We start from the raw sequence: 70343 nt of genomic DNA, 5'->3' as shown, positions 1-70343 counted from the left end.
CAACACAGACTGGGGATGGCCCAAAAGGAATGTTATTGCCCTTGCTGAGGATGACTGAGGGGGATGGGTCTCAGGCCCCCTCCCTGAGTCCTAGGTAATGGATTACATTGAGGGGAAACCCTTTCCCATGCTTGTGGACACTGGGGCCAAACACTTGTTCCTCCTGTCACTCTTGGGGGAGACCAGCTCCAAAACCTCCTTGGTCCAAGTGGTGATGGGGTTCAACCAGTACCCCTGGACCACAGCACAGACTGTCAATCTGGGAACTCTCCAAGTTTCCCATTCCTTCCTTATTATCCCTGAGAGCCCTGCTCCCCTTATCAGTCGAGACCTCCTCCACAAGATCGGGGCCCATATTCATTTTTCCCAGGGGACTGTGTCCCTTACAGATGATTCAGGAGTCCCTCTCATGGTCCTTACCCTAGATCTCCAGGATGAACACCTTCTATATTCTGACCCAGCCCCTCTGGACATCCCCTCCCCCCACGTGCGGCCATGGGTGGACTCCATTCCTAAGGTCTGGGCTGAACTCTTTGGAGTCGGGCTGGCCATAAACCAACCACCCATTATCGTCCCCCTCAGGAGTGGGGCCACCCCCATATGGGTTAAACAATACTCGATGTCAGCTGAGGCCAGACATGGCATAAAACCCCACATTAAGCGCCTTCTGGCCTCTGGGATTCTCACACCTTGCAAATCTCCATGGAACACCCCACTCCTCCCTGTCTATAAACCAGGCACAGGGGATTACAGGCCCGTTCAGTACCTGCGGGAAGTTAACAAGCTTGTTGAGGATGTCCACCCCACTGTCCCAAATCCATATACTCTCCTTAGCAATCTATATCCTTCCTTGACCTGGTACACTACTTTGGACCTAAAAGATGCCTTTTTCACCCTCCCACTAGCCACTGTTAGTCAGCCCATCTTTGCCTTTGAGTGGTTTTCCCCTGAAACCCACTTGACCATCCATATCACATGGACTAGGCTGCCCCAAGGGCTGAAACTCAGCCAGACCATCTTTAGCAACACCCTGGCAGAAGATTTGAAACCTTTTTGCCAGCTACACCCTACTGTGACTCTCTTGCAATATGTGGATGACTTGCTGATTGCCTCCTCCACCGAGGAATCCTGCAAGGAAGCCATGAGGGACCTCTTGCTCTGCCTCGAGGCCACCACCTATCATGTGAGTGCCAAGAAAACACACCTAGCCTGCTGAGAGGTCACCTTCCTTGGCTATCGCCTACATGATGGTCTTTGCTGGTTCACCCCAGCCATGACCCAGGTCATCCTCTCCATCCCCACCCCCTCATCGCCCTGGAAGGTATAGGAATTCCTGGGATCTGTGAAATACTGTCGTCTTTGGATACCTAACTTTGAGGAGATGGCAAAGCCCCTCTACGCTGCCGCCCGGGAAACCTCACACTGGGTCTGGACTGAGGACATGGAAATCACTTTCCAGGACCTCTGAAAAGCTATGCTGCAGGCCCCTGCCCTAGCCCTACCTGACCCAGAGAAACCTTACCAGCTGTTCATTGATGAACGTCAGGGGGTGGCAAAAGGGGTCCTCACTCAGAAACTGGGACCCTGGGACTGGCCAGTGGCCTACCTTTCCAAATGGCTCGACCCTGTCTCAGCAGGATGGCCTTCCTGTCTCCACATCATCGCAGCAGTGGCCCTCTTGGTCAAGGATGCTGACAAATTCACACGTGACCAGCCACTTCTCATTGCCACTTCACACGCCATTGAGAGCATCCTCCGCCAGCCTCCAGTGCTCTGGCTGTCCCATGCTCAGCTGACCAATCACTCCTGAACGAGGCTAGATTGTCCTTCCAGTTGGTGTCCACCCTTAACCCCACCACACTTCTCCCCACCGGGGACGATGGCACTGAATTGCATTCCTGCCAAGAGACCCTTGTGGAATTGATATCTGCACGGCCTGACCTCAAGGACGTCCCTCTAGCTAATCCGGACCTCCTCTTCTTCACAGATGGCAGCAGATTCATGTCCCTGAAAGGTAGGAGAGCCAGAGCCTCAGTAGTAGATCATACTGGCCGGGTCATTTGGGATACCTCCCTACCCGAAGGGACATCGGCACAGAAAGCTGAACTGATTGCTTTGGCAGCAGCTTTGCATGCGGCAAAGGGCAAGCGAGTCACCATTTATACAGATAGTCGCTATGCCTTCGCAACCCTGCATGTACACGCACCGATATACCGGGAAGGGGGTTTATCACTTCGGCTGGGAAGTCGGTGGCCCACCTCGAGGACATCCAGGATCTCCTTGCAGCCATCTGGGAGCCCCGTGCAGTTGCTGTTGTCCACACCCCTGGACACCAAAGTGGCTTGTCTCTTCCCGCCATGGGAAACCACTGGGCAGATGAGGTGGCCAAGGCAGCTGCAACACGAGATCAGGCCCATACTCTAGTGCTGCCTATCCAGGCCGACCCAGAGCCACCAGGCCCCCCATCTCTCATCCCAGACCCCCCACTGGACCCTCCACAATATTCGGACAGTGACAGCCAATGGATAAAAGGGAAGGAAGGACGGCCTGTCAGGTCCTTCTTCCAGGATCCTGCTGGCAACTTGCTTTTACCTAGAATCGCTGGTCAACTTCTGACCACCCACCTCCACCATATCATGTACCTGGGTGCTAACAAACTCCATGAACTACTCAGGAAGGGACGGATTTGCTTTCAAGGCTCCCAGGCCTTTCTGGCAGAGTTGGTCGACAAATGTACCGCCTGCCAGCTGACCCAGATGGCAAACACGAACTCGCACCCCAGGATCCTCCTCCGAGTGAACATTGGGAACTCTATTTTACTGAAGTGAGGCCTGGCAAATTTGGATTCCGGTACCTCCTAGTTCTTGTAGACACCTTCACGGGGTGGCCCGAGGCTTTTGCAACAAAAACTGAAATGGCCTGAGTTGCTAAAATCTTGCTGGAAGAAATAATTCCCCGGTTCGGGGTGTCCTCATCCCTAGGCTCAGACAACGGCCCTGCATTTGTGGCTAACACTCTACAGGCACTGGCAGGGGGTCTTGGGGTCAAACGGAAATTACACTGTGATTATAATCCCCAGAGTTCAGGGCAGGTAGAAAGATTGAATCGGACCCTAAAAGAAATTCTTACTAAACTCTCTTTGGAGACTGGCCAGGACTGGGTGACATTCCTTCCCTTAGCCATTTTTAAGGCCTGCAATGCCCCTGGGCCCCGATCCCTCACCCCTTATGAAATCCTTTATGGTTCAATCCCCCCCCCACCGTTCTCTCCGCTTTCCCAAATGCGACCCCCAGTATCCCCTCATTGCGGGACTTTGTTTTCTCCCTCTCTCAGATCCAGTCGGACCTCTGGCTGAGGCTCCAGGCATGGTTCCAACCTCCTCCCCACGACCCCCATCCCTTTAAACCTGGGGATTGGGTCTGGGTGAAGGGCCATCGCAAGGCAAACCTTCAACCACGGTGGAAGGGACCCCATGTAACCCTCTTTGTTACCCCTTCAGCTCTTAAGGTCGACGGAATTGGCCCTTGGATCCACCACTCCCATGGGAGAGCTGCAAACCCGCCAAAGGCTACCGAAGTCTGGACAGCTACTTCTCATCCCAACACTCCTCTGAAGCTTAAACTTCACCGGACAGCAGGACCCTCCCCTTGCCCTCTTTTTCTCTCGCTTGTTTTCTCTCCATTCTACAGGCAGGGTCCTCCCACCAGCCATAGAAATGGTCCCTTGTCAGGTTCGAACACTCCACCGTACTTACCACAGTCGTAACCTCAGGAACTCCTAGTCTTCAAACCGAGACTTGTGACCTTATATGGGGACCTGAGGACATACGTGGCCCCCTGGTAAAACCCCTGAATCCATCTGTAGGAACACAGGAGTATTTTACCTCTGTCCTGCTTCTAAATCTGGGAAATCTTACTCAACCAGCCAAACCAATAGTATTGTTCCCACTGGGGGTGCGAGACTATAGTCACCAGAGGGAATACTTGACACGGGTGCAACCCATGGACCCCATCGAACCCTGACTCCTCAGTGACAGTGAAATGGGGTCCCCGTGCCTGTGGTCATCACTGCCTCAGGCATGACCCGTACCCGAAAATAGAGTGCAACCATCTCGTCCTGGAGCCCCTTCAGGCCACCAACCAATCTTGGATGCTGGGCAGGACGTGGGGAATCCGGTGGTACAGATCCCACCGTGACGGGCTGCATTTGGGAGGCCTGTTCATGCTTCAGAAAGAGCCTACCTTCCCTCTTCCCATACCTGTAGGACCCAATCTGGTACTTAACCCCAGTTCGCTCAGGCCCCCCAAACCCCCTCCTTTTACAAGTCTTCCCTCCCCGTGGAAGACTACCACTTTCCCCTCCCCACAAGGGACCACCATTTCGCAGCCCCTGTTCTCCACCCCGACTGCCCGAACTCCCCCTCACCACCATCCGGTACATGACAACCCCCTTTTCCCCCTACTACGTGCCTCCTTTTAGGCCCTCAAACATTCCTCCCCCAACCTCACTGAACGATGTTGGCTTTGCCTAGTCGCATCCCCCCCCCATTATAAGGCCTTCGGCCTGAATGCCTCCGACACCACTTCTCGAGAGGAAAGCCCATCCCAGTGCCGATGGGGTGACTCAGTCCCTGGTGACTCGGTCCCTGGCCTGACCTTCTCCTCAGTCATTGGGAATGGCACCTGCCCAGATCCCCGCCTCTGCTCGGCTATCGTCCACCTCCCAGGAGGGAAATATCTCATCCCCCCTCAAGGGGTGCCATGGCTGGGCTCCCACTCTGGCCTCCAGCCTTGCGTCTCTCCCACCTCCCTTAATGCCAGCCTTGAATGCTGCGTTCTCGCCACAATAGTCCCCCAGGGGACCTATTATACCAATCAGGACCTCCTCCAAACATGGGACCACATATCATCTCGGCGATGGAAGAGAGAACCCGTGACTATATCCGTCACCATAGTCACCCTCTGAGCAGCGACAGGGGCAGGGGTGGGCATCGCTGCCCTCGCCACGCAGACTCAGGGGTACCACCACCTCCACAAGGCAGTTAATGAGGATGCAGCTAGGCTAGAATCCTCTATCGCCTTCCTTGAGCAGTCCCAGGCCTCCTTAGCTGAGGTTGTCCTTCAGAATAGACGAGGCCTGGACCTCCTCTTCCTTAAGGAGGGGGCCTCTGTGCAGCCTTGGGTGAAGAATACTGCGTCTATGGTAACCATTCAGGGATTATCAGGGACTCCATGAGCAAGCTGCGAGAAGGTCTGGAAGCCCAGCGGAGGGAGAGAGAAGCTGCCGGCCCCTGGTACCTTTTTAACTGCTCTCCCTGGCTCACTACCCTAGTCACGTCCTTCATAGGGCCCCTTACCATCCTAACCCTGTTCTTGACATTCGGCCCCTGCCTTCTCAACTGCCTTGTTCGGTTCATGAAAGACCGCCTGGATGCCGTCCAGGTGTTGGCCCTCCAACAACAGTACCAACCCCCAGCCAACATTGAGCCCCTTCTGCCTTGGAACCAATACACAGTATTGACTCCAAGATGGACGGTGAGGGGTTAAATTAAAAAAAATTTTTAATGTGGGGTATCTTGCTGGCTTCTCACCTAGCACTAAGTAGGGTGTTCAATCTTTTGTTTATTCAATTTCAATATTCAAAGGAGGGTTAATTCTGTCTTCAGTCTAGTGAGGTACTAAGTAGGGATACTTAAGTTAATGTTAACCTAAGTGTCAACTCCAAGTAGGCAAAGAGAATAAAGGATTCCCTTTTCACAAGTGTAAACTCAGAATAGACGAAGAGAACCAAGAATTCCCTTTCTCACAGCCCAATTTACAGATGAGGAATTGAGGCAGTTAAAGGACTGTTCAGGGTTACACAGCTAATAACTGAGGCCAGATCTGAACTCAAGAAGATGAGGCTGCCTAACTTAAGACCCAGCATTCTACAGACTACCCCTGGGCCACCACAGTTTTTAAGCTTTTTTTTTTAAAGGTTTTTACATTTTAATTTTAAAACAATTTTAACAATTATGGTCAAGCGTAAACATAATGTTTTTGGTGATTCAGTTGCATCAGACTCTTTGGGATCCCGTGGCCTTTGTCCATGGGGTTTCCTTGGAAAGGATACTAGAGTGTGTTGTCATTTCTTTCTCCAGTGTGACCCCATTTTACAAAAGCATAACTAAGTCGAATGAAGGTTAAGTGACCTGCCAAGGGTTACACACACAGTACTTGTCTGCGATTGAGTTTGAACTCAGATTTTCCTGATACTATCCAGTTCTATCCACTGGACATTCCCCCCCAACAGCCCATCCTGCCCTTAAAATGATGCTACCTGTTGGACAGAATGCTGGTCTACATCACAGAAGGCACTGGCTACACCAAGACAAAACAATCTCCAACCCAAAGGAGTTTTCATTGTCCTGGTATAGAGAAGGAAACCAATGAAAGATGATTTGAGGAAGTGGACTGATTAGAGGCATCAGGAAAGCTGTCCAAGGAGGTTGGCCCTATAGACTGTCTATAAACAAGAGCTTTTGGCCTGCAACTAGAAGACTTTGAGTTCAAATCCTGCCTTAGACACCTACTATGTGACCCTGAGTAAGTCACTTAACCTGCCTCATTTTCCTCCCCTGTATTAAAGGGCTCATAATGGCACCTAGCCCAGGACTGTTATTAACAACAAATATTTGTAAAGCCCTTAGTCCATGTCCTAAGTTCTACCTCTTCTTTCTTCTTGAGATGCACATTTGATTACCCATTCCCTCAGGGAATCCCCAACTTCCATCAAAGGGACTTAGGGGGAAAGGACAAAACCAAGCTACCTTTTCCTGGCTCATCAATTAATTGGATAAGCTGACCATCTATGGCTTTAATAACAAAAGATTCCATGAAGATGGTGCTTTAATGATGGGGAAATCAGTCAGTATTCTGGCTCCTTTGCCTTTCTAGTCAATGACCCCTCTAATGAGGAGAAATGATTCACCAGCATTAACAGAAGGGCTTTCCACAGGCTCCCTATTTCTAGAGTTTCTTTACAGTATGAAGGACATTTATGAAGGAGTCACTTCCAGAGAAAGTATTGTTTCAATGAATATATCAATGAGGTTCTCTCCATCAAGAATTCTTTCATGTTGAGGAAGCAGCTGGGATGCAAAGGAATGCTTTTCCACATTAATGGAGACCAGATATGGCACACTCTGAGTGAGGCATATCAAGCTGGATAGAAGAATATAGGAAGAAGAGGAACATGGGAAAAGCCTAGAAAAGGGAGGAGGATCAGTGGCTAGAGCCAGGATCAGATGGGGGGGGGGGGTTCTGGATTCCAGTCTGGTCTCAGACACTTTCTAGTTGTATGTCCCTGTTGAAGTCATTCTATGATGGTAGTGGGGGGACTTGAAGTGAACCCCAGGTTTAGCTTAGAAATAAAAAGAGAAATTTATTACTTTGGAATTCATGTTGAATTTGGCTGGGAGGATAGTGCAAGTGTGACACTGCCTCCTCGAGGAGACAGATTCTGGGCTTCCGGGGGCTATGTGACAAAGGAAGAGGGAATGAAATGAGGTTGGGCAGAAGTAGGGGATGTTTGTCAGCTGACTTGGGTTAGTGTGATGTTTGGAGCACCAAAGACACAGGGAGTAACCAGCCATCATTTTTGGGGCAAGTAGATGTCTTAGATACAACCTGATGGTAACAGAGCATTACAGGGAGATGTAGATGTGTGTCCATCTTGAAATCTAGGGGAGAATGCAAGGAGAATATTTCTCTCTGGGGTTTTCCCTTAACATGAGTCTCTGATGCCCAGAGTCACCTTTTCCCCAGCATTAGCAAGAATGTAAGGAAGGAAAAGAACTTTCCTGCTTTCTGTTTGACCTGAAACACTTCTAGGCTTTGGAGAATCCAAGGGAAACCCAGGGTCCCATACTAACTCAACCTTCATTGCCTTGTCCTTACTAATCTTCTACCTTGGGACCAATACTTTACAATGAACATCTCATTCCTCCCTTACTACAATCCTGAGGCAGGTGCTATTATTATCTCCATTTTACAGATAAGGAAGCTGAGGTAAACAGAGGTGAAGTGACTCTTCCTGTCTCACAGAAGAAAAAAAAAAGGAAGCTACCATTATAATCGGGGAGGTACCATATATGTAGATTATTGTGATGATAGAAACCATTCCCTCAGTTTGTCCTACCCCTCACCCCATTTTTGAATGTGTATGTAGAGGGAAGTAGGGACATGTACGATAAAAGGTGTAGAGCAGAACTCTCCCTCTGTCTCTGTCTGTCTGTCTGTCTGTCTCTGTGTGTCTCTCTCTCCTCTCTCCTCTCTCTTTTCTCCTCTCTTCTCTCTCCTGTGATGATTAAAATAGATGAAGACTTAAACTGTGGCAGATAAAAGAGTGGTTGGTTTAAATTGTGACCGCAGAAAATGTTTTCAAGACAGTGTCTTGTTTTTAAATCAAATATAAGGTGGTCTCCAGGGAAAAATTCCCAAATATTAAATATACCCAAGTCAGCTGGGTTTTATAGACATTTTAATTAATACAAATGAGGAATTAAAGAGAGAGAGAGAGAGAGAGAGAGAGAGAGAGAGAGAGAGAGAGAGAGAGAGAAAGGGAATAATGAGAAAAAAAGCTAGGCCAGCTTAGGCCAGGCTTAAGAGAGACATAAATGTGTATAGTTACAATAAATGTTCAATCAAAAGTTCAGTCCAATTAATCACATCCAAAGTTCATTCTTGATCTTCTTGATGAAGTGTAGGTTTTCGGCATCTTTCTGCAACAGTTCATTCTCTGGATATAAAAATTTCAAGCTTCTTTCTTGAAGATCTTTTCTCAAACAGAATCAAAATCTTTGAATTATTTTTTTTTATAAAAGTAAAATCTTAAACAAAATTCTTGGATTTTTATAAAAATACAATCTCAAACAAAAAAATTCAAAAATTCTTAGATTTTAAATTAAAATACAGGGCCTAGCCAGTATTCCTCATAAGGGGTTGAGGTTGGGTCAAGAGAGAGAGGGAGAAAGAAAAAGAGAGAAGGTAACTCCACAGTCTGGTGTCTCAGAAGTGGGCCTCAATGCCTGGATTTATTCATACATGGATCCAACACAATGCTATCTCCACTTTCCCATCATCTATATCTTATTCTACCCTCATTCTTCTATACTCCTCAATCCTTTCCGAATACTTCTGATTATTTCCAAGCATGTGGGAATATTCCTTAAGTTTGAAAGTTTAGTTGAGTCAGGGTTTTAGGCCTGTCCAAGGATTTATCAGATTGCAACAATCCAAGCTAAAACACTCTTTGAAACATTTCTTGGGACATATAGTTAGGATTATAATTTGTAAGCTTTGATATTTTTCTCAAAGGAATTAGGTCATCCATAAACTTCTTCCCATGGGAATAGAAGAAAGTGGTGATAGTCTCTTAGCCACTTTTGAAAAAGAGTATATTGAACCAGAACTTCTGGGTTAACATGCCTGCAATCTAGATGCGAACTGTTTCCTCTCCCCAGCACTGAACGAAATAGACCCTCAAAAGAGCATAAATATCACCTTTGGAAGAACAGAGGGACTCTCCAGTACACCACAGACACAAACGTACATGGGGTTTGAACATTTCCACACTATAAGAAGGAGGAAAAGCTTGTAGAAATACATGAACTGAGCCTCCCTTAGCCCCCACCATCTCCCCCACCAAACCAGAGTAAGGAATCAGAGCGCTCACTGGGACAGCGAGTGAGTGAGGAATGTCTCTGTCTGGGGGGGCACACCAGGGTCCTTGTGATCTAACGACTGCTAGGAAACGACCTCTCAGGGTGGTTTCATGGGATAATCCCGTGCTGAGTACAGGGGAGGCCACACTGAACACAGGGGTGGCCAAATTGAGCACAGGGGCGGCCGCGCTGAACACAGGGGTGGCTGCGCTGAACACAGGGGAGGCTGAGCTGAGCAAAGGAGCGGTTTCGCTGAGCATAGGGGGGGCCACACTGAGCACAGGAGAGGTTGCGCTGAATACAGGGGTGGCTGAGCTGAGAACAGGGGCAGCCGCGGTGAACACAGGGGCGGTTGCACAGAGCACAGGGGCCTGCGCTCTAAGAAACCTTGGAGGCTGGTAAGAACTAGTCTGAGGCAATCTAAACTCACAGGAAACCTTCCCATATCACCCAGACCCCAGACCAAAAAGGAAAGGGAAATAAAAGCAACAAAAGGATGACTCACATGGCCCAAAAATCAAGCCTCCAGGAAGAAAGGGAAAAGGTGTCTATTGAAAACTTTTATGGCGGGAGTACCCAAGTAAAAGAAGAGAAAGAGGATGAAATCCAAACAAAATCAAAACATGGCTCCCAAAATGGAAATTATCCACAAGCTCTGGAAGAACTCAAAGGGGAGATTATCCAAAAGATGGAAATCTTCTGGAAAGAAAAGTGGTAGAAAGAGATCAGCAGCCTGATAGACAAGACTTCACAATTGGAGAAAGAGCTGGAAGTCTCTAACAAAAGGGTACAACAAGCTGAAAAAACAAATCTAGTCCCTAAAGACCAGAAATAAGCAACTGGAAGACAGTGAGCTTGCAAAACAGCAAAAATTAATAAAGCAAAGCCCAAAAATTAATGAATTAGAAGAAAACATAAAATATCTCACTGAAAAGGTCACAGACCAGGAAAACAGAGGAAGAAGAGACAACCTGAGAATTATTGGTCTGCCCGAAAAACCAGAGATAAACAAAAGCCTTGATGCTATTCTACAGGAGATTATAGAAGAAAATTGCCCACATGTTCTGGAGCAAGGGGACAAAATAGAAATAGAAAGGGTTCATAGAACACCCTCTATACTAAATCCCCAAAAGACAACCCCCAGGAAAGTAATCGCCAAATTCAAGAGCTTCCAAGAAAAGGAGAAAATCCTACAAGAAGCCAAGAAGAGGAGCTTCAGATATAGGGGGGGCTCCCATAAGGATCACACATGACTTAGCGGCTAACACAGTAAGAGACTGCAAAACATGGAACATGATATTTAGAAAGGCAAGAGAGCTGGGTCTCCAACCAAGCATCAACTACCCAGCTAAACTGACTATATACTTCCAGGGGAATGTATGGGCATTCAACAAAATAGAAGAGAAACATGAAAAGGTAAATATGAAAGAAAGGGAAAAGGAGATAAATCTTATCTTTTTCTTTAAGTCAAACTCTCTTCTATAAGGACTACAGTTACATCAAATTATATATATACTAATATGTGGGGGAAATGTATTGTGTAACTCTCAAAAATTGTATGCATCATAAGAGTAGTTAGAAGAATCATGCATAGGGAAAGATTGGGGCATCAAGAAGATTAGGTGAAAGGGGGCAAAGAAAGAAAAAGGGACGGGGGAATCGTCGATAATACTAAGATTTACTTCAAGACATGGGGTGGGGGCTAAATAGAATAATCTTTCCCATACAAAGATATACATGGGAAGGGGAAGGGAAGAACTCTCATATGAGAAGGAGAGGAAGAGAGGGTGAAGTGGTATTACTTAAACCTTACTCTCAGTGAAATCAACGCTGAGAGGGAAGAACATCTAGATCCAGTGGGATCCTGAATTCTATCTTATCCAACAGGGTAAGAAAGAAAGGGAAATTAAGGAAGGGTGGAAGGGAGTATAAAAAGGGAGGGAAGTAAAGGGGGGAGGGGAAGGGACCATAAAATGGAGGGGCTAGAAAGGGAAGCATATCAAGGGAGGGGACTAGGGGGACTGAACTAAAATAAATCACTGGTTCAAAAGGATATAGCTAAAGAAGAAAGGTCAGAACTAGGGGAAGATATCAAAATGCCAAGGAATCCACAAGTGACAATCATAACTTTGAACATGAATGGGATGAACTCACCCATAAAACGTAGACAAATAGCAGATTGGATTAGAACCCAAAACCCTACCATATGTTGTCTTCAAGAAACACATATGAGGCGGGTTGATACTCACAAGGTTAGAATTAAAGGTTGGAGTAAGACCTTTTGGGCCTCAACTGATAGAAAGAAGGCAGGAGTTGCAATCATGATATCTGACACAGCACAAATAGACCTGATCAAAAGGGATAGAGAAGGTAAATATATTCTGTTAAAAGGGAGTATAGACAATGAGGAAATGTCACTAATCAACATGTATGCACCAAATGGTATCACATCCAAATTTCCAATGGAGAAACTAGGAGAATTGAAGGAGGAAATAGACAGTAAAACCATATTAGTGGGCGACTTGAACCAACCACTATCAAATTTAGATAAATCAAACCAAAAAATAAACAAGAAAGAGGTAAAAGAGGTGAATGAAATCTTAGAAAAATTAGATTTAATAGACATGGAGAAAAATAAATAGGGACAAAAAGGAATACACTTTCTTCTCAGCACCACATGGCACATTCACAAAAATAGATCATACACTAGGTCACAGAAACATGGCACTAAAATGCATAAAAGCAGAAATAATAAATTCAACCTTTTTAGATCATAAAGCAATAAAAATATTGATCAGTAAGGGTTCATGGAGAGCCAAAGGTTTAATTACTCAAATTTACAAAGAGTTAAATCAATTGTACAAAAAAATCAAGTCACTCTCCAATTGATAAATGGGCAAAGGACATGAACAGGCAGTTTTCAGCCAAAGAAATCAAAACTATTAATAAGCACATGAAAAAGTGCTCTACATCTCTTATAATCAGAGAGATGCAAATCAAAACAAATCTGAGGTACTACCTCACACTTAGCAGATTGCCTAACATGACAGCTATGGAAAGTAATGAATGCTGGAGGGGATGCGGCAAAGTAGGGACACTAATTCATTGCTGGTGGAGTTGTGAATTGATCCAACCATTCTGGAGGGCAATTTGGAATTATGCCCAAAGGGCGATAAAAGACTGTCTGCCCTTTGATCCAGCCATAGCACTGCTGGGTTTGTAACTCAAAGAGATAATAAAGAAAAAGACTTGTACAAGAATATTCATAGCTGCACTCTTTGTGGTGGCCAAAAATTGGAAAACAAGGGGATGCCCATCAATTAGGGAATGGCTGAAGAAATTGTGGTATATGTTGGTGATGGAATACTACTGTGCTAAAAGGAATAATAAAATGGAAGAATTCCATGGAGTCTGGAACAACCTCCAGGAAGTGATGCAATGCGAAAGGAGCAGAACCAGGAAAATATTGTACACAGAGACTGATACACTGTGGTACAATCGAAGGTAATGGACTTCTCCATTAGGGTCAACGCAATGTCCCTCAACAATCTGCAGGGTTCTAAAAAACACTATCCACAAGTAGAGGATAAACTATGGGAGTAAAAACACCAAGGAAAAACAACTGCTTGACTACAAGGGTAGAGGGGATATGACTGAGGAGAGACTCTAAATGAACACTCTAATGCAAATACCAACAACACGGAAATGGGTTCGAATCAAGAACACATGTGATACCCGGTGGAATCATGCATCGGCTATGGGAGAGGTGGTGGGAGGGGTCGGGAGGAAAAGAAAATGATCTTTGTTTCCAATGAATAATGTTTTGAAATGACCAAATAAAATAATGTTTAAAAAAAAAGAATTTGGGGCCACTTTAATTTGGAAAAATGTATTTAGTTAATTAATTTAAAATATTTTTCCATGGTTACAAGATTCATGTTCATTCCCTCCCCTCCTAGACCAGCTCCCATAGCCAATGCACAATTCCACTGGATTTTATATGTGTCATTGATCAAGACCTATTTCTATATTATTGATATTTCCACTAGGTTCATCATTTAGTCTATATCCCCATCAACCCATGTGATCAAGCCGTTGTTTTTCTTCTGTTTTGTATGGATGATATTAGAAAAGAAGTATTGTTTTATTAGTTTAGAAATAAGAAGTAAAGTGGCTGCTTGAGAAAAGAACTGGAGTTTGAAGCAGAGCTGAGAGCGTGTTAATTTCAATTGTTGACAGTTATAACCACTTTTCTGTGGTCATACTTCAAATACTGAATTACCACTTTTGGAGATTAAAATCTAAAAATAGCCTGGAGAGTACTCTCTCTGCCAGTTTGAAGAGACACTCTCAAAGACTCTCAGGGCTGGAGGAGGGAACATCTTTGACTCTCTCTGTCTGAAGGAAAGATCTGAAGGAGCTCAGTGTTTTCCTTTTCCAACTTGGGAAACACTATTGACTATCTATTGTAGTTTTTATAAATTGTTTAACTCTGAGAAGACCAAAGAAAAACCTGGTCAATGATTTGACTCTGAATCTCAACTCAGAGTCCTAACTTGATTCTTGTTGAGACTCAACCAGCAGCCTTTGCTATTTTATAGCAAAGTTAAGATTTATAAGTAAAATAGTGGTAGTTTTCATGTAGATAGCATAAATTTGGGTTTGTCAAATCAGGGAAGATTAGTGTAGACTGTGAAACACAGGAGAAGCAGTTGCTTATGGAACCTGGGAGTTTATTTGGGTGGATTTAGAATCCCTTAGAATTAGAAACCCTTTATTTATCCTTATATATTTCAATAAGCATTTGATGTTTATAATAAGAGTCTCTTGAGTGTCCTTGAACCTGGACCTGAAGGGAAATTCATATTTGAGCTTCACTTCATCACTGAGGATTCTTTTGATTATCTCTATTAAAAGTATCCAAACAGTTTGAACCTGCTTGGCGGGTTAAACAGTTTTCAACCTATATTGGAACAGTTTTTTCCATCTAAATCTTTTATTTTCTAACTTGCCAAATTTTATTTTTACAGTTTCTATTCCCACAGTTCTTCCTCTGAATGTGTATAGTATTCTTTCTCATAAATTCTGGCCATTTTAAATGAGTCTCTGTGCACAATTTGCCAATCATAGTTTTAAGTTCTTTATTCATTCTTTCAACTTAGTCAGAGCTCTGGGAATGATATGGTATATGAAATTTAGGAGTTATCCCCAAACATGAATAAATTTGCAGTAAGATTGAATCAGTAAAATGAGTTCCCGTATCTAAATCAATACATGCTGGCAGGCCAAAACAAGGAATAATTTCTTTCAAAAGTACTTTGGCAACAAAAGCCACTGTGTCCTGAGCAGTAGGAAAGGCTTCAGGTCACTTAGTCAGCTGATTGACTAAGAACAGACAAAATTTATGTAAGGGGTAAATTTAGAATTTTTTGACTGAAATATAAATTGAGTTGGCCGCCAGGGATTAATTCAAATCCCAATAAAAATACTCAAGTCAGTTTGGAATTTTTGGGTGGTTTAATTAATATAGAGGGAAGGAATTAAGAAGAGAGAGGGAAAAGGGTATAAAATTTCTCTGGCCCAGCCTGTTCCAGGGGGAGTTCAAAGACCTCCACCACGAGGCCTCCTCAGAAGATTAGGGGCTTCCTAAGAGGATAGTGTTTTGGAAGGTAAAGGAAAAAGGAATCAGTCTAAACTACTCACCTAGCACGCCCACACCAAGACCCAAGATGCCAAACGCTACCCAACATCCCCCAAGTTGCTGACAGAGACCAACGTCTCCACTAGTGGGAGACAGAGTGAGAGCCATGTCTCCCTGAGAGAGCCAGAGCCACATCTTGCCAACGAGTCACGTCTCTGCAAAAAGAGGCCAGAGAGAGGAAGTGATGGGAAATATATAGAACATTTTTTACATCACTTCCTGCATCTCACATGCAGCAATGGTAGCTTAAGCTTGACTTAGGACAGCCCAAGGGGTCTGTCAGTTGTTTCTCATTTGTCATTTGCTATCATATGTCTTGTCACTGACCATCCTTCTCAACACTTAATTCTTTTTTTTCCCATTTGAATTAATTTAGTCAATTTAGAACATTATTCCTTGGTTACAATAATCACATTGTTTCCCTCACTCCCCTCCACCCACCCTTCCCAGAGCCAACGCGCAATTTCATTGGGTATTATTCCTGTGCTTGATCAGAACCTATTTACATGTTGTTTGCACTAAGATGTTCATTTAAAGTCTACATCCTCAACCAACATCCCTTTGACCCATGTATTCAAGCAGCTGTTTTTCTTCTGTGTTTTTACTCTCACAGTGTTTCCTCTGGATGTGGACAGTGGCTTTTCTCATAGATTCCTCCAAGTTGCTCAGCGTCACTGCATTGCCACCAATGGAGAAGTCCATTACATTTGATTGTACCACAGTGTATCAGTCTCTGTGTACAATGTTCTCCTGGTTCTGCTCCTCTCACTTTGCATCAATTCCTGGAGGTTGTTTCAGTGCCCATGGAATTCCTCCACTTTATTATTCCTTTGAGCACAATAGTATTCCATCACCAACATATACCACAATTTGTTCAGTCATTCCCCAGTTGAAGGGCATCACCACATTTTCCAATTTTTTGCCACCACAAAGAAAACAGCTATAAATATTTTTGTACATGGCTTTTCCCTTATTATCTCTTTGAGATACAAACCCAGCAGTGCTATGGCTGGATAAATGGGCAGAGAGTCTTTTATTCCCCTTTGGGCATAGTTCCAAATTGCCCTCCAGAATGGTTGGATCAATTCACAACTCCACCAGCAATATATTAATGTCCCAATTTTGCCACATCCCCTCCAACATTTATTACATTCCTTTGCTGTCATGTTGGCCAATCTGCTAGGTGTGAGGTGATACCTCAGTGTTGTTTTGATTTGCATCTCTCTGATTATAAGGTCTGTGCTATAAGAGATTTAGAACACTTTTTCATGTGCTGATTAATTCTTTTGAGTTCTTTAACTGATAATTACCTATTCATGTCCCTTGCCCATTTATCAATTGGAGAATGGCTTGATTTTTTGTACAATTGGTTTAGCTCTTTATAAATTTGAGTAATTAGACCTTTGTCAGACGTTTTTGTAATGAAGATTGTTTTTCAATTTGTTGCTTGCCTTCTAATTTTGGATGCATTTTGTTTCTACAAAATCTTTTTAATTTAATCAAAATTATTGATTTTACATTTTGTGATTTTTTTCTAGCTCTTGCTTGCTTAATATTTAATTCTTAAGTGGGGGTGTAGACATTTCTGTTTTGTTAGTCTAAGCAGGATGGAGTAAATATGAAATTCACATTTATACTGTTCAGCTTTTGGCATAGAGATAAAATCAATTTGTAAATGCTGAAATGGTATATAAGTGAGAGGATGTCCACCAAAGGTTTTGCCACAAAAGGTGTGTTGGTTAAATGCTTCGCAGGTAGAACAGGCTGTACACACTTTAGAGGCTATAGTAGTTATACCAGGGGCTTTCCATACTCTTTTAACAGAATCTACAATTCCCTAGGTGCCAAAATAGTCATTTTTATGCATAGATTGTCAAATTTGTTGATAAAAACTTCTGGGGAGCTGGAGTTTTCCTTCAGATGACAACCATACTACATAAATCTGTTTTGCTTTACATTTTTGCTTCCATTTTTCTATTTCCTTTTCATTACAGGAAAATGATAAATTTAAGTCATCAATGATTATGAATGTTAAAATTAATTCAGGCCTTTCTATGGCCACTAGTTTTGCAGCAGAATCTTCTCAGACATTTCCCCTAGAGACAAGGTCAGTGCCAGGTGTGTACAGAGCAGTGAACAATAGCTGTCTTCAGGGAGCTAGAGGACAGAAAGAAGTTGAGTAATAAGGTCTGTGCTGGCAATACATTTTCCAGTTGATGTTAAGAATCCCCTCTGAAGCCATAGCATGCCAATGGCGTGACATATGCCAAATGTGTGTGTGGGAGGAGGGGTTGAGGTAGTACAATGTGCCAGAATACAAAAGGTAAGGTGGATAGAGATAAGGAATGAAGTTTTTCTAGACCACCTCGCTAGGTTTTTGCCCAGCAGGGGTGAGAAGGATTAAGGCAAGGTTCCTGGCCTGGGTTTAGGGGTGAGGACACTCCATAGCTGGGCTGGAAAGAGGGCTTAGCTAGGAGGGAAGACTAGGACCCCCTGTGGGTCAAAGGCTGCCTGGTAGAAGAAAGGGATCCCCGCTGGGCTGGGATTGGCAGGAAGTATAGGAAGCAAGCTGGGATGGGTGGAAAAGACAGGTTGGGGCAGCTTACCAGAAACAGCAACAATAAGCCGCAGTAGCAGCAGGAGGAAGAGCAGGAATGGCTGCTGGGGAAGCGGCAGCTGTAGTGGAAGCCAAGCAGGGTGAGCGAGCAGGAGATAGAAGCAGTGGCCGACCTCTGTAAGAGTTAAAATAGTTGGTAGTCATAAACTGTAATAATTAAAATAGTGGAAGAATTAAATTGTGACTGCAGAAAATATGTTTCAAGAAAGTCTTTTTTAAATCAACATATAAAGTGGTCGCCAGGGAAATATTCCCAATTATGAAATATACTAAAGTCAACTGGGTTTTATTGAGATTTTAATTAATACAATGAGGAATTAAAGAGAGAGAGAAAAAGAGGGAATAATGAGAAAGGGATAAGCTGGCCCTGGCCAACCCAGGACTAAGCCCTAAGAGATCAGTCAGTCCTTAATCACTCACCACAAGATCTGTCCAAGCAAGGATTCTAGTGACACCAGTTCAGCCAGCCATCTTTCTCCAGAGAGAGATTCTTCTGACTGACTTCAAGAGACTGTCCTAAGAGCCTGTTTCCAGAGCTCTCTCCCAACAGCCTTCTTAGAGACTTTTTTTTCCTTATTACATTTTATAAAGTTTATTAATAAATATTTTAATAAGAAAAATAATCTCAGTAAAGAAAGAAAGCTTCCTAGGACCCCACTCATAGTCATGACAGCACAGAGCACCATCAGAAGAGAGAGAAAGGGTGACATTACACACAAGTTATTAACCAAATGTGAGGATATATCATGGATGAATTGAAAAGGATTCTGGGAGACAAAGTTCAAGAATTGAAGATTTCTAATTACACAATAGGTCTGGCTCTCCATCTACTAAACCACACAGCTGGTGGGCTCCAGCCCCCCACCAATGTATTTTCTTACACAAGGAAAGACTTTTATTGTGGGTGTAGCCTTTCCACATACATTGCACTCATAGCATTTCTCCCCAAGAATGAGTTTTCTGATGGGGAGAGTCAGGGCTGTTTTCTGGGGAAAGGCTTTCCCAAAGCCTTCTCATTCAAAAGATTTTTCCCCCAATATGAATAGTAGAGTGAGATGTAAGATGACTTTCGAGGGAAGATCTTTCCTCATTCACTGCACTCAGCGGTTTTCTTTCCAGCATGAGTTCTTTGATGTACAGTCAGTGATTTTCTCCAAAGAAAACCTTTCCCACAAACACTGCACAAAAAAGGTTTCTCTTCAATATGGGCTTTCTGATGATGGTTCAGGCTAGATTTAGAGAGAAGTCCTTTTCCACAAATATCACATTGAAAAGGTTTCTCTCCAGTATGAATCCTAAAATGTCGGATAAGATCTGAGTTACTGTAAAAGGCCTTCCCACATTCACTGCATTTGAAAGGTTTCTCTCCAGTATGAATTCTGAAATGAAATGTAAGACTTGACTTCAGGCTGAAGGTCTTCCCACATTCACTGCATTGATAGGGTTTCTCTCCAGTATGAATTCTACTGTGAGTAGTAAGATTATACTTCCGAGAGAATGCTTTCCCACATACAATGCATTCATGAAGTTTAATTCCTCCATGAATTCTGCTCTGATGACTTAAAAGGTGAAAATTTCTTTGGAATGCCTTCCCACATTCATTGCATTCAAAGGGTTTCTCTCCAGTATGAGATCTCTGATGTCGTTTTAGTGTTCCAGCCATGGAAAAGGCTTTCCCACAGTCACTGCATTTAAAAGGTTTCTCTCCAGTATGAATTCTGTAATGTGCTTTAAGATTCCCCTTTCCCTGGAAGGCCTTTCCACATTCACTGCATTTAAAAGGTTTCTCTCCAGTATGGATTCTGTAATGTACTTTAAGATTCCCCTTTTCCTGGAAGGCCTTTCCACATTCACTGCATTTAAAAGGTTTCTCTCCAGTATGGATTCTGTAATGTGTTTTAAGATGCCCCTTTTGCTGGAAGGCCTTTCCACATTCATTGCATTTGTACCGTCTCTCTCTACTCTGACGATGAGAGTAATGTTCAGCACGACCTGTCTTCCTCTGTTTAGTTAATTCATTACACTTTTTTCCCCTATCAGTTGTCTGGTGTGGACCAAATTTATTAATACAAGGGAATGAATTCTCCCTTTCATGAACTTTCTCTTCTGAAAGAATTCCACGTTTTTTTATGCAGCCCAAATCAGGACCCAGCACTTTCTGACATTTGTTAAACTTACGACGTTTCTTCCTGGAATGGATTTGATCACTTTGTCCTTGGTTCAAATACATGGTGGAACTCCCTCTCTGGTTATCTCCTTTCTGGCCCTGCATAATTACAGATGCTCCCTGTTGTGGAAAAAGGCCTGGCTCTGGGCTAGAGGTCTGACTGTATTTATCATATTCAGAACCTCCAGCCTCAATGGGAAATTCTGTTTGGATTATTTTTATTCCTCTAGAAGGTTTCCCCTTCATGCTCTGCTTTTTCTTCAATCTGCCATCACACTCCCAGGCTTTCTCCATCTTGCAGATCCTTGGATCATCCTCCAAGAAATTTTCCTGGGATAATACTTTCACAGAAATACTCATCTTGGGAGCTGACTCTTTGGTCTGAGGCCTGGATTCCCAACCTGAAAGAAAGAATATGAACAGAGCTTTACCTTGGATAAATCAGCTTTTGTCTAGGCATAATTTTCCCCAATAATCAGGCTGCTACAAACACTGTCCTTGTTGTTTTCATGTAAATGGAAATCAGTTTATGTGTCTTCTAAAATTTCTTTGCATTCACCAAGCTTATCCTTTGATATGTGTGACAAGGGAATCACTTTAAAAGACTGATATATATTAATTTAAGGTCGCCAAGGAATCAGCTATGTAATTCCTAAATGAAAAACTCAAGTCAGCCGTCAACCTTTTATAGAGTTTAATTACAATAGGAGTAAGAAAGGAATTAGAGAGAGAGAGAGAGAAAAAGGGAGAGAAGAGAATAGGGCTTAAATACCCCTTCTGTTTAGGCTGGGCCAAAAGGCCCAAGCCCTTAGATAGTTGGGGCAAAGAAAAGAGATCAGTCCCTATTACTCACGTGTCCAAAATGGAGAAATAGTCTCAGAGGCCCCCAACTTCAGCTTCCTTCAGAGCCAGCCTTCTCAGCGCCCACAGGAATCACCCCGACCAAACTCCTCCACTCCTCCTTGGAGTCTCCAGACCCCCTATCTTTAAGGAAACCATCCAAGTTCCTCCCCTCAGTTCTCCCATCTACCAATGACTGTTCATCAATTTCCCTGTGCCAATGGAGGCTCTAGCTTAACCCAGGACCCCCCAGGGGTTTCTGGCTTTTGCACATGTCTGTTGAAGGTCATATTTTCAAATGATTAAATCTTTACTCCTTTGCTACAGCCCTTTCTAAATCCTGTTAACCTGAGTAGGGTAGAGATTGGAATAATTAAATTTTGATCTAGGCTGCAGCCCTTACTCAATCCTATTAGGACTGAATAGGGTGGAGATTTATTCCAAGTATCTCCATTGTATCAATTCTAAAATCAATCAAGACTCAAAGAAATTCCTGTTCTATGCTTAAGCATAGGTCAAAGTCCTTTCCATTGCTCAGCAAAGGGTTTCTGTCCTAAAGTAATCTTAAGAAGGGAAGAGAAGGAACCTCCCATGCCAATGGGGTTCCCATTCCAATAGACTATCAGTAAGAAATTTTCCAAGTATGAAATATCCCAATGGTGAAATTTCCAACATTTATAAGTCTAAGGAAATTTGAGGTTTACATATGGGTCAATAATATTAAATTAGCTGAAGATGGGAAAACTGATGCAGGGACCTCAGAATCACTTCAGGTGGGGATGACTGCTGGCTGACCTATACCACGTATGAACACAACCTGGAATATACATGTCTATACATAGTTATGTATACATATACTATTGATATCCATTATAGACAAAGACATGGACACACAAGACTGCCTCAGAAGCAGTACTTAGAAACAATTTAAGACACAAGGTAAGGACTTAAAAAGAAGAGACCAAGGAAGGGCCAGGTCAGGAAAAACTCTCAAGGCCAACAAGGAAGGGCTGTAAAAAAACACACACACCTGGCAAAATCTTCACCTGAATTAGACCTCTGGACAGTGTCATGAGAATATGATCAGAGGGTCTAAGGAAAAGAATTCATGTGTAGCTCTGACACTGAAGATTTTCCATTTTGCTTTCCACAAAAGATTAAAACAACCCAGAGCTCCACCCACAGTGGAATATCTTTCCCATACTATGAAGGTACCAGCAGAACCTGGTCATTTGTATCCATACCTTTTGAGGCAAAATCATTCAAAGTGGAGGAGGCAAGAAGGAATTCTATATGGGATCTGTGGCAGGGAGAGGAGTTCCTGGCCCAGAAGGTCACTGAGGAGATCACCGAGGAGCCCATTCTCAGTAGGCTGAGAGATGAATGACCAGCAGAGCTGTGTATGGGTTGTTGTGTCCTCACCAGGGTCAGGCACTCATCCACTCCCTCACTCACCTGGCCAGCAGCTTCTTAGGACAACACCAGTTGGAATCCAATGTGGTTCCCCTGACTCCAGCTCAGAGATCATCACATCCTTGTTTGAATCAGCAAGGCCTAGTCATGGGAAAGGGCAAAGAGATGAAGAGGGAGGATGATCTCCCAGGTCCTTAGGAACAAGCTAGTAAAGGAGCCTGGGTGCCATGGAGGTGCTTAGAGAAAACATCTCAAGGCTGCTCTGGTTTGTTTTCCTGGGAAGACACAGGACTGGAACAAGGAATGGAGAGGGGTTCTGAAAGACAAGGGTTCATTTGATCCATTCAATACTGAGGTATTGGGAGCTTGGCTGACGTCAAGTACTTCCCCTGAGTCTTGAGAAGGCCCCTGTGGCCTGAGGGAGCAGAGCTGGGCTGGGACCACACAGTAAAGCCCTTCATCGCTAGACAAACATAACAAGAGCCTTTCACAGCAGGGACAGCCTGGCTTCTGGCCTGGTTAGCATAAGAAGTGCTCAGGCCATTACAGGCCAGAGAATCCCAGCTGCACCCTGGACAGGGCCCAGAAGAAGGAAGTAGATCCCCTTCCATGGGCAGATCCCAAGGCCCAGAGGAGCCCTCCTCACCCAGGCAGACCAGGTTCCTGTGGTTCTCCAGCATCACCTCCCAGTACAGCTCCTTCTGGGGAGGGTCCAGGAGCTTCCACTCCTCCCAGGTAAAGTCCACGGCCACATCCTTGAATGTCACGGAGGCCTGAAACAACATATAAATGGGCTCAGCCCGGGACCATAGCCCAGAGGACCCTGGGAGGGAAAGGGAAGTGGGCAGGAAGGACAAGGGCTGATTCGGACCCCAGACTGAGCTCCCACCCTCAGGCTGGTCTGGATGCTGAGTCAGGACACACAGAACAGCCACTGATCAGTCAGCCAGCACTGAGGGAGAGTCTGTCCTGTGCCAGGCTCTGGGCCAAGCCCTGGGCATACAAAGAAGGGCCAACACAGAGCCTGGCCTCAAGGAGCCCCCAGTCTAATGGGGAGACGCCATGCCCATGACTAGTGACAGCCAAGGTCTGGCCAACACTTCTCTCACCACCCCCTCGGGAAGGCAAGTTCTCCTTGTCCCTATTTACAGATGAGCAAACTGAGGCTCAGAAGGGGGGAGGGATTGTTCATGGTCACACAGACAGGGTCAGAGCTGGTCCCCTCCCTGACTCCAGGCCCGTCCACAGCCCTTCCCAGCAGGCCATGCTGCCTCCCACTCAACAGCTCAGCTTCCCCTTTGGACATCTCCCAAAGGCAGCAGAATCAGCAACAGACACTTGTGAGGGGCCAAGCACATGCCAGGCACTGAGGAACCGGATGGGGACACCAAGAGACGGGACATGGGGGTGATGGAGGGCCTCCACCAAGGCCTCAGGCTGTCTGGAAGAATACAGGAGGAGGAGGTGATGGAGGCCTGGCCATGGGGAGGCAGCCAGGCTGTGGAGGCCTGTGAAGGCCCAAAGGAGTCTCTGTTGGTCTGTCGAGAGAGCAGAACCCAGGCTGAGGGGGACACGGGGTCAGGCGCCATTTTAGGACAATGGCTGGAGCCAGAGTGGGCTGGAGCAGCCATGGGGGATCCCGTCCTGCCTGGAAGTGTGTCCTCTGCATCTGCTCAGGAGCCCTTCTTGTCCGTGTCCTGCACTCGGGCCTGATTCTGGCCTTCAAGGCCTCGATGCCAGCTGACAGTGGGCTGTCCTAGCCTGGCCCTCGGTGGAGCCCAGAACCCAGAACCCGGCCTCGAGATCAGCTGCTCCTGCTTCCTGGATGTCCTCCTTCCTCTGGACCTCGCCATTCCGGCTTCCCCAGCCTGGCCTGAAGCCTCCCAACTGGGCCTGGGCACGTGCTGGGCCCAAAAGAGACCCGACTTCTCGGCCCAGGAGGACGGGAGGGAGCCGGGCCGGAGCCGGAACCTGCCATCCACGGGGGAGAAGAAGCCAACCAGGAAGGAGCTGCAGGTTGTCCTGAAGAAGAGGCCCAGCAGGAGCCCCAGGACGGGGCTTCAGGGAAGGGTGTGAGTTGAAAAAGGGGAACAAGTGACTTTGGAGCCCTGGAGAGAGAGGAGTGTCTACACCTGGGGCCTGAGTCTCCATGTTAGGAGAGAGAGGAGCGTCTACACCTGGGGCCTGAGTCTCCATGTTAGGAGAGAGAGGAGCGTCTACACCTGGGGCCTGAGGCTCCATGTCAGGAGAGGAGTGTCTACACCTGGGCCTGAGGCTCCATGTCAGGAGAGGAGTGTCTACACCTGGGGCCTGAGCCTCCATGTCAGGAGAGGAGTGTCTACACCTGGGCTTGAGCCTCCCAATCAGGAGAAGCCGCTGCTGCTTACCTGGGGGGTCCTGCAGGGCTCCAGCGCGGCATCCTCTCCGCACTCCTCCAAGCTCTCCATGCCAGGTCTGGGGGGATCCCTGAAGGACAGGCGCCTCACCTCCTCCGGGACGGCACAATATGCGCAGGAGCCCAGGAGCAGGAGAGGGCGGGATGGAGGAAGCCAAGTTTAAAACCCTGAAAGCCCGCCCCAGCCTAGGCCCCGCCCCTGATCAGGCCACACCCCTCGCTGGCGCGCGCCCAGCCTGCCGCGTGCACCTCCCTCAGCCCCAGCCAGTAGCTCAACCCCACCTTGCTTTAGGCCCCACCCATTCCCGCTCTGCCCCGCCTCTATTCCGCTCCTGCCAAGGCCCTCCCAGACACCGCCTCCTTGCCCGAGTCCCGCCCCTCTGTTAGGCTCCGCCCGCGACGTCCCTCCCCTACGCCCAGGCCCCACCCCTTCCTGCACCACCCCGTCCCTTCCCAGAAGCCTTTGTTAGGAGGGACCCTGGCTTTGGGGCTGCCCCTCCCTGCTTCTCCTCCACCCCTCAGGGAATTCCCGCCCTCCTCCCAGCTGTCTCCTGGCCTCAGAGCTGGAGCAGAATGCTCTCTCCTGGAGCCCCTGCTGGGGGAGGGCAGAGCAAGGCTTCTGGGGGCCGGGCCAGGGGGTGCCTGCAGGAAAGAGCTCCTCCTGGGCTCTTGGGGGCTGTCAGGCCTCAGAGGGTGCTGCACCCCCCCTGCTGCCTCCCCCTCTGGGCCTCCCTTTAGGGCTGCCTCTCAGCTCAGCCTGGACAGGCCCAAAGCCTGGAAGGAGAGTCTGGAGTCCAGGGAAGGCCTGGGGACCCCCCCAACACCCCCATCTCAGAGGAGGGCAGCTCATGCCCAGCCCAGGCCTGTGTGTTCCCCCGTCCTGAGTCCCAGAGACAGCAGAGAGGAATTCAGAGCAGCAGCCCCGGGCCTGAGGCCAGCAAGGGAAGGATCCTCCAGGGAGAGAAGCCCTTCCAGGGCCTTTAGCCCCTCAGTGCTTGCTAGAGCTCAGGGCCTGGAGTCAGGGAGGCCTGAGATCCCCCCTTGCAGAACCCTGGACAAGTCACTTGATCCTGTTTGCCTCAGTTTCCTCCTCTGTCCAGTGGGCTGTAGGAGAGGGAAAGCCCCCCAGCCTCTGCCCAGAAAGCCCCAAAGGGGGCCAAGAGGCAGCCAGGCCTGAACAGCCTGAGCCCAGCAGCTTTGCAGACAGACACACTGACACCCCCAGACTGTCCTCTGTCCATCAGGGCTCAGAGCCTGGGCTCAGGGGCTGCTGCTGCCTTCTGTGGCCTCCCAAAGGGCAGGAGGGGGTTCCTAGGCCTCCCCCAGCCCTCTGAAGGGTCTCTGGGCCTTGTTGACTGGGGGAGGGGCTCAAGGAGACAAGTCCATGGGACAATCAAGGGGGGCTGATCCTCCAGGTCTGATGTTTTGGGTTTGGAGTCCAGGGCCCAAGGACAAAGGAATTTCCCTAATAATAGTTTGCCTGGGTTTCTGGGGCTACCATGCCCCTGCCAAAGGAGACCCTCCTCAGCATCCCAGAGCCCCAGAAGACCCTGAGGAAGCATCTGCTTCCCCCCAATCCTCTCTGGACCACCTTCCCCACAGCCCCTGGGCTCAGACTCTTATTCTCTGGTTCTCACAATGGGGGAAACTGAGGTAAAGGCTGGGAAAGGTTCTTGGCCAGGTTTCCCTAGTGGGCAGTGTCTGAGGCCACATTTCCCCCCAGAAGAAAGTGTTGAAAAAACACCAAGTCCATCAGAGAATGCAGGGTTTAGTTATGGAGGTGTGTGAGTTAATCCAAAAGGAAAACAAAAACAAAAATAAACAGTCCCATGCCCCATGTTCCACAAAATTTGCGCCTCAGCCTTTGGACTCCAAAGCCACATGAGGGTACACCGTAGATGAAACTGCACAAAGACAATAGTCATTCTTATAAACCTTAAAATTTCTCAGACTTATGAATGTTGGAAATTTCCCCATTGGGGAATCTTCTACTTAAAAAAAATTCCCTAGCAGATAGTGAGAATTCTACTTGAATGTGAAAACTTCTTGCTATGAGAGTATCCCTACTCCACCCTACTTAAGACTGCTTTGGGGGAGAAAACTCCTTGCTAAACAATGAAAGTACTTTGACCGATGCTTATGGAAAGGACAGGAAGTTCTTTGAGTCATGACTGTTTTAGAATTGATAGAATGGGATACTAAGTACCTATAAAGGTAGGGCAACTTGTAAACTACTTAAACCTAAAAGGGTGATAACTTATTCAGAGGTTTTTTCTTAATGAAATTTGTCAACATAGCAGCATTTTTTTCTGACTTACTAAAGAGATTAAAACTACTCAGCTGTGAATTCAAAATGGGCGGTCCTTTAGAAACATCTACAGTGATTGGTAGATGTAAGGACTTAGGGGAGGTGAAATAGGAGATTTTGTCCTTAAAAATGAGAGCTCAGAGAAGAGCTGGGACTCATTCGGAAACATTCAGATTGGAGAGACTCATTCTGAGGAGACTGATTCTGAGAAAGCTCTCATTCTGAGGACACTGATTCAGATGGAGGAGGGAGCTGGTGAAAGCTGCTGAGATGATGCTGCCCTGGTGTCACTAGAATCCTTGCTTAGACAGATCTTGTGGTAAGTGATTATAATAAAAGACTGACAGATTCTCTCTCTTAAGACTCAGGTCTAGGCCACATTGGCTTGAGGCCTTCGTATTTATTCCTTTCCTACCGTTTCTCTCTTTTTCTAATTCCTCATTGTATTATTAATTAAAAATCTCTATAAAACCCAGTTGACTTTGTTTATGTGGCCTGTCTAAACAGCAGCTCCAGAGTTGTGGAGTTCTCACAATTTTATTTGTAATTGTCTGATATATGTGGCAATGGTTGTATCTCCTCCTAACAGTGATGGATAGGAAGGGCTAAATGGTTGTCCCTGAATAGGTGGATGTCCAAATAGCATCTAAAATGGTGAGATGTGTAAATCACCTCTGGGTTGGCTTCTAAGATAAAATGGGGCCAGAGGTAGAATTTTGGGCCACTTTAATTTGGAAAAAATGTATTTAGTTAATTAATTTAGAATATTTTTCCATGGTTACGAGATTCATGTTCTTTCCCTCCCCTCCTAGACACCCTCCCATAGCCAATGCACAATTCCACTGGATTTTATAAGTGTCATTGATCAAGACCTATTTCCATAGTATTGATATTTCCACTAGGGTGATCATTTAGTCTATATCCCCAATCATATCCCCATCAACCCATGCGATCAAGCAGTTGTTTTTCTTCTGTGTTTTGTATGGATGATATTAGAAAAGAAGTATTGTTTTATTAGTTTAGAAATAAGAAGTAAAGTGGCTGCTTGAGAAAAGAACTGGAGTTTGAAGCAGAGCTGAGAGCGTGTTAATTTCAATTGTTGACAGTTATAACCACTTTTCTGTGATTATACTTCAAATACTGAATTACCACTTTTGGAGATTAAAATCTAAAAATAGACTGGAGAGTACTCTCTCTGCCAGTTTGCAAAGATACTCTCAAAGACTCTCAGGGCTGGAGGAGGGAACATCTTTGACTCTGTCTGAAGATCTGAAGGAGCTCAGGGTTTTCCTTTTCCAACTTGGGAAACACTATTGACTATCTATTGTGGTTTTTATAAATTGTTTAACTCTGAGAAGACCAAAGAAAAACCTGGTCAATGGTTTGGACTCTGAATCTAGACTCAGAGTCCTAACTTGATTCTTGTTGAGACTCAATCAGCAGCCTTTGCTATTTTATAATTTGAAGGCAAAGTTAAGATTTATAAGTAAAATAGTGGTAATTTTTATGTAGATAGCATAAATTTGGGTTTGGCGGATCAGGGAAGATTAGTGTAGCCAGTGAAACACAGGAAAAGCAGTTGCTTATGGAACCTCGATAGGTTTTTGCCTGGCAGGGGTGAGAAGGATTAAGCCAAGGTTCCCGGGCTGGGTTTAGGGGCGAGGACACCCCATAGCTGGGCTGGAAAGAGGGCTTAGGTAGGAGGGAGGACCAGGACCCCCTGTGGGTCAAAGGCCGCCTGGTAGGGGAAAGGGATCCCCGATGGGCTGGGGTTGGCAGGAAGTATAGGAAGCAAGCTGGGGTGGGTGGAAAAGACAGGTTGGGGCAGATTACCAGTAGCAACAAGAGGAGGAGCAGGAATGGCTGCTGGGGCAGCAGCAGCTGCAGTGGAAGCCAAGCAGGGTGATCGAGCAAGAGATAGAAGCAGTGACCGACCTCCAAACCCCTCCCAACTCCTGTGGTGGGACAAGACCCCACCGCTGGGCAAACTCACTGACTTCCCTGAGAGGCTGAGAAGAAATTCTGAGAATTCATTTCCCGAAGTGGTCGGCCAAATAAGTAAGATTAAATATTAATATCCAAATACTTCAAGTATTATATTTTATAAAGTTTATTAATAAATATTTGAAGAATAAGTAAAATAATCTCAGTAAAGAAAGCAAGCTTCCCATGACCCCACTCATAGCCGTGAGAGCACAGAGCACCATCAGGAGAGAATGGGTGCAGTTACACACAACTTATTTACCAAATGTGAGGATGTAACATGGATGAATTGAAAAGGATTCTGGGAGACAAAGTTCAAGAATTGAAGATTTCTAATTACACAATAGGTCTGGCTCTCCATCTACTAAACCACACAGCTGGTGAGCTCCAGCCCCCCACCAACGTATTTTCATATGCAAGGAAAGACTTTTATTGTGGGTGTAGCCTTTCCACATACATTGCACTCATAACGTTTCTTCCCAAGAATGAGTTTTCTGATGGGGAGAGTCAGGGCTGTTTTCTGGGGAAAGGCTTTCCCAAAGCCTTCTCATTCAAAAGATTTTTCCCCCAATATGAATAGTAGAGTGAGATGTAAGATGACTTTCGAGGGAAGATCTTTCCTCATTCACTGCACTCAGAGGTTTTCTTTCCCGCATGAGTTCTTTGATGTGCAGTCAGTGTTTTTCTCCGAAGAAAACCTTTCCCACAAACACTGCACAGAAAAGGTTTCGCTTTAATATGGGTTTTCTGATGATGGTTCAGGCTAGATTTAGAGGGAAGTCCTTTTCCACAAATATCACATTTAAAAGGTTTCTCTCCAGTATGAATCCTATTATGCCTGGTAAGATCTGACTTACTGTAAAAGGCCTTCCCACATTCACTGCATTTGAAAGGTTTCTCTCCAGTATGAATCCTGCTATGGTTGGTAATATATGACTTACTGGAAAAGGTCTTTCCACATTCAGTGCATTCATAGGGTTTCTCTCCAGTATGAATTCTACTGTGAATAGTAAGATCATACTTCCCAGAGAATGCTTTCCCACATACATTGCATTCATGAAGTTTAATTCCTCCATGAATTCTCCTCTGATGACTTAAAAGGTCACAATTTCTTCGGAATGTCTTCCCACATTCATTGCATGCATATGGTTTCTCTCCAGTATGAGATCTCTGATGTAAAGTTAGGTTTGTGCTTCTAGAAAAGGCTTTCCCACAGTCACTACATTTAAAAGGTTTCTCTCCAGTATGAATCCTAAAATGTCGGATAAGATCAGTCTTTAGGCGGAAATCCCTACCACATTCACTGCATTTAAAAGGTTTCTCTCCAGTATGAATTCTGAAATGAAATGTAAGACTTGACTTCAGGCGGAAGGTCTTCCCACATTCACTGCATTGATAGGGTTTCTCTCCAGTATGAATTCTACTGTGAATAGTAAGATCATATTTCCCAGAGAATGCTTTCCCACATACGTTGCATTTATGAAGTCCTATTCCTGCATGAGTAATCCTCCTGTGTCCTAAAAGGTGAGAGCTTGACCAGAATGTCTTTCCACATATATTGCATTCATGAAATCCTATTCCTTTATGAGTTCTGCGGTGTTCTGAAAGGTGAGAGCTTGATCGGAATGCCTTCCCACATTCATTGCATTCATATGGTTTCTCTCCAGTATGATATCTCTGATGTATAGTTAGACCTGTGCGTCTAGAAAACGCTTTCCCACATTCACTGCATTTAAAAGGTTTCTCTCCAGTATGAATCACAAAATGTCGGATAAGATATGTCTTTTGGCAGAAAGCCCTACCACATTCACTACATTTAAAAGGTTTCTCTCCAGTATGGATTCTGTAATGTGCTTTAAGAGCCCCCTTTTGCTGGAAGGCCTTTCCACATTCACTGCATTTGTACCGTCTCTCTGTACTCTGACGATGAGAGTAATGTTCAGCAGGACCTGTCTTCCTCTGTTTAGTTAGTTCATTACACTTTTTTCCCCGATCTGTTGTCTGGTGTGGACCAAGTTCATTAATACAAGGGAATGAATTCTCCCTTTCATGAACTTTCTCTTCTGAAAGAATTCCACGTTTTTTTATGCAGCCCAAATCAGGACCCAGCACTTTCTGACATTTGTTAAACTTACGACGTTTCTTCCTGGAATGGATTTGATCACTTTGTCCTTGGTTCAAATACATGGTGGAACTCCCTCTCTGGTTATCTCCTTTCTGGCCCTGCATAACTACAGATGCTCCCTGTTGTGGAAAAAGGCCTGGCTCTGGGCTAGAGGTCTGACTGTATTTACCATATTCAGAGCCTCCAGCCTCATTGGGAGATTCTGCTTGGATTATTTTTATTCCTCTAGAAGGTTTCTCCTCCATGCTCTGCTTTTTCTTCAACCGGCCATGACACTCCCAGGCTTTCTCCATCTTGCAGATCCTTGGATCATCCTCCAAGAAATTTTCCTGGAATAAGACTTTCACAGAAATACTCATCTTGGGAGCTGACTCCTTGGTCTGTGGCCTTGATTCCCAACCTGAAAGAAAGAATATGAACACAGCTTTTTCGTGGATGAATCAGCTTTTGTCTAGGCATCACTTTCCCCAATAATCAGGCTGCTACAAACACTGTCCTTGTTGTTTTCATGTAAATGGAAATCAGTTTATGTGTCTTCTAAAATTTCTTTGCATTCACCAAGCTTATCCTTTGATATGGGTCAACAATATTAAATTAGCTGAAGGTGGGAAAACTGATGCAGGGACCTCAGAATCATTGCAGGTGGGGATGACTGCTGGCTGTCCTACACCACCTATGAACATAACCTGAAATATATGTGTCTATACATGTTTATGTATACTATTGATATCCATTATAGACAAAGACATGGACACACAAGACTGCCTCAGAAGCAGTACATAGCAACAATTTAAGACACAAGGTAAGGACTTAAAAAGAAGAGACCAAGGAAGGGCCAGGTCAGGAAAAACTCTCAAGGCCAACAAGGAAGGGCTGTAAAAGGACACACACACCTTGCAAAATCTTCACCTGAATTAGACCTCTGGAAGGAGTCATGAGATTATGATCAGGGGGTCTAAGGAAAAGAATTCATGTGTAGCTCTGACACTGAAGAATTCCATTTTGTTTTCCACAAAAGACTGAAACAACCCAGAGCTCCACCCACAGTGGAATTTCTTTTCCATACTATGAAGGTACCAGCAGAACCTGGTCATTTGTATCCATACCTTTTCAGGCAAAAGCATTCAATGTGGAGGAGGCAGGAAGGAATTCTATGTGGGATCTGTGGCAGGGAGAGGAGTTCCTGGCCCAGAAGGTCACTGAGGGGATCACCCAGGAGCCCATTCTCTGTGGGCTGAGAGATGAATGACCAGCAGAGCTGTGCATGGGTTGTTGTGTCCTCACCAGGGTCAGGCACTCATCCACTCCCTCACTCACCTGGCCAGCAGCTTCTTAGGACAACACCAGTTGGATTCCAATGTGGTTCCCCTGACTCCAGCTCAGAGATCATCACATCCTTGTTTGAATCAGCAAGGCCTAGTCATGGGAAAGGGCAAAGAGATGAAGAGGGAGGATGATCTCCCAGGCCCTTAGGAACAAGCTAGTAAAGGAGCCTGGGTGCCATGGAGGTGCTTAGAGAAAACATCTCACTGCTGCTCTGGTTTGTTTTCCTGGGAAGACACAGGACTGGAACAAGGAATGGAGAGGGGTTCTGAAAGACAAGGGTTCATTTGATCCATTCAATACTGAGGTATTGGGAGCTTGGCTGACTTCAAGTACTTCCCCTGAGCCTTGAGAAGGGCCCTGTGGCCTGAGGGAGCAGAGCTGGGCTGGGACCACGCAGTAAAGCCCTACATTCCTAGACAAACATAACAAGAGTCTTTCACAGCAGGGACAGCCTGGCTTTTGGCCTGGTTAGCATAAGAAGTGTGCTCAGGCCATTACAAGCCAGAGAATCCCAGCTGCACCCTGGACAGGGCCCAGAAGAAGGAAGTAGATCCCCTTCCATGGGCAGATCCCAAGGCCCAGAGGAGCCCTCCTCACCCAGGCAGACCAGGTTCCTGTAGTTCTCCAGCATCACCTCCCAGTACAGCTCCTTCTGGGGAGGGTCCAGGAGCCTCCACTCCTCCCAGGTAAAGTCCACGGCCACATCCTTGAACGTCACAGAGGCCTGAAACAACATATAAATGGGCTCAGCCCAGGACCACAGCCCAGAGGGCCCGGGGAGGGGAAGGGAACTGGGCAGGAAGGACAAGGGCTGATTCGGACCCCAGCCTGGGCTCCCACCCTCAGGCTGTCCTGGATGCTGAGTCAGGACACAAAGAACAGCCACTGACCAGTCAGCCAGCACTGAGGGAGAGTCTGTCCCTCAAGAAGCCCCCAGTCTAATGGGGAGACACCATGCACATGACTGGTGACAGCCAAGGTCTAGCCAACACTTCTCTCACCACCACCTGGGGAAGGCAAGTCCTCTCTTGTCCCTATTTACAAATGAGCAAACTGAGGCTCAGAAGGGGGGAGGGATTGTTCAGGGTCACACAGACAGGGTCAGAGCTGGTCCCCTCCCTGACTCCAGGCCTGTCCACAGCCCTTCCCAGCAGGCCATGCTGCCTCCCACTCAACAGCTCAGCTTCCCCTTTGGACATCTCCCAAAGGCAGCAGAACCAGCAAAGGGCACTTGTGAGGGGCCAAGCACATGCCAGGCACTGAGGAACCGGATGGGGACACCAAGAGACGGGACATGGGGGTCATGGAGGACCTCCACAAAGGCCTCAGGCTGCCTGGAAGAATACAGGAGGAGGAGGTGCTGAGGCCTGGCCATGGGAAGGCAGCCAGGCTGTGGAGGCCTGTGAAGGCCCAAAGGAGTCTCTGTTGGGCTGTCGAGAGAAAGCAGAACCCAGGCTGGGGGGGACATGGGGTTAGGCGCCATTTTAGGACAATGGCTGGAGCCAGTCTGGGCTGGAGCAGCCATGGGGGAACCCTGTCCTGCCTGGAAGTGTGTCCTCTGCATCTGCTCAGGAGCCCTTCTTGTCCGTGTCCTGCACTCGGGCCTGATTCTGGCCTTCAAGGCCTCGATGCCTGCTGTCAGTGGGCCGTATCAGCCGGGCCCTTGGTGGAGCCCAGAACCCAGAACCCAGAACCCAGCCTCAAGACCAGCTGCTCCTGCTTCCTGGACATCCTCCTCCCTCTGGGCCTTGCCATTCCGGCTTCCCCAGCCTGGCCTGAAGCCTCCCAACTGGGCCTGGGCACGTGCTGAGCCCAAAAGAGACCCGACTTCTCGGCCCAGGAGGACAGGAGGGACCCGGGCCGGAGCTGGAACCTGCCGTCCACAGGGGAGAAGAGGCCAACCAGGAAGGAGCTGCAGGTTGTCCTGAAGAAGAGGCCCAGCAGGAGCCCCAGGATGGGGCTTCAGGGAAAGGTTTGAGTTCAAAAAGGGAAATGAAAGTGACTTTGGAGCCCTGGAGAGAGAGGAGTGTCTACACTTGAAGCGTGAGCCACCCTCTCAGGAGAGAGGAGGGTCTACACCTGGGGCCTGAGCCTCCATGTGTAAAAACAGACTCGAATACAGGACTTCAATCCCCAGAAATCCTTGCTCCACTTCCCCAGAATGCCCTCTAATCTCATTGAAATTCTCACCTGGGCCAAGAGAAAGATAGGGTATTTAAACCTGGTTGTGAACAGGCTCGGGCTCTTTTCGACTTCTGTTTTGGAGCAGATGTGTCTCCTTCATGATGTGAGGTTATCTTGTCTAGGCCTCTCTGGCCTAGACATGTGCTTTCTTATCCTGTATTTTCCTTAATCCTTAATCTTCAATAAACCTCTAAAAATATAATACTCCTTTTAGAGAGAAACTAATTTCTACCTTGCCTCAGTTTACCAAAATTTTAATCTTTACACATGTCAGGAGAGAGAAGTGTCTACACCTAGGGCCTGAGCCTCCCCATCAGGAGAGAGGAGTGTCTACACCTGGGTCCTGAGCCTTCATGTTAGGAGAGAGGAGTGTCTACACCTGGGGCCTGAATTTCCATGTCAGGGGAGAGGAGTGTCTACACCTGGGGCCTGAACCTCCATGTCAGGGGAGAGGAGTGTCTACACCTGGGGCCTGAGCCTCCCCATCAGGACAAAGGTGTGTCTACACCTGGGGCCTGAGCCTCCATTTCAAAGGAGAGGAGCGTCTACACCTGGGGCCTGAGCCTCCCCATCAGGAGAGGAGTGTCTACACCCGGGGCCAGAGCCTCCCCCTAAGGAGAAGCCACTGCTGCTTACTTACCTGGGCGGGCTTGCCGGGCTGCAGCCCCGCGTCCTCTCCGCACTCCTCCAGGCTCTCCATCCCAGGTCTGGGGGGTCCCAGAAGGCGTCCCTGGAAGACAAAAGGGACCCGTGACGGGGCTCAGCCCCTCCTCCTGGCAGCTCCCCCCTTGGAAGTACCCCGAGTCCTCCCCACTCCCAGGGCCCAGGTCAGGCCCAGCAACACTGAGGAAGCGCCTGAAGGAGCCCCGCTGGTTCAGGGCGCCGGAAAGGACGGGAAAGGGGGGCAGGCTGTGCCCCCAGCAGTCCTGGCAATGCCTGGGGAGGGGGCGGGGCCTGGAGCCAGACGGAGGCTGGGGAAGCCCCTGGGAGGGTGTCCAGGTGAGAGCCCGGATTGGCGGAACACGAACCCTGGGGAGGGGAGGGGCGAAAAGGGAAGAGAATTCGGGTGGGGCCAGGGAGGCCAGAAGGACCGGCGCCTCACCTCCTCCGGGACAGGACAAGCTGCGCAGGAGCCCAGGAGCAGGAGAGGGCGGGATGGAGGAAGCCAAGTTTAAAACCCGGAAAGCCTGCCCGAGCCTAGGCCCCGCCCCTGATCAAGCCACAATCCTTGCTGGAGCCCGCCCCGCCCACTGCGTGCACCTCCCCTCAGCCCGAGCCAGTAGCCCAACCCCACCTTGCTTTAGGCCCCACCCATTACCGCTCCGCCCCGCCTCCATTCCGCTCCTGCGAAAGCCCTCCCAGACACCGCCTCCTTGCCCGAGTCCCGCCCCTCTGTTAGGCTCCGGCCGCGACGTCCCTCCCCTACGCCCAGGCCCCACCCCTTCCTGCACCACCCCGTCCCTTCCCAGAAGCCTTTGTTAGGAGGGACCCTGGCTTTGGGGCTGCCCCTCCCTGCTTGTCATCCACCCCTCAGGGAATTCCCGCCCTCCTCCCAGCTGTCTCCTGGCCTCAGAGCTGGAGCAGAATTCTCTCTCCTGGAGCCCCCGCTGGGGGAGGGCAGAGCCAGGCTTCTGGGGGCCGGGCCAGGGGGTGCCTGCAGGAAAGAGCTCCTCCTGGGCTCCTGGGGGCTGGCAGGCCTAGGAGGGCCCCCCAGAGGGTGCTGGACCCCCCCTGCTGCCTCCCCCTCTGGGCCTTCCTTTAGGGCTGCCTCCCAGCTCAGCCTGGTCGGGCCCAAAGCCTGGAAGGAGAGGCTGGAGTCCAGGGAAGGGCCTGGGGGGCCCCCAACGCCCCCATCCCAGGGGAGGGCAGGCCATGCCCAGCCCAGGACTGTGTATTCCCCCGTCCTGAGCCCCAGAGACAGCAGAGAGGAATTCAGAGCAGCAGCCCCAGGCCTGAGGCCAGCAAGGGAAGAATCCTCCAGGGAGAGAAGCCCTTCCAGGGCCTTTAGCCCCTCAGGGCCTGCTAGAGCTCAAGGCCTGGAGTCAGGGAGGCCTGAGATCCCCCCTTGCAGGACCCTGGACAAGTCACTTCAGCCTGCTTGCCTCAGTTTCCTCCCCTGTCCAGTGGGCTGCAGGAGGAGAGGCAAAGCCTCCCAGCCTCTGCCCAGAAAGCCCCAAAGGAGGGGAAGAGGCAGCCAGACCTGAACAGCCTGAGCCCAGCAGCTCTGCAGACAGACACACAGACACCCCCAGACTGTCCTCTGTCCATCAGGGCTCAGAGCCTGGGCTCAGGGGCTGCTGCTGCCTTCTGTGGCCTCCCAAAGGGCAGGAGGGGGTTCCTAGGCCTTCCCCAGCCATCTAAAGGGTCTCTGGGCCTTGTGGACTGGGGGAGGGGCTCAAGGAGACAAGTCCATGGGACAATCAGGGGGGGCTGATCCTCCAGGTCTGATGTTTTGGGTTTGGAGTCCAGGGCCCAAGGAATTTCCCTAATAATAGTTTGCCTGGGTTTCTGGGGCTGCCATGCTCCTGCCAAAGGAGACCCTCCTCAGCATCCCAGAGCCCCAGAAGACCCTGAGGAAGCATCTGCTTCCCCCCAGATCCTCTCTGGACCACCTTCCCCACAGCCCCTGGGCTCAGGCTCTTATTCTCTGGTTCTCACAATGGGGGAAACTGAGGTAAAGGCTGGAAAGAGTTCAGGAGGGATATACTTTGCAAGAATGCAAGACCCGAAACAGCTTAAAAACAAAAGGAGAAATTTATTAATTTAGAAAGTAATGTTGCACATGGCCAGGAGGGTAGCAGGGTGGACTGCCAGAGGGGGAGCCGCTCCTGGGGAGGACAGCATGGATGGAAAAGCTGTCCCGTGGAGGACATCAGTTCTGGGGATTTGAGACTCTACTACAGTGTAGACGGGATGCCGTCATGGTGACCCCAGCGAGGTAAACACTCAGGGCTCTGCCTGGAGACATTGGGGTCACTCTCAGAGTTTAGGGGTCAGATGGATGTCTGAGACACGTCTGATGGTAGCGAGGTGCAGCACCTTGTTCTGTCCTCACAGCAAAGGCAGCTCCAGGGCAGGCCCTGAGCTTCTCCCCCACATGCCCTGCTGACAGCCCTTCCCCCCTGGCCACAGGAGGGCCTCAGTGGGAGGAGCTGGGGAATGGGGGGTGACAGACAGCATTGGGCTTCCCCAGCCCCAGGAGGAAAGAGCCTGGCAGGGCTGGCATCAGGATGGGCAGAGGGGCGCCAGGGGAGAGGGCTGGGCTGGCTGAGGAGAGCAGGCCCTGGTGGGAGCTGGGGAGCCAGTGAGGCAGGAGCCTGGCAGGAAGGTGGCATCAAAGAGCACTTCTGGTTCCTGAAGGCCAGTCAGCGCCAGGGCGGCCATCTGACCCGGGTGACCCCTGCATCTGCCCGGCCTGGTGGGTTCCTGCACTTCATCCATGTTGTCCCCTCCATGGAGAACATTGTGGGGATCAGAGACGTCTCTGGGCCATTGTTCTGAGCTGAAGATCCAAACTAGTTGTGGTCAGTGGAAGCTGCAGGTGGCCCCCAGCCCGCCTGGAGCCAAGATCCCCCAGACGTGGGGCAGGTGTTTCCTGGGTGTCTGACAGACCCTTAGCAGAGTCATTACCAGGCTGGAAGGCACAGAGGATGCAGCAAACAGGCAGTGGGGTTTGGTCAGAGGGTGACCTTTGATCCCACGTCCTGAGTTCAGCACGAGGTTAAGAGGAGAAAATGGACTGAATCCTCCAGAGCTCTCTGACTGCGGAGGCCACAGGAGGCTCTCTGGGCCACAGTCCTCGGGGAGCCCGGAGTTGGCATGAATCTTCCCAGGCTCAAAGGGCCCCTGGACAGGCCGAGCTTGTTTCCTGGATCTCCTCAGGCCAGCGAGTCACCCACCATTCCCAGGGATCCCAGCTCCCTCCTGCAGGGCCTTCAGCTTCCCCAGAAGAGGACACACACCTGAGCTGTGATTCCTCCCACAGAAGTCTTTGATGTCCTGAATTGCTTTGATATTCTGATACCCCAAACTCTATCCCTTCCACTGCTGCCGCCTATGTTCTGCTCTTATAATGGATGTCTGCTGCACAGTTAGTGTCCTACCTGGGCCTCACTCTCCCTAAAATGGCCCTCACGGTGACTTCTCTAAAGGATCCTACGTGATCACGTGGTTCAGAATCAGTGATATGGAGGCGATGAATGACTCCCCCTTGACCAGCCTGCTGGGAAGACCTGCAGAGGAGCCTCAATGAGAATTTCCTCACCCAGAGGGACGTCTGTATGAAATAGGTGCAATCCAGGACAGGCGTTCTCTTACCAGGATCCAGAACACAAATACCCGATCAATAATGATGTCGGATTACGTTACTTTGAAGCTAAATCCACCTTCCCTTCTGTCAGTGTCATCTTTTAACTCATGACTGGATATAATGATTGAGCTGCCTTTGTCTGATGCTCTGTAGAGAGCCTTAGATTTCTTTTTAAGTTTCTTTCAAACTTTTTAAAGAATTGAAAATATCTTCAGGCCCCCATTTATCAATAACAGATCCCACAGACTCGGGGAACCCAGGCCATTGCTAATTGAATACATTTCTTAAGATGAGGAGCTGCACATTTACTGTTCCTGGGAGTAATAGGGCATTTCTTATGTCTATTACATGCTAATCAATACTGTTTTGTGGAATCCCTTTCTACAAGAATATTCTACATGGTTTACAAAGAAATGCCCCTCACATTCGAATAGCAGGACACTCCCCACAGAGCTGACAAGGCCCCAAGTTTTCTGAATTATGAGGCACTACATCAGTGCTAGGAAACTGATGTGGTCACTTTAACCATTGTACATTTTGTATGTACTTGACTGCTAAGGGGTGGGCCAGCCTCCCACAGGGGATAGGGTCTTGGAGGTGGGATGGTGTCAGCCAAAATGATGGATGAGACACATTTTTCACATTCAACCCACAGCATAGATTTCACAGGATAAACTGCTCCACTTTGGCTGAGGACTGGCATGATTTTATATCCTCATGATCACACATATAGTTTCACTTTCAACATACATGTTTCCATAGAACCTAACAACGGACAGGAAGCCTAGGGAGATAGTCAATGAAACATTGTTGCTAAGGGCATGATCAGTGGGTAGAATCAACATGACCCAGATATAGATTAGGGAATTCAGAGCACAGATTTGCCAGAAGTTTTTATGCCTAGAAAAGAGGGTCCTATCTAAGTGTGCATATGAGAATCCTTAGGTTTAATTTTGTAATTGGGCTCTCCTGGTAATATGCTGGGGGGACAAAGTGGGACATCTGTTTTAACCCTGCAAGCATGTGTTGCTCTCATTTATTTTTCCTTGGGCTAAGTAAGAATAATAATCATAGCAATTCCAATAATAAGGGGATGGTAATAAGGGAAGTCACTTCAGGAGGTTTCGGTGGGTGTTTCCATCCTTCCTGGGGGCCTACTTTTCAGTCCCCGGTTTCCACCTGGACCATGTCACACAGCATGGTCTTTGATGGCTCCCAGCAGTTGACCATAGTTACATCATACTCCTATTTACTCTTATTTTAAACATCAATCTAATGCCCATTACATTATATTGTTGCACAATGTTTCACTTTCTGTGTCCAACATTCTCCTGGTTCTGCTCTTTTCACTCTGCATCAGTTCATGGAGGTTTTTCCAGTTCATGTAGAAATCCTACAGTTCATCATTCCTTCCAGTACAATAATATTCCATCACCAGCATACACCACAATTTGTTCAGTCATCCCCCAATCAAAGGATGCCGCCTCATTTCCAATTTTTGCCACCACAAAAAGCAGGGGTATGAATATTTTTGTAGAAACATTTTTCATTTTTATCTCTTTGGAGTACAAACCTGGTAGTGGTATTGCTGAACCAAAGGGCAAGGAGGCTTTCAAAGCCCTTTGGGCATAATTCCAAACTGAATGTCAGAATGGTTAGATCAATGCACAACTCCACCAGCAATGCATTAGTGTCCCAATTTTGCCACAACCCCTCCAATATTTATCATTTTCCTTTACTGTCATATTGGCCACTTTGCTAGATGTAAGGTGATAACTCAGCATTATTTTGATTTGCGTTTCTCTAATTATGAGAGATTTAGAACACTTTATTGATTTCTTTATCTGAAAACTGCCTGTTCATGTCCCTTGACAATTGGGGAATGGCTTGATTTCTTTCTACAATTGACTTAGCTCCTTATAAATTGATACTGTATTTTATATATTCTATAGTTCTATAATACTCTATAGGTATTTTCTACTGACATTGCCCACCCCATCCTAGCTAGCTAAGCTGGACTTCCTTTTCATCTGCTCTGGTATGACATTGGGCCAGAGACCTTTAGGTTTCATCTACAGGTTTCTGCCCCATACATATTTGGAACAGTTTATCTTTAAGCAGGCCTCTGCTAAATCAGCACAGCACACAGAACATTCATGATAAAGGTGGAAGTTATGTCAATGGCATGAATGGCACTGGCTATGGCCATTGGAGAGAGCAAGACACAAGAACAAGTCACTGGACAATTTACTTGAGCCAGATAGCACTTTCTTACTGACATCACCTCTGTAAAACAGTGCTATATAAAGAGGCCACTCACAGGCTCTGGGTCTTCTCTTGCTGACGGGAGCCCAGTTTTACTGTGAGATGGGCCTTCTCTCAATAAACCTATTTCTTTTTGGCTTGGAGATTTCGTTTTACTTTTTGGTGTCTCTGCTAATACATTCTCACCACACGCAGACATCCCCATTGGACATAGTTTGAGAAGCAGTGTTTTAGGTCATTGAGAGCCACTTCAGACACCTCTCAGTTTAAGTGACATTTGGCTTAGAAAGCCCCAAACCCCATGCTACTTATGATGGTGGTATCCTTGGGGAAAAAGCATTGAAGATATTCTCCACCTAGGACTTTGGTTCCTGAATATCCAGATATTAAGCATCCACTAGCAATTTTCTCTTTCATTTTAGCCAATTCTTGCCTATTGATATCATTTGTCCATTTATCAATTGGGGAAGGGCTTGGATTCTTATACATTTTATTTAGTTTTTTATAGATTTGAGAAATGAGACCTGTATCAAAGAAATTTGTTATACATTTCCCCCAGTTTATTTCCACCTAAACTTCCTTGCATTGCATTTATTTGTACATTTCCTTAAACATAATTATTCATTTTATATCTTGTAATGTTCTCTCAATTCTTTTATTTCCACATTAGTCATTCCTATAAGTGAACAATTCTATAAAATCAAACCCCCAAATCATATACCCAAATAAACAAGTGATAAGTCATATGTTTTCACCTTCATTTCTGCTCCAATAGTTCTTTCTTTGGAGATGGAGAGCATTCTTTTTCAGAAGTCTCTCAGAATTGTCCTGGATCATTGTTTTGTGGTTAGTATTGTCAAGATAATTTTAGGGTTGTGACTTTAAATCTAGATTTAAATGGTGTGAACTTGGACATTACTCCACCCTAACTAGACATACTTTAGGGGAAGATAAAGTTGTAAACTCCTGATTGAACAATGAAGGTACTTAACTCATACCTTATAGTGAAGCTAAAACATAAGCTAAGTCTATTTTTAGATCTACTACAAAGGGTGTTAAGTACCTATAAAGGTTAAATTAATCACAAAAAGGTCAAGTAACTCCCAAAAGGTAAGCTTAAAAAAGCAGTGTGAAGTACCTTAGAAGATATAATCTAATCAGAGAAGGTGAGAACTAAAGAGTAGATAGTCCTGGAGAAAATCTAATCAAAGAAGGTGAGAACTAAAGAATAGGCAGTCCTGGAAAAAAGAGTCTGCTATGATTGGTAGATGTGAAAATTTAGGGGAGGTGACATAAGAGAAAATTTCTTTAAAAGGTGGCTAAAATAGTCAGTTCAGGCAATTGAACTCAGTTCAGGAGACTGAGTTCAGTGGAGGACTAGAACTCAGCCTGGAGGATTATCCTCAGACAGTTTCCTGGAGACTGTCTCGTGGTGAGTTATAAGACTGACTCCCTTTCCCTTAGGCTCAGGGAGGCCACTTTGACCAAGGCCTTTAAATACTGCCTGACTCAGCCTGAGCCAGAGCAGTTTAAATTAATTCTCTCTCTCTCTCTCTCTCTCTCTCTCTCTCTCTCTCTCTCTCTCCTTTCCTTAATTCCTTCTCTCTGTATAAAAATAACCATCATGCTCAGCTGACTTGGGCATTTTATTATTTGGGAATTTTCCCTGGTGACCAATTATTTAGATTTAAAGTCACAAAGCTAAAATTATCTTACAATGGTTGCCAAATAAAACCCCCAAGTCAGTCTGGAAATTTATGGTAATTTAATTAATATAGAAGGAAGGAATTTAAGGAGGAGAAAAAAAAAGAGGATATAGGATTTCTCCTACCTGGCCTAAGCCAGGGGGAGTTTTAAACTCCCTGCCTCTAGGTATCTGAAGAAGATTAGAGGCTTCTGAGAGGAAAAAGTTGAAAATTAAAGGGGGAAAATTCAGCCAGAAACTCACCACTGAATTGGACAATAGCTCGTAGCCTAAGGCTCAGCACACAGCTCTCAACTAACTCTTCACCGCCAATCAGGGAAAGAGAGCAAGAGAAAGAGAGATGAAAAAATCCCAAATATATTCACCTTTACTAACCCCTTATAGAACTAATAAGGGATTTGGTCCCTGAACCCCTAAATTTAGAGCCAGAACACTTGTCAGCTCTATCAAATCAAAAACAGACTATCCTGTCTGCCCTCACTCTAGGCCTCCCAGATTTCAAGAAGCCATTTACTTTGTATGTACATGAGTGAAGAGGGGTAGCTTCACGTGTTTTAACCCAGACTTTGGGGCCTTCTCAGTGCCCAATTGTTTATTATTCTGTCCAACTGGACCCAGTAGCATCAGGAGCACCACCCTGTCTTAGAGGAGTAGGTGCTACAGCCGTACTAGTGACAAAAACTGTTGATTTAGTATTGGGATACCCATTAACAATTATGTGCTCCCATGAGATAGAAGCATTGTTGCTAAGACATAGAGCACAGGCATTTTCTGATCAGTGAATTACAAGGTATGAAATAACCTTGTTAAACAATGAAAACATTACCTTGAAACGCTGTTCAACCCTTAACACTGCCACCTTGCTTCCAGATTTACCAATTTTCAGGAGAGCCATTGCACAATTGTGAAATACTAGTGTCCAAGGCAGAAAAGCCTCTAGATAATCTCTTGGACACTCCCTTAGACAATCTAGATCTGGTCTTATTTACTGATGGTCCTTCTTTTATGAGAGATGGCATATGCTACAATGGAGCTGCTGTAGTCACAGAATTTGCCACTGAGTGGTCAGCTTTGCTACCCTCTAATATTAGTGCTCAAGGAGCAGAACTCATAGCTCTCAAACATGCCTGTATAATTGCCAAGGGTAAAGATGCAACAATTTATATGGATTCTAGATATGTTTTTGGCATTTGTCACTCGGTTGGGATGCTATGGCTCTAGAGAGGATTTTTAACCTCAGCTAGAAAATCCATACCAAATTCAGAAATTATTAATGAAGTTCTTTCTGCTCTCTATCTGCCTGAAGTGCATCTTTCCTTACTTTCCATCTTGGAATCAATATTGTCTATTGGCTCCAAGGCAGAAGAGTGGCAAGTGATAGGCAATGAAGGTCAAGTGACTTGCCCAGGGTCACACAGCTGGGAAATGTCTGAGGCCAGATTTGAACCTAGAACCTCCCATCTCTAGGCCTGGCTCTCAATTCACTGAGCTACCCATCTGTTCCCCCTGAATATGAATTTTTTAAAAGAAGTTTTAACCACATAAGAATAGAATGAATTGAAGGTGTATATTTATGTAGGTAAAAAGATGCTGGGGAGCGGGATTTCTCAACTCTTCATAAGAAGAGATTAGTATCTCCCGTCCGATAGTCACCAGATTTTCACAACTCTTCTATAGGGACTTACCAATTAAAAATTATTAATACTAATTAATACATGCTGGAGAATAAAACATGATTTTATTCCATACAATAAGTTTTCTCTCCCATCTGGATCGTCAGATGTCTGGAAAGAGATTCCTTCCATGTAAAAGTCTTTCCATGTTTACATTCATGAGGTTTGCCTCCAGTGGGGATTTTCTGATGTCTGGAAAAATTACTCCTTAGCATAAAAGCCTTTACACACTGTTTTACATTCATAAGGTTTCTCTCCAGTGCGGATTCTCTGATGTGCAATAAGTCTACTCCTATTTGTGAAGGTCTTTCCACAGTGTTTACATTTATGAGGTTTCCCTCCTGTGTGGATGATCTGATGTTTAGCAAGGGATCCTTTCTCTGTAAAAGCTTTTCCACATTGTTGACATTCATAAGGTTTCTCTCTAGTGTGGATGCTCTGATGTGCAATAAGATTGCCCCTCTTTGTGAAAGCCTTTCCACGGTGTTTACATTCATGAGGTTTCTCTCCAGTGTGGATTCTTTGATGTACAATAAGACTGTGCCTCTGTGTGAAAGGCTTTCCACACTGTTGATATTTATAAGGATTCTCTTCAGTGTGGATGCTCAGATGTGCAATAACATGGCCCCTATTTATGAAAAAAGCCTTTCCACATTTTGACATTCATAAGGTTTCTCTCCAGTGTAGATTCTCTCATGTTGAACAAAAGAGGCCCTCTTTGTGAAAGCCTTTCCACAATGTTTACATTCATAGAGTTTCTCTCTAGTGTGGATTCTCTGATGTGTAGCAAGACTGCTCCTCTGTCTGAAAGCCTTTCCACAGTGTTGACATTTATAAGGTTTCTCTCCAGTGTGGATGCTCTGATGTGTAGCAAGATTACTCCTCTGTATGAAAGCCTTTCTACAGTGTTGACATTCATAAGGTTTCTCTCCTGTGTGTATTCTCTCATGGTGAACAACAGAGCCTCTCTATGTGAAAGCCTTTCCACAATGTTTATATTCATGAGGTTTCTTTCTAGTGTGGATTCTCTGATGTGTAGAAAGCTTAGATTTCTGACTGAAAGGTCTCCCAACTTTATTATTCACAGAAAATATCTTGAAAGGTTTACTTTTTGGATGTCTAATGGAGTCTAAATTCCAACCAATGGCCATTCCTCCTATCGTACCTTGATATATTTTCAGGTTTCTCAGGTGACTGAACAAATCCTAATTCTTCAGGAAAGCATTTCCTATATTTGGTATCCTGACAACAGTCATTTCCTGAGGTTATTTTCATATACTGCGTTAGGACTGAATATTAGTTGAATTTCTCTGCAATTTCATAGTCACTCTTTGGATTTTTATTTACTTTGATAGTAGAATCACATATTTCTCTCAAAATGAAGTAATGAGGATCCTCATTAATGCATCTTTGGGGGCCAGATCCTTCCACAAAAAGGCTCAGCTTTGTACACATAACCTTCACTTCAAAATCTACCACTGTAAAAAAACAAATAATGATATAAACACAGAAGGAAGGCACACACATAGACACACAGAAATATAAGTGTTTTCCTCTGATGGCACAAAGTAAACTGATTTTTATCCTATTTCCCCAGGCAAAAAGGAGTTTTCAAAGTGAAACAAGTAGCACAAGTCTTTGGATACACCATTTGGTCATCTGTGCAAGATGAATAATTTTTTTTTAAACCCTTACCTTCCATCTTGGAGTCAATACTGTCTACTGGCTCCAAGGCAAAAAGAGTGGGAAGGGCTAGGCTAGGCAAGTCAAGTGACTTGCCCAGGGTCACACAGCTGGGAAGTATCTGAGGCCAGATTTGATCCTAGGACCTCCCGTCTCTAGGCCTAGTTCTCAATCCACTGAGCTACCCAACTGCCCCCAAGATTGATAACTTTAGGAACACATTCACATACAATAACAATGAAACCTCAAAATGGATATATGACACAGGCAGACAGATCCAATATTCTCATCATACTTCAGAATTCACATAATGAGTAAAGAATGGAGGAATGACCTGACCAACTTTATTGCAGCTAGCCTATAACTCAAGCCCTGTGCCTGAGCATGCTTGGTCTGAAGTATTAGACAGTCTTTCTCTTTTGCCTTATATTTTCTAAAAAATCATTCGTGCATTATTCTTATAATTTTGTGAATCTCATGGAAGCTTCCAGATATTCTGTTCTCATCATTTTGGATACACTATCACATGGTCATTCTTGGTAAATTTTATATGCTAAAAAGAAAAACTTCACTTTGTAACTCACATACAATCATTTTCAAAATGGAAAAGAAGTTTTCTTTTCTCTATAGATGAAAGGATTGTATGCCTTCAAGTACAAACATACTACATATTCATCTTATTTTACAATGTAACATAAATTATGTCTCATGCCCTATACTGAGTTTAACATCCATTTCACAGGAAATGAATAACATGCTTCAGCATTGGTGTGTAGGCCCCAAAGTGTAGCACCCCCTTCACCACAACAGATAAAAGTCTTTGGGGATAATAGTTCTTATATACCTGCTTTCAACTCACTCACCTGGAGAGGAGCTCCTTGGGTCTTTTTGCTCTAGCAGCCATGGTGCTTTCCCTTGCTGAAAACAGGAGATTAAATGTTCGCTAGTTACTGGAAGCCCTGGTCATAAGAAAGAAGGAAATGATCAGGAGAGAAAAATAAAAATATGGTCCTCTTAAAGGAAAGGGTAAGGCCTACAAAATACTTTCTGTTTTATTCACTGTTAGGGAATTTGCAGGAAGGCAGAGATCTTGCAAACCACCTGTAATAAGAAAATTCCATCTTTAATCACAATCCACAACCTCCATTATCTAGAAATTAAAGGCAGCTGGTAATGAAGGGGTAAGTGATCAGAATTTGGGAGTTAGAAAAGCAAATTTAATCCAGCCTCAAAGATATGGTACATGGGTGCCCCTGGGCTAGTAATTTTACCTCAGTTTGCCTCAACTATAAATTCAAGACAAGAAGACTATCAAGCTCACAGGGATATTGTGAAATAAATGATAATTATGAACTCATTTACACAGTAGAGGACAAAGAGCAGATATTTTGAAATACTTATTCCCTTCCTTTCCATTCCTAAAATCTGGTCTGAGATTTGAGGGAAGAATGAAAGAATAAGAATAAACCCATGAGACTAGGCAGAATGAGGGGCTCTGAGTTAGTTTCATATTTTTAAAAAAAATTTAAACAAGAATCGCCTTATCTTACTCTATATCTACTTGTGTATGTCCAAAATATTTCTTGTAAAAAAACATCTCATAGGATTCATATTTTTAATGTACTCTGCTATCTATTTCTTTTATACATGGGTCCATCTCTTTTATGACTGCAGTTATGATGACCATCTCTGTATTGCCCTTTGTTTTCCTCTTTTGATGCCATGCTTTCTCCTTTCACAGTCTGTCCACATGGCTCCCCTTTAATCACTCCCCCATTTCCCCTCTCTACCACCATCCTTTTATTCTCCTCCTACTTCTCTATAGAGCCTTTTAATCACTCCCCCTATTCCACCTCCCTTGTATTATTTCCCTTCCTCCACAACCTTTCTTATTCTCCTTCTACAGCTCTATAGAGTAAGATGAGATTCTATACCCAAATAAGTCTGTTATTCCCCATGAGAATCTTTTACTGATTGCCTGTCACCACACTCAATGTCCTCTCCAATACAAAAGTTTTTCTTCCCAGGCCTCTTTTGTAGATATAATTTACACCGTGTTACTTCTCTCTTCATTTTTCTCTACATGCTATCCTTTTTCATCCTTTGATTTTTTTTTTGCCTATCTTCCTTAATACTTTAGTACCACCCCCTCTTGTGTACCTAAACTTCTTCAAACTACTATGATAAGGAGAACAATTTTAGTACTTTCAAATAAACATTTTCTTAAACATCAGTTTCTCTGAGCTGCTCCTCTTAGCTATAGTTCTGGTTTTTTGCTACTTTCATTTCTTCCAAGGTGGTACCATGGCCAGTGGGCTAGGCACTTGAAAGCTGCTGATTTCTTCACCTCTGAGAGACTGCTGATGGCTTGAAGGGCTCAGAGAACTGGGACCTACACTTCCCAGGGGCTACAGGCTTTATAACAGGCTTGAACTGGCCAAGTGACTTTGGGGCCTTACTATAGCCTTGTGGCAGGCCTTTGTATTCCAAGGGTTGGGCATAGGAGGCTCTAATAACTTAGACTAAAGAAAGTTAACAGAGTCTCCCTTTTAGCTTGTGCCCAAGTGCAGAACCTAGAGCAGTAGTTGGGGGATGGATTGTCAGCACTACTCAGATAGGCACCTGATATTGATATTTGCACTAGGGTGATTGTTTATATAGTCTTCAACCCCAATCTTATCCCCATCGATCCAATCCATGTGGTCAAGCAGTTGTTTCTCTTCTGTGTTTCTCTTCCCACAGTTCTTTCCCTGGATGTGGATAGTGTTCTTTCTCATAAGTCCCTCAGAATTGTCCTGATCATTGCATTGCTGCTAGTAGAGAAGTCCATTACATTTGATTGGACCACTGTCTCTGTATATAAGGTTCTCCTGGTTCTGCTCCTTTCACTCTGCATCAATTCCTGAGGTCATTCCAGTTCCCATGGAATTCCTCCAGTTCATTATTCCTTTTAGCACAATAGTATCCCATCACCAACAGATACCAAATTTGTTTAGCCATTCCCCAATCAAGGGACACCCCCTCATTTTCTAAATTTTTTGCTACCACAAAGAGCGTAGCTATAAATATTTTTGTACAGGTCTTTTTTCCTTATTATCTCTTTTAGGTATAAACCCAGCAGTGGTATGGCTGGATTAATGGGCAGGTAGTGTTTTAAAGTCCTTTGGACGTAGTTCCAAATTGCCATCCAGAATAACTGGTTCAATTCACAACTCCGCCAGCAATGAATTAATGTCCCAATTTTGCCACATCCCCTCCAGCATTCATTACTTTACATTGCTGTCGCGTTACACAATCTGCTAGGTGTGAACTGGTAGTTCTGAATTGTTTTGATTTGCAATTCTCTAATTATAAAATATTTAGAACACATTCCATGTGGTTATTAATAGTTTTGATTTCTTTGCCCATTTATCGATTTGGGAATGGCTTGATTTTTTTCTAAAATTGATGTAGTTTCTTATACATTTGGCGGCTCTTCTTATGACCCTCTCCACCTCCTTACCCCAATGAAACTTCTCAGGACCCTTGTAGGACCCCAGATAACAGCAGGGTGTTGCTGACCAACCCCTCGTTCATACCACTGTTCTGTGTAGTTTTACTTCCAGTTCCCTCCTTATCCCTCAAAACACACCCTTTCTGACTATTAAGTTGTTTTCCTCAGGAGAGTCACCTCACTCTTACCCAGGTTTGTTCTGTGACTCTAGTCATTAAAAAAAGCACATTTTAAGGTTGCTTTGCCATTCTCAGGGCAGGTCCAGCTTTTGCTTCTGCTATGCTGCCTTCTTGGCTTCACCTCTCTAATATTTAATAACAAGAAATCCTTTCTAAAGACCAGACCCAGCCCAAAGGGGAAGAGGTTGCCTTGGCAGGTAGAGTGTTCCCTTCAATGTCCATCTTTGAGGAAAAGCTGCTTGGGTATAAACAGGGCATTTGCACACAATATTCAAGTCTAATTTGGGGCTGGACTAGATGACTTCTGAAATTAGTTTCAGGAATGTAAATATATAACACTGGTTTCAGTTTTCACCTAAACCTATCCAAAACAGAGGAGAAACAATTTTAGGGGTAAAAATGGAAAGTCTGAGCTTCCCATCACATAATTCAAACTTTTTTGTTTCTTGTTTTTTTTTTTCCTTAAATGAAAAGCAGGCACAAGTAGAACCCTGGGCAGAGATCAGCACTTTTGCTTTTTTAATCATCGATAAAGGCTCAAAATCCTATACATCTGGCTTAGAATAAACACATTCTCTTAATGGTAGATTCAGAGTTAACACAGGAAATGGTTCTTACCCACAGAGAATAGATTCTGCACATTCTCCAGCATGACCTCCAGGTACAGCTCTTTCTGAGAATGGTCCAAGAGGCACCACTTGAAGAAACAGATGGATATTATGGGAACTTGCCCTCCAGATGATACCCTAATGGGCCCCTTATCCCAAGAACTAAAAATGACATATCCTTATTTATGTAGGTTCACAAGGATATGTTGTCCCAGGGTTGGCCAGACCATATGTTAAAAGGAGCCGTAAAGACCCTGACTCCAGGAGTTCTTGTCCTTCCCCTTCCTGACATATGCCAGGAACTGGTAAGGACCCCAGCCCCAGGAGTTCCTGTTCACTCCCCCCCACCACTCCAGGAATTCCTCTGTACTTCCCCTACCCTGAAAGTGTATAAAAAGCTTGCAAATCGCAGACTCAAGGCCAGCACTTTTGGTGCTGAGCCCCAAGCTATAGTTTGGTTAATACAGTACCTCTTGTGTGTTGCATTACCGTGTGTGTGTCCTCCATGGAATCGGAGCCAGAACTGGACATTACACACTCTTCCTGGGTGAAGTCCACAGCCACATCCTTGAATGTTATTGACCCCTAAACCAGTAAAAGGCACAACATTTAGAGCTCAGAATTCATCCGGTACAACCTTCATCCACTCACTGAAAGAAACTAAGCACAAAAGAGAATTTACCTAAACTCCCAACCTTGAAGACTGGCAGTCAGCAATGCAGACCAGTCATTCAGAGCCCAATGGAATATTGACAAAAGCATTTTGGGTCTGAAGTGAGAATCATGTCATGAAGAGTAAAACCTGGAGAATGTTATTACTCTGAAATGCTTTTCCCTCTTGGAATGAGAGAGATGGGAAGTGCTCTCTGAGTGAAGTATGAGATTCTGTGGAGGAGAAAAAGAGAAGGTGATCTGAAACTCCTCCTCATCACAAGAGTCAAGAGTTGATCTGATAAGAATAGATTCTTGAAGAGTTTCTGAGAAGATAACACGTTCTGTGTATTCTAGAGGGAAAATATTACCAGTGATCAATGAGGAAAATTAGAATGTGTTTTTGTTGTTTTGAAGTAACATCTTAAATCTAAATTACGTTAAACTTAACAAATTTCCAGATTCTAAATATGAAATCAGAATTCTATATTTGCAAATTGTCCATCAGATTTTATAAAATGCTGTCTGTATTGCTGTTATACAAGTTTCAATAATGTCATGTCATGTGATGATCATAGTTTGGGTAAATGGTGGTGGTAGTAGTCTTTCGGTAACCGAGGATGTTGATTGTCTTTGTATGTTTTCATCTATGGTATATAGATGAGTGTGTACAAAGACACTTGTGCGTGAAGGAGATTTAAGTGGAAAAGTCGATGCACAGAGACAGTCTCACTCTCTCGGCGTTGGAAGCCTGGGTCCAGTGGCACGAAGAGTCGTTACACCTGGAGACTTCCTCAGCTGCATTGGATGGCTGTGTTGTCCTTTGTGCTCCAACACGCCCTAAGCACTCCACAGTGCTTTGCTGCGTCGCCCTCTCAGCCGTTGAACCTTCTTATTGGTTTCTTCCGCCTGTTCCGCCGAAGCAGTCTTCACATGCTGGGTGAGCAAAGCCCTGGTTCACCAGGGGTCGACGACCCGATGGCTACCCTCACAAGGTTTAGCTGGTCTGTTGAAGCTGTTGCCCGGGATGTGGCCGCTGCCGCATGCTAGCAGCTACTAGGAGCCACAAGTGAGAGCTGGGTGTCAGGTGGGGGTCAGAGGTTGGAGAGCTGCCCTAGGAGGGCACCACAAGCCCTCCATACCAGAGATACTACCCCTCCCTGAACACCCCATACACCCCAGTTTGGGTAAATATTATGTATAAAATTATAGTTGTCAAATGATTCTTTTAAAGGGTTTAGCTTCTAAATTTCTTGGTACAAACTATTTTAACCTATGGATTCACTGGTATAACTGGACCTACCTAATTTGATACTGACCTCAGAGATCAAATATTGATGCTCTTCATTGCTTCAAAACACAGGAACTGTTTGATCTTATGAGCACTAAAACATTCACACTGTCATGGGTAAATAATAGCTGGTGCTTTAATAACCAAACTATTATTTAAAAGCTGTTATAACTAAACTAAAGCTGTCAGGACCAAGCTGGTTTCAGGTGGTAGATTGAAGGCCGGATGCAGTCTAGTACACACAGAATTTATTATGGAGGAGAGAGAGAAAAGGAAAACAGGAGGTAGAAACAGGACTTAGGAATAAGGTAGGAAATCTATAAATCCCTAAAATTAAAATTGTCTAAATAACACAACCCTGAAACTGGCTCCTCAAGGAGATTCTTCTTTCTCCCCCAAAGTAGACACTCCAATCAACTACTCGCACTGACTAAAACTTAACTTCCCTCTCACTAAGCGATGCTACAATTATGAACTGTAAATAGATGATAAACTCTTAAAGTAACATGAATCATCTTGAGAGAGAAGGTGAAGCAGTTTCTCCCTTCAGCAGGCCTCTCACAGGTTGTGCTCCCTTCACTCCAATGGTCAAACTGTCTCTCCATTAACAATTGTTCTTCCTTCCCCCTCTGGTTCACAGGGGAAAATCCTCAGGAAACACACTTTCTCTCAGCTCAGTATGAATCTCAAATCTCAAAGTCAACTATCTCAAAGAACAAACAAATCTTCCTTCTGTTAGAGAATGACCCAGCCACCAGCTGTCTTCAAGTGAAGTAAGAGAGACTCCCTCCACAACTTCCAGCTGCCTATCTCCTAGCCTAGGCCCCTTACAGTGACCCCTGCCAGATATCTGTTCTCTTTCTTAAAAGGGACAGCAGAACAGTGGGAAAATCCTTTCTCTGATCTAAACTCTGCTCTTACTGGAGCTCCATAAATTCCTTACCACAACAACACCTTTTACATCCAACTACTCTGTTCACTCAATTAATGGAAATAGGCTATTAAACTGCTAAAAAACTTTCTTCATTCCTCTCATATCTATATACTTAAATGACTCTCTAAACCCTTTAGTCCCCCTTTGGAACTTGGATTAAGATCCCTCCCTAAACTGCACCTGAATCATTTCTCTATTGAGCTCTACCATTCCCTTTACCCTCCCCCAAAGGATCACTCTGATGCCTAATCAATAAGGTAATCAAGGGTGCTGAGCCAGAACCTCTGCAGGCTACTCTGGGCCACCAACAGCCACAGCATCTCTGCTCAGCCCAGCCTAAGTGGCTGCTGCTGTCCAACAGCATCTGCTGCCCATTGAGGGGAGCCCAACATCCTCCACACTGTCTGTGCCCTGGAAGAGGGCTGGCCAGGGTTCAAGTCATTCCCATAAAGCTGATCCTCCCCTGTATTTATCTGAGATTTGTGATCCGACCCTGTAAACTGATACCTCCAAAGGGTGAGCCAGGATGGACCCTGGAGCTCCCCCTGAGGACAAGCAGTGAGGGGGGCCCTGGAGGCCTGGCAGGGACCCAGCTCTGAGTTCTACTGGATCCCAGCCTAGCCTGGGGAGGGACTGCACTCACCTGGGAGGGGGGCCTCGGGGTCCCGGGGGCCATTCCTCTGGCTGCGGGGTCTCTGCGGGGCTTCAGGGGGTGGCAGCCCCGAGGAGGGGAGACTTCCTCTGTGTGTGCCTGGGGGGGAGTAGAGAGGGAGGCCTCAGAGGAGCTCCCAGGCCTTCCTTGGCCTCACAGCAGACTCTCCCCCACAGGGGGGCACAGGGAGCCTCAGACTGGGTAGGACCTTGTCCTGGCCAGGAAGAAGCCTCCCCTCCCCCTCTGCTGCCATCTCTGGCTTCATTCCACTCAGAAATGGCACTGGGTACACTGGGGGAGCCTGCTGGGGGGAGGGGTTACTGGGGAATGGGGGGGCCTGGAGGGGAGACGGGCATCAGGTGGGGGAGAGGGAGAGCGTGCTGGCATTTCCTCTGTCAACTAGGAAAACCTCAGCACTATTAAATAGTCAAAATCACTCTTTAATCAAGGGAAAAGGGGTTCGCGCTACTAATATGACAACAGAGCTGCTTCCCGAGACTGCACAGAGTCTGGACGCCCTGCTCACCAGCCCCTGGGAGTGCCACCGACTCGGGATGGGCTCCGAGGAACAAAACAATTTGGGGATCCAGAGGCAGGGAAAGATGATGGACATCACTATGGCTACAAGGAAATGGGAGGGTTCAAACTGCACTGACAAGATACGATCAAGCCTGGGAAAAGAATCCTAGCTAGAGGCGGGGGTGCAAGAGAAGGGGCTGCTTACAATAGATACTGAAGGATGGTTCCTGCCCACCTGTGCACCTTCCTGGGGAAGGTTCTAATACAACAGGGGAGACTAAGACAAAGAGAGTCCTTAGCAAAGGCTTACCTAACCCAACCAGGGTCCCCCACTCAGTCTGAAACTTCTAACTTGGGATTCCCTTCAGGGTAGATGCCCAGGGGAACAGGGAACAAGGACAAGCTTTGGGGTCTCCAATCTACAAGCTAGTCCTGAAAACTGGGGTTCATCAGATCTCACCAGGCCCCAAGTTTGGGATTCCTAAATTCCATGTAGACACCTCAGTGCCCAGGATCGGGCTCTTTTCCTGGCATGTGGGCACAGGAACCACCGACCCCCGCTGGCCACTGACCAGCTTCATGTTGGCAGCTTCTTCCCTTAGCTGGTTCTGAGGAGGACGTACCCCTGGGGGAGGGGCCCAGGCCAGCCCCTCCCCCATCCTGTCCCTGCACCGCCACCCCTCCCCCAGCTGCCTCTTGGCTCTGGGCTGGCGACCCCTTCTCTCTCCTCCCGGGGAGGAACAAAGCCCCGCCCGGGCTCTGGCCTGAGTCGGGCACTTCTGCGTTTGTCCCTTTTCTGGGGTCCTTTAAAATGATGGACAGACGCGGAGGCAGCCCCTCCCCCACCACAAGCATTTACACAGGGCCTGGGCACACGCCCCGCCCTCCAGGTCTCTTCACCCCCCAAGGAGTTTGGAGCAGAAAGTCTCAGCTGCCAGAGCAGGGCGAGGAGGGAGCCCCGGCCCGCCCCGGGCCAATGACTTGCTCCGCATCCCCTCTTACCTAGGCAAAGGTCCAAGAAGATCACTAGAGACTTTTCCAAGAGCTGAGATCGCACATAAGGTTCCCAGCATGCCCCGCGGCTGCCACAGTGGGGAGGAGCCAAGACTAGGGAGAAGTCAGGAATCCGGCATTCTGGGAAATGGAGTCCTTCTGCCCTGGCTCCTGTGTGGTGGGGGAGGGGTATAAAGGAATTGTTCCCCACCCTGGGGGGCTGCAGCCTGTTCCCCTCCCCCATTTTCCCTTCCTGCCCTGCCAGCTGCTTCTTCCTTAGACTGGAAGCTTCCTCAGGATGGGGCCTGGCACAGAGCAAGTGCCTGATAAGTGTCTATTGATTTGACTGATTGACTGACTGAGCAGTCCATAGATCTCTGCTCCTCAGGGCCTATGGAGGTGGCACTAGGATCCCCCCTTCTGACACAAAAGGAAACTGAGGCAGAGGTCAGCAGCTCACAGTCCAGGCCCAGGCCCACCCCCTCCCAGGTTCCCCTCCTCCAGAGCTCTCTATGAACATCCTGCTATTCCTGCTTTGGGGGTGAGGGAGGCCAGAGCAGGAAATTGCCCAGCCTTGGAAGTTCAGCAAGGAGCTGCCCAGCCATAGAAGAACTATAAAAAATGCCAACGTCCCAGCTGGAGTGGGTAGCAGATAAACTTTGGGGACAAAAAGACCCTGTGACATGAAAATGTCAAGGTACCAAGAACAGTATGTAGCAGATAAGGGCTGAGGGGCTGGTAATGTTCCAACAAGGGTATGCAATAGATAACGGACTGGAAGGAGGAAGGGAGGGGAGCCTACATGCTGAAAGATACTTAAGGCCCAGCCTTAAGGAGGGAACTTGGAACTCTGATGGCAGAGTTCCCACTGGTGCGCACCAGTAAAATAAAAGGCCTTTTTGCCCAGTTGCATTGTCTACGGGTCTTCCTTGGTGGTGGGTGAAATCCCGGACCTTAACATTTGGGGGCTCACCTGTCTACCCCACCTTGGAACCCCCTGGACAAGAGGGCCAAAGGCACTGCCTTGGACCGGACCTTCAGGTGAACTGAATGTGGTGTAACAGTGTGAATGGAGTGACCGGATGTGTATGGGGGAGAAGAGGACCCTCGATGAGCATAAGGCTTAGTGGAGAATTCTTCCTTGCGGTTTAAACAAGGCCTCCTATGCCAAGTTCCAGGGCCCACCTTTTTCTAAGTTCTTTGCCCCACAGCATCGATCCGACCCTCCCACCTGTTTCTGAGTGTGGACTCTGTTAATTACGCAGTTCTTCATCCTTCACGAGAAGGCTAGTCAGTTCCCAGAGGAAGCGTTTGTGATCAGGGGAGGGGAAGGAACACGGTCCAGGGCATGTCCCGAAGTCAGAACTTTCAGGTGGTTAGAGTTCCTTGAGATTGGAATTTTCAGGTGGTTAGAGGCCCCTGAGTATGAAGTTTGAGTCTTCGTCAGGCTGAGAGGGCCCTGAGCACAGAGTTTCGCATCTCTGTCAAGGACCTTGGCACTTTGGGGGGGTTCAAGTCTCCCAAGTACAGAGTTTGAGTCTTTGTCAAGTTTAGGAAAGGGGTTTGAGTCCCCTTTTGGGAAGATATTGTACCCCTAAGAGAGACTGGGGGACGCCCATGATCTCTAGGTGATTTTTATGGCCCCAGATGGCTCGAATAGCACTAGATGATTTTTTGATACACTGAGGGTTTTTTTTTTCCTTTTCGGCTGCAAGGGAAGGATCAGGCAGCCTGCTGCTGGTATCAGGTTTCTTCACTGATTAAAGCCAAGCTGCTTTGAGCAGTTGTTAACCCTTTTCTTGCAACTTCTTGGTCTCAACAATAGAAAATCAGCCTGCTTGTCAAACAGCTTGCCTTAAAGTTTGATGGTCCTTACAAGTTTCATATCCATGCTGGAAAACATGCCAAGAAATTAGATCTTAAGATAAACTCCTAGGATTGGGGCAGTTTACACGTCCGTGTCTCTGTTGTTTGTCTTCTGGCTTTTGCTGCTTGTCTCGTGTGTCTTTCTGTATTTGGATGCAGGTATGTGGATGTGTGGGAGAGGGTGTCCTATGGGGTTCTTTGAGTCTTTGTTGTGGCTTGATTTAATGGGAAAGAAAAAAGGGGAGGGGGTTGGGATGCAGTGTCACGAAGGGGAATTGATTTTGCAGTGGCTGTTCCCCTGCTCCCTCTGCCTGTGTTCCAACCTGGCAGGCTATGATGAAGTAACACTGTGCTTGCTCCTGCAGCAGACTTCAGGGTGGGAGAGAGAGTGCAATTACCTGTTCAATGATTTTTCCCTCCTTTTCCCTTTGGATGGGCCCCCAAAGGAGCAGAAGAGAGAAAATTCTGAGCAGAAAAGGGAGATTCTTACTCCACAGTTAGAAACTTTCACTTAAAATTAATTCTCAACTTGGGTAGGATTGCCAATGATTTTGATATGGTACAAATGTAATATATTGTGGTTACTGTTTGTCAAATGTGAAATGTTGCAAGATTTTTATTGAGCACAGAAATTCCTGATTAGAAGTTTGTTTGTTAAACCTTGCAATGCATAATGGTTTCAGTGAATTTGAGAATTGTCTAAGTGTGATTGATAGCAAGCCTGATGCAGAGAGGAATGTTTATTCTGTATGGACAGAAATTGTACTGACTACTTTATAGATGTAAAAGTCATTCAGAAAAAGTTATGTTGTTGAGAAGAACTTATTCTAGAATTTGAACTTGGGAATCCTTCAAATCAGATTTATTTTAATGTATGTGCTGTCAGAACTAGCAGCAAGAAATTATGACACACAAGAAGTTTTTTTAAGTGGTTAATCTGTACATGGGATTAATCATATAAGTGCTAAGAATTGAGATTTTACAAAAGAGGAAATTTTTACATGATGTTGTCTTTAATCAAGGTTATATGAATTGTTTTTAAATGTGCACAATGCAGAGGAAGGAATTTGTAATCTAGAAATGAACATGTATGTATTCAGATGCCTAATGCTGGAAATTAGTAATGCTGAATGAATGCTAAATATGTAAGTCAAGGCCAGCAGCCTTGGGATAAAATTGCTCTGAAGCTATTAACCCCTTCCTTGCACACAGGAAGGAGAAAGAACTAATGAGTATGTTTTAATTATATATTTTGGAGGTTTTAAGATGCTCAAGCAAACAAATATTGCCAGCCCTGTCTGACCAAAAAGCTTGTTTGCAGCTGTAGAATCTTACTACAAACATTCCAGGTCCAGAATGATAAAATGAGTTGAGTGATATGTAATTGATAAAGTTACCACATATGAGTTCTGGGGATTTGTTGGTTGATGTTTTGATTACATTTTTGATCCGTATTAGGATATATGTGGCAAACAATAGCCAAAGAGTGGGTAGGGTGTTAAAAATGGCATATATGTGAAAATGCTTGCTCAGAAATTTATGATTGTTATGTGAGTTGCTGCTAAAATGTGTTTAAGTATTGTTTGGGTGTAAACAAAAGCTCATTGTAAACCTGACTCTACACATATATTTTGTTACCTCAGTTTACCAATTTGTACTATGAACTGAAATTTATAATGGTTGGGCTCTATGCTAAAGATTGTTCAATGGTGTAATCTTTTTAAATCAGAATTCTTTTGGGTTACCGATTAGCAATTGAAGTGATACCAGGGGGAGAGTTGTTTGACTTGTGATAGTAAAAGCATGTTAGAGAAAGTGGGGAGGTATATTGGGTGCAAATTCGGGAGAAAAATGGACTTTGATCTAAAGTCCATAAAACTTTAGTATGTGGGTTTATAAAGGAAGAATGGGAGGTGTATTCTGCTTTTTAAGCAGAGGGTTTTGAAGGAACAGAGAGGGAGAGAGAAGGTGAAAGAGAACAGATAAATGTTCTGCTCTCATAATTGGATCTTTAACTTAGGGACAATATATAAAGTAATGTATGTGTTGTGGGAAAATCACACCTGATTCTTTAATTTCTCTGGACAGTTACCCTGAAGTGATTCCTGCATGACCTTGTCTTAGTCTTTCAGATGGCCTAGGTCCAGGAGATGATACAGCTCTGATTTATATTACTATGGAACTACTTAATTCAGCACTCATGTTCTTATTTCAGGTTTTGTGACTAAAGCGTGATGTGTAAATTATTGGCAAAATACATGAAAATAATTGCATGAGCAGCCTTGTAGGGATATCAAAGGCTTGTTTGGGGGTATGGGGATTTGTTTCTGGACTGCTAATAAACAGAATTTCTCTCAGCTGAAATGGGGGAGACTAGTCTTTTAAAGCAAAAGAAGGCTTCTGGGATCCAGTGGCAAGTGCTCTAAGGAGAGAAAAAGTCCTAGAATGGTTATAGAGAAGGCAGCCAAAGGCTCACTTTGGACTTAATTTTCCTGACCATCTAGGCTGCTAATACAGCCTTGCTTGGTGTGTCTTTTGTGATTTGGAGATATTTTCCTTTTCTGGGCCTTCTTCCTTCGTGACAATTCCCATGATCAGCACATAATGCAAATTGTGATATTAAAGTTTCCATTTCCTCAAACAACCCTAATAATAGGAAATTCTCAAACTGTTAGGAACATGCTTTGAGAAATAGGTGGAGTTTATTCCTAGATGGTTTGTATTTGTAGCCTTAATTTACCACAGTTGAAGTTTGGTTCTTGAGCTTGGAAATATAGCTCAAAGCTTTCTTGATTTCCCCAGCCTCTGGAGTAAGGAAATACATCTGTAAGATATTGTTACTCCAGTGTTTATAGATGTTAGAGTTAATGTGTACTTTGCAATGGGATATTCTTTAACAGAAATATCACATACCAGCTCTGCAAATAACTCAGGAATCCAATTTTCCAAAAGGGATCTGTTCCTGTCAGAAGATGATTTCTGAAGATGAAGTCTGTTGGTTAAGATACCTAAATGCAAATGTGTGATGCCAATTACTGTGTACTAATGTTCTGTTTTTCTAGTATTTGCCCCAGTACACTTCTATCTTGGGGGCTGACTCTCCCCCTTGTGACCTGTCTGCCCCTTGGGGAAGTGGTAGTTGGACACCCTTCAGATCTCCAAGGAGTTCTTCACTGACCTGGGACCCTGGAATTCACTGGGGGCATGCCCCTAAAGACACTGTGTCTGCAGCCTTGCCCTCCCCCTCTTATTCCCCTCACTCTCTCTCCTAAACATAGTCAGGGACAGCCATACACCCATTCTCAGCACTGAAGAAACTACAGAAGATTTGGACCTTTGCCTTTTTCCCTTAGATACTTGGAGAGAGGAGGGGATAGGATGGCAGGGGGCACTGAACCAGGTGGGGCCTGAGATTCTGGCCCTCCTGGAGGCTGTGTGATTCCCCTATGGATGGCTGGGCCTGCTAAATGGCAGGACTCACTTACCAGAAGCAGTGGGGAGACAGCTAGCAAAAGGAATACATGACCCACTCGCTTCAATTTCTTCACTTTCTCCCCCCCCTCTTGGTTTCCCCCTCCCTTGTCTGGCTCCTCTCTATTCTCTAGGGCAGAACCCCCCACCAGCCTTGGAAATGGACCCTGACGACCATGGAATCCCCGCAAGCAGCACAAACCGTGTTGAGCAACCGAGGACCCACCTTCTCAGCCCCCAGCTGCACTCTGATATTGGCCGAGCACTGCGAGGGAGGAGGGATGAGCACGGGACGATCTCATCGAAGGAATTAAAAGACCTGGCCTTAATGGGCCACTACATATGTCCCAGTTCTAACCCCGGGAGGTCATACTGCAACCAGCCAGGTCACTACCTTTGTCTACTGGGACTGTGTGACTCTTGCGAGGGACGAGGCCTCTTATTGGACCATGAAAACAGATCAGTTCCTGGGGTTGAAACTGATCCTCAATACAGGATGCACATGGGATTGGTTTCTCCACTCCCCCGCTTCCAAACTGGCCTGCTGTACCCAGATAAACCTGACCGTCCTACGCCCGGGACGACCAGGAGTGGCTCCTGGGACGCACCTGGGGAGTCCTCAGATATGAATCTGAATATGATCAAGGGGGATTTTTTACCATCCGCAAAGAACCCGCCGCCGCCCCGGTGGCCTTGGGGCCCAACCTCATACTCAACCCGAACCCCCCTACAGCTCCCCTACCTAACAACCCCCGCCCCGCAAGCCCAACGCTTCCAACCACCCCCAGACCCCACGATCCTGATCGCCCTGTTGCACACAACCCCTATCTTCCCTTGCTGCAAGCCTCCTGGTCGGCCCTCAACCGTGCCTCACCTGACCTCACCGAACACTGCTGGCTTTGCCTGGTCACATCCCCGCCCTATTACGAGGCTTTTGGCCTGAAGGCCTCCGGTACCATCTCGCAGGAAGAAAACCCCCCTCAGTGCCGCTGGAGCGAGACGGGCCCTGGAAACCGGGCCGTGGCTTAACCCTTTCTGCAGTGATCTGGCCACTGTGTAGCGGGAAAATCCAGCCACCCCGACCCCCACCTCTGCTCAACCACAGAGTATCCCTCAACCGGGAAATACCTTATCCAGCCCGCAGGAGCGCACGGGCTGTGCTCCCACTCAGGGCTACAGCCCTGCGTCTCCCCCAGCTCCCCCACTGCCCGCCGCGAGTTCTGCACCCCGTCACAATAGTACCCCGAGTGACCTACTATGCTGAGCAGGACCTCCTCCAGGCGTGGGACCACATATCGTCTAGATGAGGGAGGCGAGAGCCTGTTACTATCGCCATCACCGTAGCCACCCTCTGAGCAGCGACAGGGACAGGGGTGGGCATATCCCCCCTCACCACGCAGGCTCAGGGGTACCACCACCTCCACAAGACAGTTGATGAGGATACAGCTAGGCTAGAATCCTCTATTAACTTCCTCGAGAAGTCCCAGGCTTCCTTAGCCGGGGTTACCCTTCAAAATCGACAAGGCCTGGACCTCCTCTTCCTTAAGGAGGGGGCCTCTGTGCAGCCTGGGTGAGGAATGCTGCTTCTATGTTAACCACTCAGGGATTATTAGGGACTCTCTGAGCAAGCTACGAGAAGGTCTAGAAGCCCGACAGAAGGAGAGAGAAACTACTGGCCCCTGGCATGCTCACCTTTTTTAATTCATCTCCCTGGCTCACTACCATAGTCATGTCCCTCATAGGACCCCTCATAATCTTAACCCTGCTCTTAACATTCGGCCCCTGCATTTTCAACCACCTTGTTCGGTTCATGAAAGACCAGCTGGATGCCATCCATGTTGGCTCTCCGACAACAGAACCAACCCCTAGCGAGCCCCGGGCTGAGAGACACGAGCTGCCTCAGTGGGCAGGCCCCCCCTCTGCCTCCTAAGAGAAAAAGAAGTCGGAAATGAGGGAGGCCAGAGCAGGAAATTGCCCAGCCTTGGAAGAACTATAAAAAATGCCAACGTCCCAGCTGGAATGGGTAGCAGATAAACTTCGGGGCCAAAAAGACCCTGTGATGTGAAAATGTCAAGGTACCAAGAACAGTATGTAGCAGATAAGGGCTGAGGGGCCGGCAACGTTCCAGAAAGGGTATGCAACAGATAACGGACTGGAAGGAGGAAGGGAGGGGAGCCTACATGCTGAAAGATACTTAAGGCCCAGCCTTAAGGAGGGAACTTGGAACTCTGATGGCAGAGTTCCCACTGGTGCGCACCAGTAAAATAAACGGCCTTTTTACCTGATTGCATTGTCTACGGGTCTTCCTAGGTGGTGGGTGAAATCCCGGACCTTAACAGGGGGACCCCAAAAGCCCTCTCCCCAGGTGGAGGAATAAGGTGACATGGTGGCTGCCCTCCTGCCTGGAACCCCCAAGGACTGGGCTCAAACATGGCCTCAGATATTGCCCAAAGGGGGGAGTCTCGCCAAGGCCCTTCCCAGCCTTTGCCTCAGTTTCCCCACTGTGGAATCCAGAGAATAAGAGCCTGAGGCTAGGGGCTGTGGGGAAGGTGGTGGAGAGAGGGTCTGGGGGGAAACAGGGCTGCTTCCTCTGGGTCTCCTGGGCATCTGGGTCAGCTGCGGAGGGTTTTCCTCAGCACCACCCCCAACCCACAAGGCCGAAAGACCCTTCAGAGGCCTGGGGGAGGCCCAATAACCCCCTCCTGCCCTTTGGGAGGCCACAGAAGGCAGCAGCAACCTCTGAGCCCTGATGGACAGAGGACAGTCTGGGGGTGTCTGTGTGTCTGTCTGCAGGGCTGCTGGGCTCTGACTGCCTCTTCCCCACCCAACCCTTTTGGGGCTTTCTGGGCAGAGGCTGGGAGGCTTTGCCCTCTCCCCCTGCAGCCCATTGGACAGGGGTGGAAACTGAGGCAAGTAGGCTAAAGTGACTTGTACAGGGTCCTGCAGGGGGAGATCTCAGACCTCTCTGACTCCAGCCCTTGAGCTCTACCAGGCATTGAGGGGCTAAAGGCCCTACAAGGGCTTCTCTCCCTGGACAATTCTTCCTTTGCTGGCTTCAGGCCCGGGGCTGCTGCTCTGAATTCCTCTCTGCTGTCTCTGGGGCTCAGGAGGGGAGAATACTCAGGCCTGGGCTAGGCATGGCCTGCCCTCTCCTGGGATGGGGATGTCAGGGTCCCCTTCCCCGGACTTCAGCCTCTCCTTCTTCCATGCTTTGGGCCTGTCCAGGCTGAGCTGGGAGGTAGTCCTAAAGGGAGGCCCAGTGTAAAAAATGGAGACTTGAATCCAAGACTTCAATCCCCAGAAGTCCTTGCTCCACTTCCCGAGAATAATTTGTAATCTCACTGAATTCTCACCTGGGCCGAGAGCAGATTATGATTTAAAGGGTCTCCGCCATAGGCAGGGTCTCTTCTCTTTCCTGTTGCCGATTCCAAGCAGACGCATCTCTTTTCGTAATGTAGGTGAGGTTGTCTAGGCTTCTAGGCCTAGACACGTGCTTTCTTATCCTTTATTTTATTTAATCCTTAACTTTTAATAAACCTCTTAAAATATAATACTCCTTGCAGAGAGAAACTAATTTCTAACCTGCCTTCAGCTTTCCCCAAAATTTTAATCTTTACACCAAAGGGCACTTATATGGTATGTTGTTCTCTCTTTAATCCAGAACTGATGAGGATAAGATTTGTAAAAATTAAATTAGTTTCTAGTAATAGAAATATTATATTTTATGAGGTTTATTAAAGATGATTAGAAATGAAGGAATAAAGAAATACAAAATAAGAAAACCACGTGCCTAGGGCTTATTAGCCCATTCAAAGCTTACTTAATACATCTTGCAAATGGCTGAGCAGGAGAAGAGGCCAAGGTAGGCATTACTGCCAGTTCAAATACTAATTGTGATCTTGCCCAGTTGGAGACTCAGGTGAGATTATAGGGAATTGGGGGAAATACCAAGGACCTCTGACAATTGAAGTCTAGGGTTCAAATCTCCATTTTACAGATTCTACTACTACCATCCTCCACCCTTTCCTCCCCTTCTCTCTGATAGTTCTCCCATTCATGTCTCTTTTATATGTCACGATTGTTCAATTTACCTCTTCTTCCTCTATTTTACTGTTATTTTTAGCTCCATTTCATTATATTCAACTTGACCTTGAAGCTTTTCTCTAAAGAAGCTCTTTCAAACTACCCAAGCAATGATGTTATTTTAAGGGCTTATACATAATGATTTCCTGTATTAGAAGCAAATAATTTGTCCTGTTGAATCCCTTGTAATTGGAATTTCATGTTCTTCTAGATCACATTTTCTTCTGAGCTCTGAATTCCCCCCTATAATAATTGACACTGCTTTCCTGCTGGGAGCCATCAGACCAGAACACCTTGACAGAGACACCCGTGGTAGCTGGGAAGGCCATAGAGTGGTTCTTGGCAAGATGTGATTCTCCACCCAGTCCCCCTTTACATGACCTCTTTCATCAATGCCCCTTACCTATGAATTGACATGATTATTTCCTCCCTAGTCTCAAAAGAAATAATGCAAGAGCAAAACACCTGTACCTTATTCCCCAAAGCTTCTCCAAAAGATCAGACCCTTAAACCCAATCCCAAAAAGACTATCATGGGTTAACTTCTACTTAGGCACAGAATTCCCAGCAAAACCAGAGCTACAGGTCAAGCCCAAAACCTTCCCACTCACAGAAGCCTATTCTCATGAAGTCAGCACACAAATCAATCATAGAGGCCCAAGCGATAAGTACAAGTACATCAAGCTTCTGTATGCCTCAGTGACTCGATTCTACAAATCATTAACTCAGGAACTCCCTAGAAGCCACCAGTCTAAATTTGAATTAGTTCCCAGTACCCCCAGTCTCAATGATATGATTGTTGAATTGTCTTTTAAGAACTGCTGATTAATTATTCCATTTCATTAAAAGTGATACATAATTTTCCTTGATTATTTATAAGCTCAAAACTTCTCACAGGGTAATGAGAAAATTAAGCCACCTGTGACGAAATCATTTTTCTTGTGTGCAACCTTTATTCTGTCTTTAATCACAATACAAAAATATAGAACGTTAATGAAGTGATTTGTTAAAAGTTAATGTATCACCTTTCCAATTATCTCTTTGATTTTGTGTATCTGCACGCCAAGAAAATGGGTATAAAAATAAAGATCAGACATCGGGATGGCAGAGCAGCTGTTAGATGAAGAGCATTCCCATAGCTGTTATGATTAAGCTGTCTTCCGTTTGTTATTTTTGTTGACTGATTGTTTGCCACTGTTCAGGAAACCCTGGAGTTGTGGGCAAGGGTGGATTTTGCCCCTGGTACTTTACTTCCTTAAATAAAAAGTTTTTCCCCTTTTGTAATAATTCTCAGCTTTTCTAGGTAAGGTATTTTTAGTTACAAACCTAGCTCCTTTGTTCTTGAAAGTACTGTTTTCCAATGCTTATCATCCTTTTAATGTTGAAATTATTGTCTTGTGTTTACTTTCACTCCACAGTATTTAAATTGTTGTTTTCTTGTTGTTTGTAGTATTTTCTCCTTACCTTGGGGACTATGATACATAGCAATGATATCTCTGTCCATTTATGTTCACCTTGGTCTCCTTTTGTAGGAATGATGAATGAATTATTTCAATTTATATTTTACCATTCATTTCTAGAGTTTCCAGGCTTAATTTCTTTAATGATTTCGTGGAGTATTGTATGGATCCCCCTTTAAAAATCATAACATTCAGGTTCCCCGAAAAAATTTTTATTGCCCCTCCTTGATATATTTTCCTAACTAGTGATTTTTCTAATGTTTCATGTACTCTTCTATTTTTTCATTCTTTTAATTTTGCTTTGTTATTCTTGCTTCCTTAGGACATCATTAGCTTCCCCTTGTCCAATTCTAATGTTTAATGTTATTTTCTTCCTTGAGTTTCTAGAACTCTTTTTTTCAACTGGGTGATCTTTCTTAATTTTCTTGCATTGCTCTTTTTAAAAAACTACTTTCCCCCTGTGTGTAAGGGAAGGGGGGGATGGGTTTTTAATAAAAGGTTGGGCTGGATTATTCATGAATACAGTCACCAGGAATTTTATGAAATCCAAAAAGATTTTAATTACAATTTGTTTACGAAATATAGAAAGAGTGAAGTAGGGAATCAGAGAGAGGATAGGGTATGATATCTAGCCTAAGCTCTAAGTATTTTGTGCTGACCCCTGGCTCAATCCAGGGAGGGGAATTTAGTCCTTAGCCAGATTTGCCTCGACATTTGAGCCGAGGACCTGGGGATGCAGGGAGCCTCTCTCAAGAGGATGGGTCTCTCCTGAGGCTAGTCTCTTCAGAAAATCCAGGAAAGGAGTCAGCTCTTTTCACTCAACACATGTCAGTCCAAAGGGAAAGATTTAAGAACAGTCTCACCAGGAAAGATCTCAGGTCCAGTCAGCAGATTATTTACCAGTCTCCAACTTGAACTGAGAACAACAAAAGAAGTTGAACAGTCACACAGGAAGTTGTGACTTTTTTTAAAGACACTTCTTTTGCATCACTTCCTGTGCCTTCCCCTACATTTATGCCTACCAATTACAGCTAAAGCTTTGCTTAGGACTGCCCAGGGGCAGTCAGTTTGATTCTGATTCATCAACCACCATTGCACACATGGAACACAGATCTTTCCCACTTAATGATTAAATGGGATGTTTACACTTTGGTGAATACATTTAAAAATTGGCAGGGGAGTTAACTTAACCTTCACAATCAGGGGAGAGTTAATTTCATTTTCACAATCAGGGGAGAATTAAATTTAATCTTTACATGTATAAAGGGAATTTCCATCCCCTCCCCATCCTGGATTGTCTAACTACTTCCTGCATCCCATTTTGCATGCTGGCACTGCATCCATGGACATGAATGCACAAGGGGAAGTGAGGGACAATAACAGGGCATGCTGTGGGACCTGCGCCCTTTCTATTTCCCTGAATGAGACAGATTAATATGTGGTTAGATGTAGAGTAGAAAAATAGGCTTTAAACCTATATCTATCTTTCTTTATTGCAAGTGATAATAAACTCTATGGAAAATAAGAACTTGGAGTTATTAATTGAAATCTAACTTCTGTAATTTGGCTTTTGGGGTGTTTTATTTTATTTTATCTTTTAATTTTTAAACATTATTTTGTTTGGTCATTTCTATATATTATTCACTGGAAACAAAGATCATTTTCTTTTCCTCCCGTTCCCCCCCCCCCACCTTTCCCTCTCCCATAGCCGACGCACAATTCCACTGGTTATCACATGTGTTCTTGACTCGAACCCATTTCACTGTTGTTGGAATTTGCATTATACTGTTCATTTAGAGTCTCTCCTCAGTCTTATCCCATACAACCCTGTAGTAAAGCAGTTGCTTTTCATCGGTGTTTTTACTGCCACAGTTTATCCTCTACTTGTGGGTAGTATTTTTTAGATCCCTGCAGATTGTTCAGGGACATTGCATTGATACTAATGGAGAAGTCCATCACCTTCAATTGTACCACAATGTATCAGTCTCTGTGTACAATGTTCTCCTGGTTCTGCTCCTCTCGCTCTGCATCACTTCCTGGAGGTTGTTCCAGTCTCCATGGAATTCCTCCACTTTATTATTCCTTTTAGCACAATAGTATTCCATCACCAACATATACCACAATTTCTTCAGCCATTCCCCAATGGAAGGGCATCCCCTCGTTTTCCAATTTTTGGCCACCACAAAGACTGCAACTATGAATATTCTTGTACAAGTCTTTTTCCTTATTATCTCTTTGGAGTACAAACCCAGCAGTGCTATAGCTGGATCAAAGGGCAGACAGTCTTTTATCACCCTTTGGGCATAGTTCCAAATTGCCCTCCAGAATGGTTGGATCAATTCACAACTCCACCAGCAATGAATTAATGTCCCTACTTTGCCACATCCCCTCCAGCATTCTTTACTTTCCATAGCTGTCATGTTAGCCAATCTGCTAGGTGTGAGGTGATACATCAGAGTTGTTTTGATTTGCATCTCTCTGATTATAAGAGATGAAGAGCATTTTTTCATGTGCTTATTAATACTTTTGATTTCTTTGGCTGCGAACTGCCTGTTCATGTCCCTTGCCCATTTGTCAATTGGAGAATGGCTTGATTTTTTGGACAATTGATTTAGTTCTTTATAAATCTGAGTAATTAAACCTTTGTCAGAGGTTTTTATGAAGATTGTTTCCCAATTTGTTGCTACCCTTCTGATTTTGGTTACATTTGGTTTTGTTTGTACAAAAACTTTTTAATTTGATGTAATCCAGATTATTTATTTTGCATTTTCTAACTCTTTCTAATTCTTGCTTGGTTTTGAAGTCTTTCCCTTCCCAAAGGTCTGACATGTATACTATTCGGTGTTCACCTAATTTTCTTAGTTTCCTTCTTTATGTTCAAGTCATTCGCCCATTTTGAATTTATCTTGGTGTAGGGTGTAAGGTGTTGATCTAAACCTAATCTTTCCCACACTGTCCTCCAATTTTCCCAGCAGTTTTTATGAAATAGTGGATTTTTGTCCCAAAAGCTGGGATCTTTGGGTTTGTCATATACTGTCTTGCTGAGGTTGCTTGCCCCCAGTCTATTCCACTGATCCTCCTTTCTGTCTCTTAGCCAGTACCAAATTGTTTTGATGACTGCTGCTTTATAATATAGTCTGAGATCTGGGACTGCAAGACCCCCTTCCTTTGTATTTTTTTTTTCATTATTTCCCTGGATATCCTTGATCTTTTGTTCTTCCAAATGAACTTTGTTATGGTTTTTCTAAATAAGTAAAAAAATTTTTTGGAAGTTCCATGGGTATGGCACTAAATAGATAGATGAGTTTGGGTAGGATGGTCATTTTTATTATATTGGCTCGTCCGACCCATGAGCAGTTAATGTTCTTCCAATTGTTCAAGTCTAGTTTTAGTTGTGTGGAAAGTGTTTTGTAGTTGTGTTCATATAGATCCTGTGCTTGTCTCGGGAGATAGATTCCTAAGTATTTTATTTTGTCTAAGGTAATTTTGAATGGGATTTCTCTTTCTAGTTCTTGCTGCTGAGCTGTGTTGGAATTATATAGAAATGCTGATGATTTATGTGGGTTTATTTTGTATCCTGCAACTTTGCTAAAGTTGTTGATTATTTCGATTAGCTTTTTGGTTGAATCTCTAGGATTCTTTAGGTAGACCATCATGTCATCTGCAAAGAGCGATAATTTGGTCTCCTCCTTGCCTATTTTAATGCCTTCAATTTCTTTTTCTTCTCTAATTGCTACTGCTAGTGTT

General features: G+C 45.7%; 3 protein-coding genes across 5 annotated transcripts; all 3 read right to left on the bottom strand.

Annotated features, from left to right (window-relative positions):
- Positions 1–18281: 18281 nt before the first annotated feature.
- On the bottom strand, positions 18282–24976 carry LOC103101529 (zinc finger protein ZFP2-like). The gene is made up of 4 exons (XM_016432973.2): positions 24829–24976; positions 23088–23214; positions 22484–22582; positions 18282–20589 (listed from the first exon to the last, which is right to left on the bottom strand). The coding sequence occupies exons 1-4, from the start codon at positions 24886–24888 to the stop codon at positions 19109–19111; spliced, it is 1767 nt and encodes a 588-aa protein (XP_016288459.2). The 5' UTR covers positions 24889–24976; the 3' UTR covers positions 18282–19108.
- Positions 24977–29238: 4262 nt separating this feature from the next.
- On the bottom strand, positions 29239–35999 carry LOC103101823 (zinc finger protein 883-like). 2 transcript variants are annotated; one of them, XM_016432928.2, is made up of 5 exons: positions 35865–35999; positions 35403–35492; positions 33176–33302; positions 32570–32668; positions 29239–31652 (listed from the first exon to the last, which is right to left on the bottom strand). In XM_016432928.2, exons 2-5 carry the CDS (start codon positions 35460–35462, stop codon positions 29749–29751), a joined length of 2190 nt encoding a protein of 729 aa, XP_016288414.1. In that variant the 5' UTR covers positions 35463–35492; positions 35865–35999; the 3' UTR covers positions 29239–29748. The 2 variants fall into 2 exon arrangements, with proteins under 2 accessions (XP_016288414.1, XP_016288415.1); XM_016432929.2 differs by lacking the exons at positions 32570–32668; positions 33176–33302; positions 35403–35492; positions 35865–35999 and adding an exon at positions 32359–32548.
- Positions 36000–41874: 5875 nt separating this feature from the next.
- On the bottom strand, positions 41875–55957 carry LOC103102004 (zinc finger protein 680-like). 2 transcript variants are annotated; one of them, XR_008917132.1, is made up of 6 exons: positions 55727–55957; positions 54197–54304; positions 51148–51262; positions 50688–50766; positions 47261–47356; positions 41875–46192 (listed from the first exon to the last, which is right to left on the bottom strand). XR_008917132.1 is itself a non-coding variant. In XM_007490244.2 (6 exons), the coding sequence occupies exons 2-6, from the start codon at positions 54227–54229 to the stop codon at positions 46011–46013; spliced, it is 486 nt and encodes a 161-aa protein (XP_007490306.1). In that variant the 5' UTR covers positions 54230–54304; positions 55727–55957; the 3' UTR covers positions 44610–46010. The 2 variants fall into 2 exon arrangements, 1 of the variants encoding a protein (XP_007490306.1); XM_007490244.2 differs by having other exon boundaries at positions 44610–46192; positions 51167–51262.
- Between the last annotated feature and the right edge of the window lie 14386 nt (positions 55958–70343).

Source organism: Monodelphis domestica, chromosome 3 (genome assembly GCF_027887165.1).
Source record: "Monodelphis domestica isolate mMonDom1 chromosome 3, mMonDom1.pri, whole genome shotgun sequence".
Taxonomy (NCBI): domain Eukaryota; kingdom Metazoa; phylum Chordata; class Mammalia; order Didelphimorphia; family Didelphidae; genus Monodelphis; species Monodelphis domestica.
Note: the sequence above shows the minus strand (reverse complement) of the source record. Positions and strands in the feature narration are given on the sequence as shown.

Bases quoted from the DNA above. Each gene is read 5' to 3' on its own strand.
- LOC103101529 (XM_016432973.2), bottom strand. From the start codon at position 24,888: ATGGAGAGCTTGGAGGAGTGCGGAGAGGATGCCGCGCTGGAGCCCTGC. The intron at 22,583-23,087 runs GTGAGGAGGGCT...TCCCATGACTAG, and splicing joins CAGGAACCTGGTCTGCCTGG to GCCTTGCTGATTCAAACAAG. The intron at 20,590-22,483 runs GTGAGTGAGGGA...TCTTTCTTTCAG, and splicing joins CCTAAGAAGCTGCTGGCCAG to GTTGGGAATCCAGGCCTCAG.
- LOC103101823 (XM_016432928.2), bottom strand. From the start codon at position 35,462: ATGGAGAGCCTGGAGGAGTGCGGAGAGGACGCGGGGCTGCAGCCCGGC. The intron at 32,669-33,175 runs GTGAGGAGGGCT...TCCCATGACTAG, and splicing joins CAGGAACCTGGTCTGCCTGG to GCCTTGCTGATTCAAACAAG. The intron at 31,653-32,569 runs GTGAGTGAGGGA...TCTTTCTTTCAG, and splicing joins CCTAAGAAGCTGCTGGCCAG to GTTGGGAATCAAGGCCACAG.
- LOC103102004 (XM_007490244.2), bottom strand. From the start codon at position 54,229: ATGGCCCCCGGGACCCCGAGGCCCCCCTCCCAG. The intron at 51,263-54,196 runs GTGAGTGCAGTC...TTACTGGTTTAG, and splicing joins CCCCGAGGCCCCCCTCCCAG to GGGTCAATAACATTCAAGGA. The intron at 50,767-51,166 runs GTAATGCAACAC...TGTTTCTTCAAG, and splicing joins CCATGGAGGACACACACACG to TGGTGCCTCTTGGACCATTC.